Source organism: Diceros bicornis, unplaced genomic scaffold (assembly GCF_020826845.1).
Source record: "Diceros bicornis minor isolate mBicDic1 unplaced genomic scaffold, mDicBic1.mat.cur scaffold_283_ctg1, whole genome shotgun sequence".
Taxonomy (NCBI): Eukaryota; Metazoa; Chordata; class Mammalia; order Perissodactyla; family Rhinocerotidae; genus Diceros; species Diceros bicornis.
The window spans coordinates 330,760-402,848 of record NW_026691157.1 but is presented as its reverse complement, the minus strand read 5'-3'; the positions used below and the strand labels follow the sequence as shown (position 1 = coordinate 402,848).

General features: G+C 44.4%; 1 long non-coding RNA gene across 1 annotated transcript; it reads left to right on the top strand.

Annotated features, from left to right (window-relative positions):
* Positions 1 to 11,618: 11,618 nt before the first annotated feature.
* LOC131402826 (uncharacterized) lies at positions 11,619 to 46,759 on the top strand. Its single transcript, XR_009219002.1, has 3 exons — positions 11,619 to 11,632; positions 42,059 to 42,194; positions 46,621 to 46,759. It is a non-coding gene; the product is annotated as an uncharacterized LOC131402826 (long non-coding RNA).
* The last annotated feature ends 25,330 nt before the right edge of the window (positions 46,760 to 72,089 follow it).

Genomic DNA, 72,089 nt, shown 5'->3' with positions numbered 1-72,089 from the left:
ATAGCTTAAAGGTGGAAGAAACTTATGGATGAATGGATAAACAAAATGCTGTATATCCATAAAACAGAATATTATGCAGCCTTAAAAAGAAATGAACTTTTGACACATGCTACAATATAGATGAAGCTTGAAGACATTATGCTGAGTGCAATAAGCCAGACACAAAAGGACAAATACTATATGATTCCACTCATATGAGGTACCTAGGGAAGTCAAATTCATAGGGACAGAAAGTACAAGGGTGGTTACCAGGGGCTGAGGGGAGGGGGAATGGGCAGTTAATGTTTAACGGGGACCGAGTTCCAGCTTTGCAAGATGGAAAGAGTTCTGGAGATGGATGGACAACAATGTGAATATTCTTAATACCACTGAACTGAACTTAAAAGTGGTTAAAATGGCAAATTTTATGTTACTTATATTTAACCACAATTTTAAAAATTTTTAATAAAAAAAATAATTGGTTCCCTAAGCTCAGCGTTCTTCTCCTGAGTAGTGCAGCCATGTATCCTCATTGCCCCTGTGGGACTTGGGGACAAGGAGAATTGACACAAACACGCTGATGCTCTTGCTGTTTGCTGTGCTGTAAGACCAAGTCCTTTCTCTCTCACCCAGGAATCTCGGTGAATCTCATCTTCTAGAAGCAGTAAAACTGTGACAAGCTAACTTGTTAGCTTGCAAGTCAGGTAACATCTCAGATGCCTCCCAGCCCTTGACACATACTATTGCATTTCACTCATCAAGTGGAAGTAGAACCGTATGTGCTGAGCCCCAGAGCCTACGCCCCAGCCCTGGAACACTCTGCTCAGTAGCCCTCACACACCACTCTCAGAAAATTGTGCATGTGATTCCTGGGAAAGACCACAGCAGTGGAGGGAATCTAAATGCAATTCAACTCAACACAATTTCGTTATGTGCCTGAAAGAAGACACCGAAGATGACTAACAATGGATCTTGCTCTTAAGGAACTCACTGTCCAGAGGAGACGCAGATGCAGGACAGATAATTTAACAGAGTATGATTATCACAAAATATACCAAGTCCAGAGGCAGCATGGCAGAGAGTACAGCTCTAGGGAGGAAATCAAGGAAGATTCCATGGAAATCGGACTTTGAAAGATTTCAAAATTGGGAATGTTGCCAGGGTTATGGGGGACATATTCTAGGCACAATAAAAACTCCTATGCAAAGATTCTGAGCTGGGAAACTGTGTGGAGTGTTCACCAAACATAGGAAGGCAGAGAAGGTAAGGAAGAAATAAAGGTCAAGTTAGGGAGGAATTAAATGATTTGTTTCCCATGCTATGGAGATTGGATTTTATCCTGAAAGCAATGGTGAACCATTGAGGGATTTAAGCAAGGGAGTAAAACTATCAAAGACGATTAGAGTAATATGGAGGGTAGATTGGATGGGAATGAGGCAGGCAAGAAATGATGCGAATCTGATGTAGGGCAGATGCACTGGGTATGGAGAGAAAATACGTTTGAGATTTAGGAGATAGGCTCAGTAAGACTTGGTAAATGGTTGACGTGGGGGGAATGAAAGGAACCATGTAGCAAAGAACAGCCAATTTGCTAGTTCAAATGACTAGATGGATGGTGGTGCTACTAAGACTGATAACTAATGCAGCTAGAGAATGTAGGAGGATGTAGGGGGACTTACAGAATGTTCTCTTTTGGGTGGGCTAGCTGGGATTGGATAGTTTTGGACATGTTGGTATAGATCTCCGTAGGACATTCAGAATGAGACAGGCTGATGCAGAAACAGATGAGGTTAGGGCTTGCCTGGGGAGATGGTGTAGAGTTTAAATGGAAGAGGGCAGAGCCCTGATGGACACATGCATTCATGGGGCAGGCAGAGGAAGAAGGATGAGGAGGACTTTGGGGTGAGCGACACTCATCCCCATTGTTCCTTCTTCCAGGAAAGGGTGTTTCTGCTGGGTTGGGGGCCCATGGTCTACTGGTGCCTTCATTTAATCCTCTCCCACACCCTCCAGGCAAACCGTCTCTCTCCTGGACCTCACCATCTTCGCCCTAGCTTGCTCCTTCTCCATCCACCCCATCAACGTGTTCAAGCCTCTTTTCTCTCAACCCCACCTCTCCAGCTCCATCTCCTTCTTCATTCTCTTTCCTCTCCATGTCTTAAAGTTCTCACCTCCCAGTGGCACCATATCCCTCTGTAGTCCAGCCTTTGCTTCAACGCTTTTTGGAAACTGTTCTCAGTAAGATCCCACGTTTAGTTCTTACCTTGCTCTTCTCTCCCCACCGACGGGTTGGTCTTTTCTGGAAAGTCTCTTGCCTCCTAGGTTATACAGCATTTTCGTGGTTCTCTGAGATCTACCTGTGTGTTCCACTGTCTCCCTCCCAGGCCACCTCTGCCCACCTCTTCATTGGGGTCCCCGTGTTTCACCCTTGTTCTGCTCCCCTCCCCTTCCCCTCCTCCTTTTTGCTCTTAACCACTATCCTAGATTCTGTTGAGAAAATAATATGAATATCATATAGAGAACCTATCTGTGCATGTGTGTGTTTAAAGGACGCTTAATAACAGTATCACCCTCTCATTCTTCTCAAGGTAAAATCTCTGTGAATGGTGATACATTTGCATAATGGCTTTCCTTTGCGTATTTATATGGCCCCAGCTAGATCCTTTAGAATAAGGTTATTCCAGCATCATTAGGAACCTGCCCCACTGATAAGGAAAACTTAGGTAACTAGCTTCTTTGAAAACACAATGAATGCTTTTGCCTACTGCTGATACTGTAATCTTGGAATATCAAGAGACAAGACATCTTGTATTAGGGTTTGATCAGAAAAGCAGAACCTCTATGAGTGGTATAAAAAAGAGATTTATTACAGGAGTTAGACCTTACACAATTGTGGGTGCTGAATTTTAGGGGAGAAGTCTCTGCAGAATCTTGACGTTGCCTCGACTGTAGAGCCAGAAGTGGCTACAGGTCAGTCAGCCTTGCAACTGGGAAGGGGAGGTGCATGCGGCACGGGCCAGGACAACCCGGAAGCTTCGAGGAAGAACCGGCTCCAGTGAGGGGCAACCGGAAACCAGGAAACTAGCTGGGATAAGCAACTAACATCCACTCTAGCCTCACTGCTAAGGGTGACGTGCAGGGGAAGCTGGCGCCCTGCGCTGCAGAGCTGCACGTGCACCTGGCCCAGGGCCTGGAGAAGCTGCAGGAGGAGACTGCAGATGCTGCAGACGCTGCTGGTCCCGGGGCTTCCCGCTGCCCGAAAGGTGAGCTAGAAGGTGAGCTACAACGTGCGTGAGCTGCCCTGCTGGCTGGTGCCCTGCGCCCACCTTCAGAGAGTAAAAAATTACGGCTGCTGCTTTACGTCCATCTGCCAAATTTCACACAAAATCTCTCTCCGAGCCTATATAAACCAGAACTACATGGAATGGGAAGTCTGGGAAATGTAGTTCCAGCTTAGCGAAATTGACTCAGTGTATCGCTACCTCTGTGTAACATAATCCTGGGGGTCGTCCTTGCTTCTCCCTCTCCGTGTCCACCCACATCCAACGTATCAGCAAGTTCTGCCCGATTTACTGGCACAGTCACGTGTGCTCAGAAAGTGCTCAGTCATCTATAAATGCTAGCAATCATTGCCTTTTATTTTTTTTAAGAGAAGAAGAAATATGAGCATAGAGAAGTTAGGTAACTTTTCTGAAGTCACATGGCTGATGAGCAGCTGAGCCGGAAGCGATTGCAGATTCGTGCTTTCAACCACCGCCCTATTCGAGTTTCCTGAGAAAGGCATTATTTTTTCTGACATATGGTTGCTAAATAAAAATTTGAACACAAAAAATATGTACTTCATTTCAACTGAGCCCAGTTGTAGGAGGTAAGGGAATCTATGTTCAATGAGAGATCATGGAGGGAGAAAACAATATAGAAGCACGACATTGTTATTATTATTATTATTATTTGGTATAATTACTTGATCTTAAAACCACCAGAATGTCTGATATAAGGCAAGATTTTCAGGATGATCAGATACTCTTTAATCATCTTCCTGACATGATTTCCACATTCGTCCACACACCACTGTTCACTGGAGTTGACTTCTATTCTCTCTGTCTTTTTGGTTCTATTACTATGGAATGACAAATCTATTCACTACAGATGGACTCTCTCAGGTACAATGAGTGACACAGATATGCCAAGAATGTCTAATCTGGTTTTTTTATTAGATGGTGCCTTGCAAAAGAGAGAAACATACTCTCTCTTGTGCATAGAACAGCATTTTGAAAAATACATCCACTACTGTGGAATTTATATTCATATGCCGGACACCATTCAAGTTGTCCATTCAATAAAGGATTGCCAAGAAAATAAAAGATTGCAGATGGGGAAGAGTAAAGAACAGAAAAGTATATGTAACTTTACTTTGGAAACAAGTTTTTAAATTTTTTTAATTATTATTCATTATTTAATCACTTTTACTTTTATCAGCCACATTGAACAGGGATAGATTTTTTTTTTTGCAGGGAAACATTCATCCTGAGCTAACATCTGTTGCCAATCTTCCTCTTTTTTTTTCTTCTCCCCAAAGCCCCAGTACATGGTTGTGTATCCTAGTTGTAAGTCCTTCTAGTTCTCTATGTGAGCTGCTGCCACAGCATGGCAACTGACAGACAGGTGGTATGGTTCCGAGACCACGAAACAAACCCCAGGCAGCAGTGGTGAAAGCGAGGAACTTTAACCACTAGGCCATCAGGGCTGGCTCAGCTTTTAAGTTTTTTGCCTCATTTGTTTCTTTTTCTAAAAGCTAGGCTATGGGGGCAAAACAGCTCCAACATTATGGAGTGGCTTCTCTCAAGGGTCAAGTCAGTTTACTCTGTTGATGGCTACAAGCTGTACCTCCAATAGGCGAGATCCCGTTACGTGAAGGGGAGAAGATTGAGGCAAATGAGTTGGAGAGGATGTGGTTGGTTCAGCACCAATCCATTTCCACTGCCGAGCAAACAAGGAAGTGGCTGTCCTTGTGGGTGGGGCAAGAAGGGTCACATTCAGAAATCTTTGTGGGCAAATGGATGCGTCTAATGAAAAAGTATGACTTAAACCCCTTTCCACAAATTTCCACAACCATTCTTCACGTCAGAGTTTTCACAAATTCAGCCAGGCTATAATCCCAACCAATTTTCATACTGAAGTTTGCTTCATGTAGCACATGTGAATCTTCCTTGGCCATAAATGCAAATAAAAAGGTTCAGGACTCTGAATCAATCTACAGTTTCTTCTTAAAAGAATGATACTGTTTTTGCCTGGATATGCTACTTACAAGTAAATAAAATGATATATAGGGTTTTTCAGCTTTGTTTTTGTTTTTACAAAATAAGATGGTTGTATGTTTTCTTTAATCACTACTTTCAATCATGCTCTTTCAAGTCTCCCTTCCCCCACCCTTAGTGATATCTTGGGCAGATTCTAGAGCTTTCGGCACTTCAGGTTTTAAAAAGTTCACTCCAGGGGGCCAGCCCAGTGGCTTAGGGTTAAGTTCGCGCACTCCGCTTCGGCAGCCCGGAGTTTGTAGGTTTGGATCCTGGATGCGGATCTATGCACCACTTCTCAAGCCATGCTGTGGCAGGCGTCCCACGTATAAAGTAGAGGGAGATGGGCGTGGATGTTAGCCCAGGGCCAGTGTTCCTCAGCAAAAAGAGGAGGATTGGCAACAGATGTTAGCTCAGGCTAATATTCCTCACCAAAAAAAAAAAGTTCACTCCAGTCACATTCTGTTTAAATCTTCAATCTCCTGTCCAATGCCAAATCCACTCCCACCCTTGGTTCTGGCGTTTTCTGTGGCTCACAGGATCTCCTCACACTCCGGGACTCTGGCTTCTCCAGAGTCCAGATGGGAGGGAAGAGGGATTAGGACAAAATGGTGTATGTAAGCTGTTTTATTTAATTGGTGCAGATATAATCTTCTCATGGTTGTTGATGCCCGCTATGCGGCAGGTGTCCAGATGTCGGTTCTTTCATGGTGCTTTTGTGCAAATCTTTTGGACAACCCGAAAGTTTCCTAGCTAGCTGATCTCTAGTCTCTCACCTCAGCCCCTGCACCTGGTTGTACACTTCACACTTATTATTTCTGAGGTCCCTCTAGCTAGACAGCCGCCCTCTTGGGCAGGGTACCAGCAGGATAGCTCAAACCCAGCTACTATTCCTGGTTTCTGCTTGAGCCCTTGGGACATGCACACAACTCTGATTGCTCCAGCAAGCTTTGTATTTCAAAATTACCCAAGCAAGAAGCAAGGACTGGTCTCTATCTTCATGTCTGTTCTCAAACTTCTGAGGAAATATAGCTGGTTTTCCCCAGAACTCTCTCACCAAGCTCTGCAACAACGGGAGTGCCCGGGTGGGCCCGTGCATCCCTGCCTCTTAGCAAGCTCAGGTGAGATGTCCGCCTTCCCTTCTTTCAGGCACACTCAGCCTCCATTGGAGGTTCTCTGGAGCCCACTCATTTGGCTTCAGGGGAGGGAAGACACTGCACTCCAGTGGTCCTCTAACCCCTGCACTTGGGTTCACATAAGCTGAAGGAGGTAGGACAGTATCGGCCACTGAACGTGTCCTGCCACCTCTTAGCTGGTCGTTCAGATACAGGGATTATCCACTCTTATTCTCAGCTTTGGGGCTGTAGCCTCACTTCTGAGACAACATGAGATGTCCCTTTAATCTCCCATCACTCAAACAGCGTTGCAGTTGATATTCTTGCACACATATCTTTGTGAGCTTTTGAGAGTATGTCCAAAGAGTAAATTCCAGCATGGGATTTTGTATTTTAATAGATATTTCCAAATTGTTCCCCAGAAAGGTTGCATCAACTTGCACTTGCACCTGTAGTGCAGGAGCACATCTATTTCCCTACATCCTCACCAGCACCTGTTACATATGTCTCAACCTTTAAAAAAAAAAAACTTTATTGAGGAATAATTGACAAATATAATTGTATATATTTGAAGTGTACAACATGATAATTTGATATACATAGACATTGTAGAATGATTATCAAGATAAAGATAATCCTATTTTCTCAACCTTAAACAGGGACCAGAGCTTGGATCGGAGAAACCAACTCACTTGGTCAAAAGGCAAGATGAATGCGCTATTCTAGACATTTCAAAGCGCCTAGTACCAGGCTTCTGGAGGTAGGGTAGGGGGAGAAGGAGGGAGGGAGGAAGGGGGAAGAGGGTAGCTCTCACTTGAACACAGCACTCCAGTGGTCTTCTAACTCCTGGATTTAACTCTAATAGCCTTATGGGCAGGACGAGACCAGAGCACTGGGTCACAGATGGTGAAACTGGGCTCTTGTGAGTGAGGTAGCGTAAAGCTGCCGACTGTGGTGAAACTGGAGCCTCCTAATCTTACCTTCAGTGATGACATTAACTTCAGAGATGCTGTGACACATACAAGAGCAGAATGTTGTTTCTGCACTGCTGTTCTCACCCACCCAGAGAGAGGCACCCTTTGAACAGAATGTGTGTGCAGAATTGGTTGACATGGATCTGTGACATCCTCTGAGACCCTGGGCAACCCCCTGCCTCTACAAGGGCTCATTCATGGAATCTTGTCCTGTGTCTTCACCAAATGACAATGTGCCAATTCCTCAGGGCCCCCTTTCCAACCAGCACCAGCAGTACCTGCAAGGGGGCTTGTATTTCTCTGCTCCAAGTGCATTTATTTTTTCTCAGGGGGAGAGTTTCCTTTTTTATTCAAGTCCCTGGAAGGAGCCGTTAGGATATGTTTGAACTTCCAGCTAGCCAGACAGAGCACTGTGATATCGATTGTGTATTCAAGACTAACAGCCATGGAACTTGAGGCACATTTTCTCTGTCACTGCCTTTGTTAACAAAGGCTGGCATGAGAGTTGACGACGACAGGGAATACCACTCACACAGGTAGGTGGATCCCAGTTCGTAAACGTGAGGGCTCCGAATAGCATCCTGGGCTGGTGGAGACAGTGCTGTTCTGGGAGTCAGGATGCCAGAGTCTGGATCTGGTTTCACCAATGATGTGTCTGTGTTTATCTCAGGTGAGGGATGTCACTTCCCTCAGGCCTGGTGATGTCACCTGTTAGGGGAAATCTCAATAACTTAATATAGAGACATAACAGAGGAGCTATAAGAATAAAACAAAATAAGGGAAAGTATTTTGAAAAAAGTGCACAATAATAATATAATTATTATATATTAACATATACACAATTTATTGATATAATAATTATAAATATAATTATTACTGTTATTAATTATATTATTATACAGCATTGTTTTGTGCCAGTCTCAGCCTATTGATAACCAATGTTGTGGGTGGACAGGCCCTTGTCGTTTTTATTATGATTACAAGACGCCCTTCAGCAATAACTGATACCAAACCAAGTGGGTTCACCTCCTGGTGAGTTAAATAAGACTCTACACCAGTGGAAGTTGTCTCACAAAGTAAAGTGTATTTGCAGCAAATAGGAGGCCATGAGGAATCATTTTCAAAGTCATGGCGTCCCCAAACAAAGGAAAGCAGGAACTTTTACTTGCTTGGAGAACGAATATCCAAAAGGGAGAGACGGGGATTCGCTTGCACAGGCTCAGTTGGAGAACATGCTTCCACATAATGAGGCCTAAGCTCCTCCTGGAGAGATCTTTGTATTAAAAATAAGGCAAAGGTCATGGGCCTAGCTCTTGTAGTCAGGCTTGGTCAGTTTCAGGGTGGCTGGTGGTTACATCTCCCTTGAGTGCCTCATTTGGTCAGTTTCAGGGTGGCTGGTGGTTACATCTGGCTTGAGTGCCTCATTTGGTCAGTTTCAGGATGGCTGGTGGTTACATCTCCTTAACACACAAAAGGAAAAGAAACAAATTGGAAAAACAGTTAATTGCTTCCAAACCCACCTTTGAGTTTCTCAAGGCACCTAGTCTGTGACATAACCATCAGGAAACTTTGAAAAGATAAAGGTTGATTACTTGCAGGACCTGGAAATTACACAGCACACCTGGGGCCACACAGCAAAGCTGCAGGTAGAGAGAGAGAGTACATGGGCCTGGGGTTCTGCTTTTATTGGAGTGGAGGGTGGAGGTCTAGGGTTTTGTGGGCTCCCTCTTTATTGGCAAATTTAAAACATAACAGTGGGAATTTAAAGTGCAGGAAAGGGAAAAACAAACAAACAAACTATTGATAAGTGAAATAAGCCAGTCACAAAAAGACTGTCTGATTCCATGTACATGAAGTTCCTAGAAGAGTCCAATTCATAAAGACAGAAGGTAGAATGGCAGCTGCCAGGGGTTGGGAAGAGGGGAGACTGAAGAGTGAGTGTTTAATGGGTATAGTTTCAGTTTTGCAAGATAAAAAAAGCTCTGGAGATTGCTTGCACAACAACGTGAATATACTTAACACTAGTGAACTGTACACTTAGAAATGGTTAAGATGGTAAATTTTGTCTTATGCGTATTTTACCATAATTTTTAAAAAAGCAAAAAAGTTATAATAGTTTAAATCAAACAAGACCAATTATACAACTATGGTCTTACATCTGTAATAGGAGATGAGTCAGACAACATAGGAAATTCCCAAGGGCCTCTTTGAACACTGTAGTCCTTCTACACTACTCTCTTACCCCAAATAAATCTTAGATCTGAGATTCTAGAAGGTACCACTTTGTTCCAATTCCACAAACTCTGGGATTAAACCAGGGGAAAAAAGCAAACATTTTTAGAAACAAAGCGAGTTTCTATACATGACAATAGGATTTAGGAGTCTCCAGGGTCATTGGCAAACTTTGTCCACCTTCCAATGATTAATAATGACAAACATTGGTGTTATATAACACCTCACTCTAGTCTTGAACAGACGTCTTGGCAACTTCTTTCCATTCTGGGGAACAGATGTTCCGTTTGTCATCGTTTTCTAGTGTTTAGCTGGTTTTCGATGCCCTCATTCTATTTCTCCAGAATTATTTTTCTTATTCTTTTTTCAGATGGTCTTAGTCAAAGCTTCTCAAACATCAAATAAATATATGTCTGCTGAGTTTCCTTTGCTTTGTTTTTTAAAACTCTTTTAGAGAACTCTTCCAATTGGTTATAGTGACTGATCTGATAGACTTACTCCTGGTCAGGATCCTGCTGTTACCCAACCAGGTTAGTTATCCAACTCCTCATGTTCATAGGGATGAGCTGCAGGAAACTCACTCATCTCTATCCACGTTTATCCTAAAGTTTGAAGCCAGAGGCCACGTGGGACTTTCTGCCTCAGAAATAGTTGTGATTGTGAAAGTTTTGTATTTCCTTTGTGTTTTGGCCCCACTTTGCCCTTCTTACAGAAACTTAGCTGGCTCAACATCAGTCAGTGACAGAAGGCTGGTGAACTTTGAAATCGCTCTGCAATTTTTGTCTTTAGATACTTCTGTCTTGTTGCATTTTTTCCCTTATGGGAAAAAAAAAGCCGCAAAATGCTCCCAACACCTCCTGCAAAAATAGGACCCACACCAACAATTTCAGCCAGCTTTTTCAAGTCTCACTTTCCTCATTGAACAGTTTCTGGTAACTTTCCACTGCCTTTGTAAAACCTTCCCGGGGCCTGGCGGGACCTTTGAACACCACCCATTACAGGACAGCAAAGGAAGCGCTGCTGGGTGCAGGCTGCAAGAGCAAATGAGTCTAAACTTCCCTGCCTTTTATTGGGCAATCCATGGAGTGCCTCCTGCCCCTCCTCCGTTCACCTGGAGACACGGGATTTCAGCCCACAAAGCCACTCCGTTGCTTGAGGTCTAGGTCATGACTTTGACTTGCGGAAGCCAGAGTGGCCTACCTGACACTGTCAAATCCCCCTGAATCATGGACAACGCCCCCATTTCCCTCAAGATGATTGTTCTGGTCTCAGCCGACTGTGTGTGCGGTGTCCATCGAAAACTGGGGCAGCTCCAGCATCTTTGGAACGGGGAGGTGGAAAGGTTGGAAGCACTGTTTTGACTTTGATTTTATAGTGTATTGGAAAGATAGATATAGACACGTGAAATGGAATTTTTAAAAAGTGTACATATGTGTGTGTGTGGGAAGCTTCTGGAAATCATTGGCACGCCTACTCCTGAGTAAAAAAAAATCCCTCCACTGGGTAAAAGCGCTTCCTAACATTAAGGATGTAAAATCGCGTGGCCTGTGTTCCCAAAATGAAGACTCGGATTTGGAGCGTGCACGTTGCTGCATTCAGAGCCGAGCCCAAGGGTGAGGCGCGTGCAGGCTGCGGGGTCTGGAGCTCGGCTCCTGCGCCCGGCCGCAGCTCGAGACCACCCCGGACTGCCACCCGCGCCCCCACCCCCGGGCGATCGGGGATGCGCGGCCGCCCCCCCCCGCCCCCGCCCCCGCCCCGATCGCGGTGGGCGGGCCCAGGCCGGGCGGGGCGGGCGGGCGCGGCGCCCCGGGCTCCGGGCTCCGAGGAGACGGCGGGCGGCTCTAGAGGGAGCTGCTCGCGCCGCCGCCGCCGCCTCGCCGGCCCCACGCCCGGGCCGAGCGCCGCCTCCGGGTCCGCGCCGCCGCGATGGCGGGGACAGCGAGTCTGCGGCCAGCCAGCAGAGCCTGGAGCTGGACGACCAGGACACGTGCGGGATAGACGGGGACAATGAGGAGGAGACCGAGCACGCCAAGGGGTAGGCGCGCGGCGCGCGGGCGCCACGGGGCGCGACGGGGCTGCGGGGACCGCGCGCATCTCGGGCTCCGCTCGGGCGCTGGGTTCGGGGCGCGGGCGGGCAGCCCCGCGTGGGGTTCGTCCGGCCCCGAGACCGTGGGGAGGTCCGGGTCGCGCAGCTCCCGGGTGGAGCGGCGCGGCGCAGCGAGGCCCCGGGGTGGGCGGGGAGGTGCGGGGACAGGCGACGCCGCTGTCACCTGCCGCGCGGCCGGCTGGCCCTCGCCCATCCCCGCCGCCCGCCCGCCCAGCCCGCGGGTGCGCCGCGCTGCCCTGGCCGGCGTGTGACTCAGTGGGACCGAGCGGGGGCGCGTCGCCCTTCCCTTTGTGGCGGCCGCGGTGGTGGCAAGTCGTCCTTCTCTCTGCTCCTTGTCATCCTCTCCTTAAGTCCCTCCAGACCCTCCCACCCCTCCCCCAGCCGCCGCCGCCACCAGAAAAAAGAAGAGCCCATGGTGGGGAGTGGTTTGGTATCTGTCCCCGCTCGTTTCGGCGCTGCTGGCGGGGACCTGCGGAAAGTTGTGCTTCCCGGGCCGCGGCCCCCACCCTGCTCCGCGCCAGCCAGGCAGGGGGCGCCCAGGGGGTCCCGGGCCGGCCGCTCCCGGGGCTGCGCAGGATTGCCACCGCCGAGGTGACTGCAGAGCCTTCTAGGGCAGGTCCGATCCGCTGCTTTAGGCTCTGTCGTGGGGGCAGTTCCCGCAGACCTGTCCAGATCCTGCTTGCAAAACTGGTGTTCGGTCTCCAAAGCCAGATGCACCGTGCGTTTTAACACCTGATCGGGTTTCTGACTCCATTCACCGGCTCCCTTTCTCCCTCGCAGACTTGATTTGCCCTCCTGTTGGAGAAAAGATTGCTTCCGGTTAAGGGTGGTATTGAAGTTCTGTTCTTAGAGGCAGGGGGGTTATGTTAAATAGAGAGAGGTCTTTACATTATCCTTTCGCCCTGTTGGATTCTAACTATGCGCTGGCACGGAGCACTTAATGCTGCCCCTTAGAAGTGAGATTTTGCAAACCATGGTGACTGATGAAGTGGGTCAGCTTAAACACATGATAGGGAGGCCTTAGTCGCAGATGGCTTATTTATTCAGTTCATGGAGAGAATTCTTTAAGTGATTGATGATTTAAAGCGTAAGGCGTTTGCATTCTAACATCTGTTTGAAGCTTTGTCTAAGAAAGGAACTTTTACTGAGCCTTAACGTGTTATAAAATATTAAAAGAGATCAAGAAAAAAGCTGACTAAATGTATCTCGCATTTGCGAACTGCTTTTTTTATTTTTGCAGTGAATACGTACTTTAGTGGCAGCTTCAAGTACCAAATGTTATAATTCAAGTCTAGAATATTTTTTGAAAACGGAGGAAAGGAGATTGTACAGAAATCTGAGCCTAAGTTCTGTTTATGCAGTGATAGAAATTTGCCTGTGATAGGTAGCTAAATATAGATATGTTTTTGAAACAATAGCACCAGTGCCAGAAATGGACCCAGATGCAAATATGATGGATTACCCAGATAATTTCAGCATCTGTCCGTTATCTTTCTGACGAGACCCTGGACTTTTCTCTTCTCCACTGTAATTTCTGTTGATCGTTCTTCGTTCTTTTGAAGATTTCATTAGTACTTCTTTGCTTACACAGTCAAGAATGTCTATGGTACAAAGAATTACTCATCTCTGGGTCCATTGATCCGGGCCTGTCCCCAGGAGCCCGTGGGCTGTGTGAACTTCCCAGATTAGCACCCAAAGGCATCTCCATGCGCTCTTCAGAGGCCTTCAGTTTTGTGCATCAGCGCATTAATTATATGTTAGCACAGTTACTCAACATTTAGAGACGCCCAGGGGACTGAAATGTTATAACCAAGAGCAGAAACATGATAACAGCTCCTAGTGGGAAGAGGTGGATATAATGGATTTATTGTAGTCTGTTAAAATGTAAGGAGATTAGTCAAAATCCAAGTTGCTGCGCTTGTGGGACTACTTTTTTGGATTTGGATTTAGATGATGTGCGCCAAATTTGGGGGTGATTGTGTTTCATTTGGCTCGTGTACTGATGGTATGGCTCAGTAGAAACCTAGATTTTTTTTTTCGTAAATAGCTCAAGTTTGTAAATGTTAAAATTTGAAAGACTCCTCTTTTCTATGCTTGGCCTCTTCGTCTCCACCAATTTAAACGAATTGACAAATAATGAGCCTTTGGAGGAATGAGTAGGTGAACACTTTACCTTTTAAAGGTGAATTATCGCTTTGAAGCCACTAGGTATTGGTCAGTGCATAAAGCAATAATTTACTAAATAGTACCCTTGTGGCCTGAAGGAATTAATTTACCCCCGTAATTGAGTATAATGTATTTACTAGTTATTTTAGACATATGAAGTTAAAACTACGGCCTCAGATAAAAACAAAATACCCAATTAGATGATTTTGCCCCAAAATGTGACTATTACTGTGTAGGTTTTTCTTTCATTTTCATAGAATTTTCTTTATGGGCTAAGAAGAGTATTTCATTTTGTGGATAATGCTGAAAAACCATGAATGAAATATTTATGTTCAATTAAAAGCAGTGGCTTTTATGTTTAATTAAAAGCAATGGCTTAAGTATGATAGAATACTTGCATCTTGCTATCTTTATATCTCATTTTTCATGGAAAATGTGCTCTTTGTCTAGCTTTTTGGTTGACAAGTGGCATACCACTACAAAAATTTCATAATTCCAAAAAACATGAGGGAGGAGAAGGATTGTCCATTTTACTGAGTGAAACTATATTCAAAGCAGTGTAGTTTTATTATCTTCAAACAATACGCAGCAATTAGAGCTAGAGTAATAGAGGATTACCCAGAAAGATTCTTTAAATAACTTGCTTTAACACTTGATTTACATTTGGGAGAAGTAAGTAGGTCTTTGTAAAAAGCTTGAAGGATCTTGAAAACTTTCAAGCTAATTAAAAGTTCTAAGATAATCTTGTTTATACTGTTATTTTCTTAGCAAAGACTTTCTACGTAGATAAAAATTAATTTTAACTATCTTCTTATCCTTGCCCCATTGATATGCACCTTTTCCCTTTGTGCAGTACATGGGTAGTGGTCATCATCTCTTACTCAGCCTATCATCGCACATTAAGCATAGTTATTGTCCAGTGTTGGAAACAGGGTCACACAGCTGGCCCCAAATAAAATTAGTGTTCAAGTTGGCAACAAAATCAAATCTCTCTCCTTGCTTTACCAACACTGACTTTCAGAATGCATGTTTCCTAGACAAATTGATGTTGTTCATCTCCTTTCCTCTGAGAGCTTTTATCTTCCATATTCACTATGGTGGAATAGGAGGCAGCCACCAAGAATATTTATACAGGGGATAAAATAAGCATATATGAATATGCTTTTGTTGGCAGATAAATCACTAAGTTATTCCCTGGGGTAGATATGAAGTAGTTTCAGTAGATATTTTTAATATAATTTTTTTTTCTTAGAAAAATTAAAGATCTGGTATTTGGCAAAATTAAAACTTTGGAATTCTGTTAACAAAGAACATAACCTCTCTTCTCTCACCCCCAATTTAGGAAAAAAAAGTGAAGTTATTCTCTGTGCGGTATGTTGTTGCTTCTGACTTGATCTGTGTATTGTTGAGATTGGCTGTGGGAACTTTTTTTTTTTTAAATTTTATTTATTTTATTTTTTCCCCCAAAGCCCCAGTAGATAGTTGTATGTCATAGCTGCACATCCTTCTAGTTGCTGTATGTGGGACACAGCTTCAGCATGACCGGACAAGCGGTGCGTCGGTGCGCACCCGGGATCTGAACCTGGGTCACCAGCAGCGGAGCACGCGCACTCAACTGCCAAGCCACAGGGCCGGCCCCTGTGGGAACTTCTTAATCAACTGTGTGGAATCGGTGGGGAGATGCAAAAAATTGCCATAACTCTCAATAGATTTTTCTTGTCATGGAAAATTTAAGGCATAATTCAAAGCTGCCCTTTCTGAAGTTTGATCTGTCAACTATATAAATCTAAATGGAATGGTGTGTTCACAGCTTCTGCCCAAGCAACCTTCTCAATTCAAGAAATACAGTTTGAAATTATCAAATGTCTGCCCAGACTTTCATCTGAAATGGTGATATCGCCCTGGGGCCCGGAACAAACTTTTTCCAGAGCTTGGCGAAACTATAGAAAATTTCTAAGTACGGGACACAGACAGTGCCATCTTGAAATTGTTGATTAATACAAGTGTACACAGTAAAATATATACAAGTTGAAGTCAGTTACTTGGTTAGTTCAGGGACTGGAACCAAGTTCTGTACCAAGTTCAAGAAGGAGGTTGGTTGATTGGTTTGTTATTCCATTTGAAAATATGTCAATGACTTTTACTCATTATAAGAATAAAATATGCTTATTAAAAATGTAAGCAATAAAGTGTATAGAGAGTGAGAACCCCCCTGGTCATCTTATTTCTTAGAGAAACCACCATTGACAGTTTAATCTGGTCACATTTATATATATATATATATATAGAAGTGTATATCTAACATAAATAGGATCATACTTAACATGGACTCATTTGTTATCTTATATTTTTCACTGACTATTAGTTTTGTCTGCTAGAAGTTTTTGCCATGATGGAAATGTCCAATATGGAGGTCGATAGACCCTTGAAATGTGGCTAGTGTGACTAAGGAACTGGATTTTAAATTAAATTAAATTAAATTAAATTTAATTTAATTTTTATTTATTTATTTTTTTTGTGAGGGAGATCAGCCCTGAGCTAACATCCGTGCTAATCCTCCTCTTTTTGCTGAGGAAGACCGTCTCTGAGCTAACATCTATTGCCAATCCACCTCCTTTTTTTTTTCCCCAAAGCCCCAATAGATAGTTGTATGTCATAGTTGCACATCCTGCTAGTTGCTGTATGTGGGATGCGGCCTCAGCATGGCCAGAGAAGCAGTGCGTCAGTGCGCGCCTGGGATCCCAACCTGGGCCGCCTGTAGCGGAGCGCGCGCACTTAACCGCTAAGCCACCGGGCTGGCCCTGTTTAATTTTAATTAATTTAAATTTAAGTAGCCCAGGGTGGGTAGTGGCTATTATATTGGACAGCACAGATCATATCCTGCCTTTGAATTTTATAAGCTTTCGTGGTACTCAAAGTATTTCCTTATTCTGTCCTTGTGATTTGCAGAATATGTCAAGTTTTCATTTTTCCTTTTTTTTTCTTTAGTAGTTTGGAGGCTCTGTATCCTTCTTTTCTTCTTCTGGGAACTATTTAAAAATTTTGAACAAGGGTACTTTTCTCTGTATTTCTCTATCAATGTCAAAAATTAACCATTGTCCAAAATATTCTACTACCAAACAAGACAAAATGTGTTGGATGTTTTGACTTCTCCTTCCTTTACATTTCATAGGTTTTGTTGAAATAATCTGGAATTTTAATTCCATGTGGCTTCTTTATTTTTGCCCTTGTTAAAACTTTTTTTTCTTAACTATTACATTATATTGACATCCATAGTATCAAAAACGTCTTAGACTTTACTTTTCTGACACTTTACTGTTTTTATTGATTACCACTATTCCGTATAAATTACACCCTCTGCTTTTCTTCTTTGGGTACTTTCTCATTTAATTTTTTTTTTTCCTGGTGAGGAAGATTGGCCCTGAGCTAACATCTGTGCCAGTTTTCCTCTATTTTGTATGTGGGATGCCACCACAGCATGGCTTGATGAGTGGTGTAGGTCTGTGCCCGGGGTCCATACCTATGAACCCCAGGCTGCTGAAGCGGAGTGCACCGCACTCAACCACAATGCCACTGGGCCAGCCCCTCATTTAATATTTTTATTAGCGCATGCAGATGATATTTTTTCTGAATTTTTTTATGTCTGAAGCTGCCTTTCTTTTGGCCTCATGCATAAACCATAGTCTGGGTGTGCGTGTAATTCTCTGATAACAGTTATTTTCCTTCAAACTCCATAAACACTGTTTTATTTCTTCTAGCATTTAGTGGTACAGATGTTGTTTCTCTGCCAATCTGCTTCTCTTTCTTTTATAGGTAACCGTCTTCTTTTTCTTTGTTTTGACTTGTTTGTAGTCTAGCAGCTTGTAGGATTTTCTTCCCATCTTTCTATAACCCAAGGGTTTCCACATCCTTGACCTCCTGGGATCACTCTCTTCAATATCTAAACACAGTGGCCCAAGCTCATACGTATTGATGGGGTGTCTTGGGAGCTGAGGTTTTCGTGGTCCTGCCACCAGCTCCCCCATCACTATTTCCTAACACGTTGGGTCCTTTAGCATTTCTCCTTAGACATTTGGCCCTGGGTGGAATACAGTTAGCTGTCTTTCATCTCTTTGATCATCGCATAGGGCAGAAAACAACTTCAGATTCAATGTCAGACATCACTGGTCACTAAAAGGATTTATTACAGTCCGTGCCCTCCGTAGGCCTCAGCTGCCTGCAACGTTCTTGGGAGTCCTTTCTCCCTCTGAGAGTGGTCTCTTCATCGGCCCACCTCCACCTCTTCTCCAAATTCAAGGTCCAGCTCCGAGGGCCTTTTCTTTCATGAGGCCTCCCGTGGTCATTATAACCCAGGGTGATAACCCCGGTCAAAGGCCCGTAGCCCTTACTGAACGTATCCTTCACCTGGCACCTTTCCACCAGTCACCCCGCCCCCCCATCTCCCCAGTTGTCTTCTCAGGCAGACCTTTGTTTACTGCGAAGGAAGCTGTGGCTCATAGAGATAAGTGGCTTGTCCAGGGTCACGTGGCTGGTAAGTAGGTAACAGAGTTCTTTGTGTCTGTTGTTTAATGTGCGTGTGTAACATCTTCTACAAACTGGTTCCAATAAAGGAGGGTTTTATTTTAAACATACAGTAGGTTATCACAAAATAAAGTGTGAATGAGCTTTATTAGCATTGGGGACCAGAAGGTGAGAAGCATAAGGTCTGTCTGTCTCTCTAGCCTTCCCTCCCTTGCTCCCGCCTTCTGTCAGTTTCTTAGTTTCTGTTTCTTAGTTTGGATTTTCCAGACAGGATCTCACCGTCTGCTGGTTTCTGGCCAGCAAGGCTTGGGTCCAGTCAGCTGGGGCAGAAGGTGGGGAGGTGGAAAGAGGGGATTGTCGTGGGGTACAACATGGCCACTTAGGGTCACACCTTTACTGAGGTCTGTGATCAAAATAGTTTTCAGAGAAAGATAGTGAACAAGGCTGGCATCTCCAAACACGCCTGCAGAAGATGGACGTGTGCCTACCTGTTTCCTCACAGGTAGACTGTGAGAGCAGAGACCACATTTGCAGCCTCCAATCCTTGCAATATCTGGTACATTGCACAGTTGGTAGCTTAATAAAGATTTGTTGAATGGATTCCAGTGTTTTTTTTTTTTAATTTTATTTATTTATTTATTTTCCCCCCAAAGCCCCAGTAGATAGTTGTATGTCATAGTTGCACATCCTTCTAGTTGCTGTATGTGGGACGCGGCCTCAGCATGGCCGGAGAAGCAGTGCGTCGGTGCGCACCCGGGATCCGAACCTGGGCCACCAGGATGCTAGTGGTTCTTAATCTCCATTGACAAATTAACTTCTAATTTAAAAAATTTTCCCCTATGTGCATTAGGAATATGTGAAAGATGTTTTTTTTTTTTCCCAATTCTCATTGAAAGGATTTGGGTTGTAGAATTCTTAGTTGTGTTCTATGCTGTATAGGACCCAACATGGTAAAATAATAGTTAATTTTCTGAAGGAGACTGAGGCTTATTCAGGTTTATTTATTTATTATTTTGTTTTTAATTTATTTTTTATTGAGGTCACATTGGTTTATAACATTATATAAATTTCAGGTGTACATCATTGTATTTCAACTTCTGTATAGACTACATCGTGTTCACCACCAAAAGTCTAGCTGCCATCCCACCGTATACATGTGCCCATGTACGCCTTTTGCCGTCCCCCAACCCCTTCCACTCTGGTAACCACCAGTCTGTTCTCTGTATCTGTGTGTTTGTTGTTGGTGTTTTATCTTCCACATAGGAGTGAAATCATGCGGCATTTGGCTTTCTCTGTCTGACTTATTTCACTTGGCATAATACCCTCAAGGTCCAACCACGTTGTCCCAAATGGCAAGATTTCATCTTTTTTATGGCTGAGTAGTATTCCATTGTATGTATGTACCACATCTTCTTTATCCGTTCATCTGTTGATGGGCCCTTAGGTTGTTTCCAAGGCTTTGCTATTGTGAATAATGCAGCAATGAACATAGGGGTGCAAATATCTTTTCGAATTAGTGTTTTCCTCTTCTTTGGATAAATACCCAGAAGTGGAATAGCTGGATCATATGATAGGTCTATTTTTATTTTTTTGAGGAATCTCCATACTGTTTTCCATAGTATCTGCACCAGTTTGCACTCCATCAGCAGTGTGTGAGGGTTCCCTTTTCTCCACATCGTCTCCAACTCTTGTTATTTCTTGTCATCTTTTTAATAATAGCCATTTTGATGGGCATTAGGTGATATCTCATTGTGGTTTTGATTTGCATTTCCCTAATAATTAGTGTTGTTGAACTTCTTTTCATGTGCCTGTTGGCCATCTGTATATCTTCTTTGGAAAAATGTCTGTTCATATCCTCTGCCCATTTTTTAATCGGGTTGTTTGTTTTTTTGTTGTTGAGTTGTATGAGTCCCTTGTATATTTTGAATATTAACTCCTTATTGGATGTATGATCTGCCAATATCTTCTCCCACTTGGTAGGTTGTCTGTTCATGATGGTTTCCTTTGCTGTGCGGAAGCTTTTTAGTCTGATGTAGTCCCATTTGTTTATTTTTTCTTTTGTTTCCCTTGCTTGAGCAGACATGGTATTCAAAAAGATACTGCTAAGACAGATGTCAAAGAGTGTACTGCCTATGTTTTCTTCTAGGCGTTTTATGGTTTCAGGTCTTACATTCAAGTCTTTAATCTATTTTGAGTTAATTTTGGGGTATGGAATAAGATAATAGTCTACTTTCATTCTTTTGCTTGTGGCTGTCCAGTTTTCCCAACATCATTTATTGGACACCCTTTCCTTTCTGTGTTGTATGTTCTTGCCTCCATTGTCAAAAACTAGCTGTCGATAGATGTGTGGGTTTATTTCTGGGCTCTCAGTTCTGTAAAATAATAGCTAATTTTTTGAAGGAGACTGAGGCTTATCCAAGTTGAAATAACTTGCCGGGGCTGCATCTCAGATACAGACTTAGGTCTTGGGCCTTTCGCTCTCTGACTCTAAACTCTTACCTTTGCACTAATCTGCGTGGTCTCATGGACCATAAATAAATAAAGAGTAATTAGTTTGGTAATGTTTCAAGCTTATCTCCCCGTATGTCATACATTACCAACTCGAGTGCCTCTGCAGCCAAAATTCACCAGTGTAATGGGAACACTAAATGTCAATGAATTTAAAAGTAAATAAATCAGTTATAAAATAAATAAGTCCTGGGGATGTACTGTACAGCATGGTGACTATAGTTAATAATATTGTGTTGCGTATTTGAAAGTTGCTAAGAGAATAGATTTTAGACGTTCTCATCACAGGAAAAAAAATTTGTAACTGTGTGGTGATGGATGTTAACTAGACTTATTGTGGTGATCATTTAGCAGTATATACATATATCAAATAATTATGTTGTATACCTGAAACTGATATAATGTTATATGTCAATTATATCTCAATTTAAAAAAAAAGAAATACAGTGGGAATTGGCATTTACATATTTAAGAAATTTTAAGTTTGATATTGCTGCTGATATTAATAAACATTTATATATTCCAAAATATTTTTCCTTCTGTCCCCCTTGTATGTCTTATATGGTTCTTTCATACATTTAAAATGGATGGGATGACCCAAAATTGACTTGCTACGTACTATGAAATTCAGAGGAGGCCTGGTATTCTGTTAGGCTCAGCAGCCCTGAAATAATAGAATGGCCATATTTTTTAAGAAATATGTTTTCCCCAGTCTCTGACTCTTCCTTGCTTAATCATCCTATTCTTTGATATACATAAAAAAAAGTAAATAAATCCATATATTCCCTTGTTTAAAAAAATATTGCAATTTGATTATAGAGAACCCTTTTGAGTTTCTCTTTAGGTTTCTTAAAGGACTTCTAATGATAGCATCAATATAATTTGCAATAAGATTTTTTTCTTTTACATTTCTTTCATGGCTGTCTCATCTCCTTTCTGGTTCAAGTTCTATAGCTGCCCCACTGTAGCCTCATACATATCAGCATCCTTTCCCTGGTGCCCCCCAGCCCCCGAGCACTGCCATGGTTCAGGCGTCCGCAGAGTCAGTTTCCCAGAATGGGTGCAGGAATCTGGTATTGTGCATCTCTGGATGAGAGTGCTGCTGGAGGAATCCACTTAGCATGCTGGTACCCAGCTCGACAGCCCACCTATTTAGCGCTTGAGGCCAGAAGTGCTTTCTCCCAGCCACAGGAGAAAACTCAGCACACAGTCACTCGCTGGGGGTCTCAAACTGAGTTGGGATTTTAACTTTACAGTTTCTGTTTTGTTAGTACGTTGGTGCTTCTGTTACTGGCTGAAACACACACACACACATATACGCGCGCGCGCGCGCGAAATATGGGCTCCTTTATTCCCACGGCTTGTTCTCTCAGTGTTCAAGTTCATATAGCACTTTCCCAGAGAAAGATGACGACTCAGTTAATAGGATAATTTCCCATAGTTTCTTCATTTGTGTTTTTTTTTTTTTTTTTGGAGTGGAAGGATACTTGTTCTTCACTACCCTTTGGGTATTTATTAACATTTTAAAGAAACCAAAGAAGGAACTAGTGGAAGCAGCGTTCTTTTTGTTTTTCCAAATGAAGTTTTTAAAAAAATTATTGTTCTTCTCTGTCTTGCCTCCTCTTCCCCTCCCCCCAAAAGAGAAAAATAAATCAAAAATAAAAAAATAAGTTCTTTTTGCAAAAGCACATCATTTTTTTTTAATATAGAACATTAGAATGTATCATCAAGCAAAAAGACAATGCCTTGGTATATTCATATATACCTTTTTCTATTCATATATATTTATAAAAATGCAAATATACTACTTCTATTGTCCTGGAAATTCCTGTTTGTCATTTGATATACCAGGAAGACCTTCCGGGGCATTGCACAGCCTTCCCGAGTCCTGTGAGATGGCTGGCTAGTCCAGTGTGCGGCTCCGTGTATGGCACCATCATCTATTTAGCGCCCTATTGTTGGACCCCTCCTTCCAAAGCAACACCGTTTTTTCTTGGCACTTGAGTGTCTTTCTCTTCCCTCCCACTGCCGGGATGTGCATGTCAGGGGAAGTCACCTGGGACCAGGTAAAGCCAGCAGACACCCTAGGGATGGCCGAGAACAAGGCAGAGGGAGGCTGGCCTGTCTTTTTCCAGCAGAACTCCCACGCGGGGAGCTGACAGCTGGAGGGAAAGAAGTGAGCTCCTGTGTTTCGATGCTGCTGTTATTGAGCCTCTACCCCACACAGTTTGACCTGTACGCTGACTAATATAACACCTGTATGTTAGCTTTGTCTTTGTAGACAGCAGTATTTTTTTAATTATTATTTTTCAAGTAGGTAGTAGGAGCATACGGTACAAAATTCAAAAGGCACCAGAGGGCATCCAGTGACAAGTCTCATTCTCCAGCACTGAGTTTCGCTTCCCATAAGCAGCTACTGTTGCTAGTTCTTGCCGTGTCCTTCTGCTGGTGTTCCAGACGTATACAAGGATAAGTGTGCGCGTACACGGGCATGCATGTGCCTGCACATGCATTCAGTGCACACGGTAGCATGCCACACCATTGCTGTACCTGCATTTTTCACTTTACAGTGTATTTTGGAAATCATTATATGTATCAGAACACGTGGACCAACCTCGTTTGTTAAAGGCTGTATGTCATGTCGTTGAATGGATGTGCTGCTATTCATTTAATCTGTGCCTGTTAATGGATCCTAAGGCTGTTTCCAATGTTTTGTGCTGAAATTAATATCCTTGTATATATATTACTTCTCCAGAATATTTTTTAATGAATATTTTAAAATCTTTCTTAGCTAACCAGTTTTAGGGAGGCAGTGTGGTGTGTCGAAATGGGTATTAAACCAGGAGTCAAGAAACTTCTGACACTGACTCTCAGTTTGATTTTGGAATAGTCAGTTCACTTCTCTGGATGTGAGTATCTTCATCGGGAAATTGAAGAGTTTGGCTCTCCAAGCCTTATGATTTAGCAAGTATACACCTTATCCTGGGCCCGGTCCCTACCCTCAGGGATAGTGGGACCATAGACCTTGTGCCCTAGGCGCCCATCAGGCCCCAGTGGGCTCCTCGCATTAACTTTCTGCTATCACAGCCCAAGGGTAAGGGGAAAAGAGAAATTTTGGCAAAAAAAAGAGACCCCAGTCCTGCCTCCTCTCCTGGCTTGTCCCAGATTGAAGCCGTTCTTTCTCGGCACCACCACTTGTTCCTTTCCTTTTAGACAATTTCTCTGAGCTCTAGGGTGTTTCTGAGCTTTTAAAAAAATGTCCTTGTCTCTTTCCTCTAGCACCCCAAAGTGGACCATGACCTTTAGCTCCCTTCTGGATTTGGGAGCTCGTATCCTTCTGTGTGAGAAGTCCAGTTCACCTTGGTGATTCCCGGTGACAGGTGCCCCTGCACAGCCTCACCTTGGCCCCTGACCCTTGACTACGTCCATTGCAATCCTGTTTTCTGTCTGTCTCGCTTCTGGCCTTTGCTCTTGGTCACATGTCACAGACTCATCTCTCAGCCCTTCTCCCTTGGATCGAGCTGTCACGTTTTCTCTATTCTTTTTTCTACTCCTTCTGAGCCATCAGTCTCCCGGAGTCTCTTAACCCGCGTCCGCCACAGCTCTGTCCTGACTAGGAATTGATGCTTGATTACCTTATTGCTGTTGTAGCCTCATTGCCCCTCCTCCCAGATGTAACTGCCTGAGATGGCAGATTTCCTTCCACACCATGAGATCTCAGCCCTTACTTCTTCACCAGATTTTTCTGGGTGAGAAGAGCATATTTTGCCACGTGCTGTAACTACAAGGATTTCATCTAAATATGGAACATTCCTTTAATGAAAGAATTGACTAGGTCCATGATCAGCATCGGGATATAGAAAAGAGAAGTGAAAACGGAAAATTTGATATGCAAGGGAATTCAGAAATAGGAATATAATTTGAAAAGTACATCAAATTGTTAACTTTACTGACACATATTAATATGATTAAATACAATGATAAATCCAATACTGAATTGCTAATACAATATTGAAATGAATCTCAGCCAGAAAAATGATTTGTTTTTGACTTGTTAACTATCTGCCTTTAGTAAACTCTGAAAGACCTAGAAATGAGAAAAAACATATGAGTAGGAGCTACTGTATGTCTCTTATTTTATCAGGAAAACATTTGTGAGCATGGGTGACAAAAGGCTGTAGGAAATAGGGTAATTTTTCACTGATTTGGAGTATCTTAAAGGATATACTCTGCCAACTCTCTCAAGCCTTTTTTAAAAATTTAATTTTTCTTCTTGTGCATCATTTCGTCTTTCAGAACAATTTTACCTAAGAGGCAAAGAATTAAGCCTTTAGGAAATGTGTTTGTTGAATAGCTGAACAATTTACATTTAGTCTTTCAATTATATGTAATGATCTTGAAGATATATTAACAAATTTTGTTTTGCCTTTTAAATATTTCCTCTTTTATTCTGATCTTGGGCTATCTGCAATGACAGGTCTTACTTCACAAACTAAAATTCACACTAGACTAGTTTCTGGCCAATGAGTATTGATCAAGTTTTATTAAAATTTAATATTAACTCTTATCAGAATTGGGTTTTATGGGAAGTAGGCGTGAAAATTGGTAATAATGAAATAATTGTGGAAAGAGAAGGCTAATGAGGTAGGATACATTTTCCCACATTTAGATTATGGCAAGAGTTGAAAGGACTGAAAGCTTGGAAACAACCCAATAACTGAAAAAGGAGGATTGGTTAACAAACTGTAGACCAGAAGCTGGCAAAGGGCATCATCCACGTTCTTCTACTCCAGCGAGGCCTGGATTGAATCCCGGGCTGATTGAAGCCACTGCCCAGAGCCAGCCGCTCTCTGCTGCCAACACCCATGTAAATATTGAAATTGTTGGCTGGTCCCACCGTGACCTCTACCCAGCGCTTCAGCCTCAGTAGCTGCAGCCACCTGCCCCCTTGGCTGCCGTTTGTAATGATCTCTGCCCCTCACTGGCCATAATCTTTGGGGGCAGCTTTGACTCTGAGCCTTCCAAGGGCTTGTCCGTGACTTACTGCTTTGGCCGGAGGTGGTGTGGCTTTGAAGAACCTCTGGTATTTTCTACGTCAGTCCCAAGAGGAGAAGGAGCGTGCTGAGAAAGGGATGCCGCTACCAAACCCATGAAGCCACTGAAATCTTACTTTCGATCAGGTCAGGAGGAAGCCAGATGATGACAGCTGGAAGGTTGGCTCTGGATTGTGCATTACACTTGGGGAGAAAAAGGATGAAGAAAGGATAGATGAGCCGCTGACAAAACCAGACTCACTCATGTGACTTCTTCAAGAACTTGAACTGCAGGTGAAATCCATTGCTGAGCTGAGTGGCTACGTGATGCGCTCATGTAAGATGGGTGCCCCGGGTCCAGCCTGAGGATGGACTTGTGGCCAGTACATCCGGAGAATCTGACTCTGCCTTGGCTGACTTCCCATAGCTTTGGGTGTGAATTCTCTTCCGTCAGCAGGGCACTGCCATGCACCTTTGGGTCACCTTTACTGTTTTCCATAAACTGCACCAAAACCTCCTCATTTATTTCTCCCTTGTAGTGCCATTCCTTCTAGGGAAGTGATTTGGTATCTCAAACAGAACACACACACACACACACACACACACACACACACAGTACCAAAGATCTGTTACAATCATTAAAACACAAATAGGCTAATAAAAAATATTCAAAGATCGTGAATAGAATGAAGACCTAAATATTGCCAATAAGTATCTAAAAAGATGTTCAGCCAGTGGAAACGCATAAGCGAGAGGCAATACAGCGTAGTCATTACGTGGATTCTGGAGCCAGAGTGGCTGGATTCGGGTCCTGGCTCTGCATTATTAGCCATGTGACTTTCAGCAAGGTACTCAACCTCCTTATATTTCAGTTTCCTCTGCTGAGTGGCTAAAATGGGAATAGCAGTAGTAATAGGACTTACCTCACAAAGTTGTTGAGACAGTGCCCCAGGTTGAAATCTGTAAGGTGCCTAGACAGTGCCCGACTTACAGTAAGCACGCTGAAGTGTTAGCTGCTGTGATGGTGGCGGCGGCGGCAGTGCCACATTGTTCTCCAGAGTGGTTGTATCAGTTTACATGTCACCAGCAGTATATGAGCATTCCTCACATTCTTCCAATATTATCAGACTTGAAAGTGTTTGGCAGATCAGTGGATAAAAAGTCGAATCTTAGGTGGTTTTATTTTAATTTTCCTTGCTGCTGGTGAGGTACAGCGTCTTTTCCTAACTTTTTTGGCTGTTAGGGTTTCCTCTGTTGTGACGCGCTAATTCATATCCTCAGCCCGTCCTTCTGTCAGTTTTTTGTCTTTTTCTTAGTGATTTTTTTTATTGATTTCTCATTCCTCCAAAAAATATTTATTGAGGACCTTTTATATGTTTTAGGTGCTAAGAATACAAAGGAAAACACTGTTTTAAGGATCTTATGTTCTAGTTAGAGGAAGACAAACAAATAAATAATACAATTTTAGCTAGCAATAAGTTATACGAAAAAAAGTAAGGCAGGACTGTCATAATAATAGCTAACATTGACTGAGTGATTTCTATGTGCCAACTATTATACTAAGTTCTCGTATGTATTCGCTCATTTTATCCTCACAGTTGTTGTAATACTCTTTATTGAGAACTTCATCCTTTACAGCTATGGAAACTGAAGCACAGAGAGGTTAAGTAACATACTCCAAGTCACACAGCTGGAAAGTAGTGGAGCCAGAAATTCAAAACCAGGTGGTCAGACTCTAGCTAATGTCTGCATCCTGACCGAGATGTTATGTTCTCTCTCTCTACTAAGCTGGAGATAAAATGTGAAGCGAAAAAGAACTTTTTGTATGTTCTGGCTATTAATAATACTTTATCATGTGTTTTATAAATATCTTCCCTTGTTCTGTAGTTTTAAAATTTTGTTTGTAATCCCTTTGCCACAAAATAGTTAACTTGGATGTAGTCAAGTTATCATCTCTTACCTGTGGTTTGTGCTTTTGGGTCCTTGTTTAAGGAATTCTTTCCTTCACTGATGTTATGGAGTTATTGTCTTACTCTTTTGGTTATTCATTCAACAGACATTTACTCGTGCATTTGCCATATGCCAGACGCTGTTCTAGACACTGGGGAGATGTTAATGAAACTGCCAAAAAGCCCTGCCTTCAGTTTTAAGATTTTGTTTTCCAAGTTTGGGTCTTGAACTCGTTTGGAATTTGTTTTTGTAATTTGTGGGAAGTTGCAAACTAATTTTATTTTTTTCCATATAAGAAGTCAATTTTTCTGATACTTTTATTAAAATAAGTTCATTTTTTGCTACTCTTGGTGATGTAATCATTATCATGTCTCAGGGTCCTGTATACCGTGGTTGGCACTGGTCTGTCTGTTCTATTTCATTGATCTGTTTGTCTGTTCTTGAGCTCTGTTGTATTTTAATAAGGTTTTAGTTGCAGAGGTGTTGTGATTATTGTAAACAATTTAGAAAATGCATGAAAATACAATGAGGATTAAAATCACCTATAATCTCACCATTTTCAGTGCAGGAAATTGGAAATCAAGGGGGAAAAAGTATAACGTAATTATATCAAATTACTAATGGTTCTTGTGGGGAGGCGCTATATGATCTCGCTGGTGGAATGCTATGAAGTCTAAAATTGTGTCTTGGGATTCACATACCATAAATTGAGCTCTTTTGATGTTGCTCTTAAAATTAATGTATTAGTTATGATAGGCTAAGCTGCTATAACAAATAGCAAAATCACCCAACGTGTGATTGCTGAATCCAATGGAAGTTTCCTTCTTATCCATATGACAGTCTTGGACAGGTGCTCAGATGGATGGCAAGGGGACCTGCCTTTCTTCTGTCAATCAGAGGCTAGGTTTCTCACATCACGTGGCTCTGCCGTCCCTCTAGTGTCTCATCCTACACCTGTGTCCAGTCAGCCCGAGGAAGGAAGAGCATGGAGGACCACACCCAAGAGGGTCTCTGGGCCAGCAGGAAGTGGTAGGCATCACCTCTACTCCCATCCCACCGACTAGGACTCAGTCACACGGCCATCCCTGACTGCAAGGAGCTGGGAGATATAGTCCAGCTGTGAGCCCAGGGAGAAAGAGGGGATGGATTTTGTGAGCAGCTGGAGTCCCTGCCTTTCTTGTTTTCTCCTGGAACATCCGTAAAATGTTTACATGGCTATGTTCCTTTGTTCATTCCATCAAGTCCTGTCTGTTGAATCCTTGGACACTTCAAAGAGATTTGCTGGATGTTCTTATTAAATATTTGACATTTCCATGGCGAGAAGGAGTTTATTAGATTACACTTGGGGCTTGAATATGGCAGAGATTCTTTCTAGACACAGACGAAAGTATCTGTCCTTCCTGGGGTAGCGAAATTGAGAGGCTCTTTGTTGTGGATCTTTCATATGAATTCTTGGGGAAGCAGGAAGTGGACTTCAGTTCTTAAAGACCAAGAGATCTCTATAAAAGGGCTGTGTGATTTCTATGGCTAAAGTTCAGTGATTCAGTAAACGACCTCAAGCCCTGAGAGTCTGAGTCAGTTTTTCTTCGATGGATTTCCAAGAAGAGTCTTCTTGAGCACAGATTTTCACTAGGCAGCCATAGCCAACTCTTGATCTCCTGGGGCCTTAACATCATTTGCCACCCCCGGGGATAGGAATTTCACCTGTCAATTTTTTTAACAGTTTTGTTGAGTATAATGCACATACCCTACAATCCACCCATTTAATGTATACAGTTAGTCATTCACAGAGTTAGGCAATTATCACCACAATCAGTTTTAGAACATTTTCATCACTCCAAAAAGAAACCCCGCATTCCTTAGCCATCACTCCCAACCCTTCTCATCCTCCCAGCCCCTGACAACCACTAATCTATTTTCTCTCTATATATTTGCCTATTCTGGACATTTTATATAAATGGAGTCATACACTGTGTGGTCCTTTGTGACTGGCTTCTTTCATTTAGCCTAAAGTCAAGGTTCATCCATGTTGTAGCATGTGTCAGCACTTCATTTTTTTAATTGGTGAATAATATTCCATTGTGTGTATATATATATACACACCACATTTTCTTTATTCATTTATCAGTTGATGGACATTTGAGTGGTTTCCACTTTTGGTCTGTTATGAATAATGCTGCTATGGATGGACATTCACGTACAAGTTTCTTTGTGGATGTGTGTGTTCATTTCTCTTGGGTAGATACCTAGGAGTGAAATTGCTAGGTCCTGTGGTAACTCTATGTTTAGCATTTTGAGGAACTGCCAGACTGTTCTCCACAGTGACTGCACCATTTTCCATTCCCACCAGCAGGATACGAGGGTTCTGATTTCTCCACATCCTCACCAACCTTGTTGTTACCTTTTTCGATTATTGTTACCCTAGTGAGTGTGAAGGTGTACCCCGTCAGCTCCCATTCCCAAATTCTCGTCTCCTGGAGGCTTCTGGGAAATGGAAAAGTAGCTCTTCCTCATTCCAGGGTTGGGGAGTTCTGCTTCTCATCATTATATAATGATGACATGTGTCTGGGAGTTTGGAGGAGGGGATGGTTAATTTATTGCCACTTTTTTTTTTTTGATTTTATTTTTTGTTTATTGCGGTAACACTGGCTTATAACATTGTATAAATTTCAGGTGTACATCATTATACTTCTATTTCTGCATGGATTACATCAAGTTCTCATGTTCACCACCCAAATACTAATTACAATCCATCACCACACACGTGCCTAATTATCCCTTTTGCCCTCCTCCCTCCCCTCTTCCCCTCTGGTAACCACCAACCCATTCTCTGTCTCTATGTGTTTGTTTGTTGTTGTTATTACTACTATTTAATGAGTGAGATCGTACGGTATTTGACCTTATCCCTCTGATTTATTTCACTTTGCATAATACCCTCAATGTCCATCCATGTTGTCACAAATGGCTGGATTTCATTGTTTCTTATGGCTGAGTAGTATTCCATTGTGTATATATACCACATCTTCTTTATCCATTCGTCCCTTGATGGGCACTTAGGTTGCTTCCAAGTCTTGGCTATTGTGAATAACACTGCAATGAACAGAGGGGTGCATGTATCTTTACGCATTGGTGTTTTCACGTTCTTTGGATAAATACCCAGCAGTGGAATAGCTGGATCGTATGGTAGTTCTATCCTTGATTTTTTGAGGAATCTCTGTATTGTTTTCCATAGTGGCTGCACTAGTTTGCACTCCCATCAGCAGTGTAGGTCCCTGTCAGTTTGTTTTTAAAGTTCAGATGAGAGAGGGAGAGAAAGAAAAAAAAATGCCTTGGTGAACTAGAGTTAACAAAAATGATTGCAGTTTCTCCATTTTACCAAAATAAGATAGTATAATTTTAATAATACAGTTTGAATGAGAGGTTAGTGTGTACTATCAATTAACTCCAACAATGTAACTTAACAGAACACTTCATTGTGCAGGTCTCCTGTAAGTTACAGGATAGGTGCTATGAACATATTTAAGGAATTTTGGGTGAGATAGTCTGCTGTTTTTATTTTTTATGTCTCTCTATTCACTCCAGCTTCCATGAATTTAATTTGTCTGTTTTAGAAAAAAATGAGGTCACACTCAGGACAAAAATTCCTGGATTCTTCATTGGTGGATATATTTCCATCCAGTTGGATAGGCATCCATACCATTCCTAACCTCTTGGTCTATATCCCTCTGGATGGAAGCTTCTTGGAAATTTGGAGATATTTTACACTGGGTGTATTGGACAGAAAAGCTCTGAGGTCGAGTGATTTCTAGAAAAGCCATAACCAGCAGCAGTTAAAGGATTGAGGCAGGCGAGGAATGATTCCCTGGGTTGCAAACCTAAGGGCATGTCCTCAATGACTTCAGTTACTGCGACCCTCCCTGCACGCAGCACAGTGCTGAGCAGGTATAAATACATGATACTAGGCTGCAATAGGCTTCACCACCCAGGTAGAGAGAGTTGTAGCTTTCAGAGCTGTTTTACCACCTGGCAGTATGTGATTGGAGCCCCCTCAAGAGCCAGAATCATTCACTCATTCATTCAACAAACATTTGTTATAGAAATCTACTAGTGTCAGGCACTGAAGCATTAGAGAGCTTAGGGATACAAGGATGAATAGCTTTCTTCTGTATCCCCCACACCCCGACACAAATGCGTACATAAATCACGTAATCACAGCACAGCAAGTTTGCTGCTTTCCAGGGTGCCAGCCATGGGAGCATGGAGGGAGGAGAGCCTGAAATACTCAGACTCCCAAAGCAGAGCAAGCACAAAACCATACTACCCATGGCATATTTCGAGCTCCAGGATCTGGCTGTGATATATTTGTTTAAGTCCGATTGCTAGTCAGATATTTATGGGCCACCAGATGATTTTAAATATAAACACCACAATAGTGCAGATTGGATTCTACTCAGATTTGATGAATATAAACTGCTCATTTTGGGGGTGGGAATGCCTTACTATTTGTAGACCTCTAGGGTACCGTTTGGCGGGGTCTTAATGTGTCTCCGAAAACGAGCACGACTTTCTATTTTAGCATTAGGAACAGGGAACTATGAATCTGTAGCTAAGCGCCTGTCTCTTAAACAGTTTTCTCCTTGTTGAACGTACCTTTCCTATTTTGACTTCCCAGAGGAATGAATTATCCATTCTGAATTTGAAAGTTTATGATTTTAATACATGAATAACCGACAGAAAGAGGAGTCTCTTTATGACCTAGGTATTGGATGATAAGACCAGCACTTTGTATGGGTTAGGATACTCTGAGTTATGATGTGGTAAAAAAACAACCCCACAGTTCTGTTGCATGAGTCAGCAAAAGTTTGTCTCCCACCTACACTGCATGCGTGTAGGGGACTCTGCCTGTGCTGAAGGAGGCTCTGTCACCTCCTGATGCCGTCATCTTGTCAAGGCTGTAGGGCTCAGCTGGAAGGAAAGTGAGGGAAGTCAGCACAGAGGAAAGTGTAAGGGCTCTCAGATGCTTTCCTCTGGGAGGGACACCTGTGCCTTCTACTCATCCTCCATTGCTGAGCACACTGCCGCCCGTGCCTGACATCAAGGGGGCCATGAAGTGTATGCCCCATACTTTCAAGTGCCCGCAGGAGAGGAGATTCAGAAATATTGGTGAGCACGACTGTTTGCTACACATCTGAGTGGGAAAAACCCAGGTCTCCTCCTGTGTTTCTCCTCTACTCTCACACTGCTACCACACACACGGCACTTCTGACACCAGATGTGGGGGCATTTTCACACCAAGCAATTCTGCGACACTAGCTGTAGGATTGACTTGCTACAATTTAATAAGATTCTGACGCTATCTGCCTGGAAATAGTGTCGGATCCACAGATTAAGTATTCAGTCCTACAACACTGCCCTCCCCCCCAACTTCAGATGCCAATTGCAAGTTCAAGTTGTCCCGTGTGCTTCTGACCCACTGGCTATAAATTGGAGGTTCCCATGCCCCCCTCCTCGGGTTCGATTAATTTGAATTCACAGAACTCAGGAAAACAGTTTACTTACTGTTTAGCAGTTTATTGTAAAAGGATGTGATAAAGGATGCAGATGAACTCCTGGATGGAAGAGATGCATAGGGCAAGGTTTGTGGGAAGAGGCGCAGAGCTTTCGTGCTCTCTCCAGGCGCGCCACCCTCCCAGCACCTCCACGTGTTCACCAACCCAGAAGCTCTCTGAACTCTGTACTTTCGGGATGGTTATGGAGGCTTCATCGTGTAGGCATGATCAAGGATTAACTCCATTTCCAGCTCCTCTCCCTTCTCTGGAGGATGGGGGGTGGGGCTGAAAATTCCAAGATTCTAATCATGACTTGGTCTTTCTGGTGATCAACCCTCATCCAGGAGCCCACCAAGAGTCACCTCATTAGAGCAAAAGATACTCTTGTTAACCAGGAAATTCCAAGGGTTTTAGGAGCTCTGTGCCAGAAGCAGGGGCAGAGGACCAATATATATATTTTTCTATTATTTCACACATTTTATAGAGAATTGAGAGACATTCTGTTCTTAAGGTGCTTACACTCTAATGGAAAAAGCAGATAAGAACACCAAATTTAGAGTGTGCTAGATGGAAGGATGCTCAGATGGCAGGGGGATCATTGAGTTAGGGGCACCTAATTCAGATTAGGGGAGGAGCAAGGTTTCTAGGAGGAGGTAATTCTTAGCCTGAATCTTGAATGACAAGCAGTTCACCAGGAAGTGAAGAAGAAGGGTGTCCTGGCAGAGGAAACAACATGCTTAAGTGTGTAATAATAGTAGTACCTATTATTTATTGAATGGCTTACTCCATGCCAGCCACTAGGCTACACACTTACAGGCCCTGTCTCATTTAATTTCCTGTAGACCTCCCATCTGTGTGTTATCTGTTGCCTTAAGACTCTATGTTCCACAGGACAGGACTTTGCTTTGTTTGTGGTTGTATCCTTATGTTCCAGTAACTATTGCTGTGTAACAAACCAACAACCATTTTATTAACACTCACAGATCCTGTGGGTTAGGAATTTGGAAAGGGCACAGTTGGAGGGGGTTCTTGCTGGGAGTCCCTCATGTGGTCACAGTCAGATTTTAGCTGGGGCTGCAGTCAACCAAAGGCTTCCCTGGAGTGGACACCCAAGGTAGCTCACTCACATGGCTGGCCCTTGGCCGGAGCTCAGCTTGTTTCTTATCCGGCATGCCTACACGTGGCCTCACCAGCATGGCGGGTCTCGAGGTCTTCTGACGGAGAGAACATTCTATGAGAAGTGGGTGGGAGCTGTGTGGCCTTTTCTCACCTAGACTCAGAAGTCACATATTGACACATTTGTTGTGAATGATTGGTTGTGAGTCACAAGCCTGTCCACATTCAAGGGGAGGGGAACTAGATTCCATCTTTCATTGGAAGGAGTCTTAAAAAATTTGAGGACATGTTGAAAACTACCACAGTCCATCTTCTGGCCAAAAATTATTTATATTCTCCCACATGCAGAATACATTTACCCTCCCTAAGATTGTCCCCAAAATCATGTCATGTTTTGGTGTATGTATTAGGCGCAGGCTTGAAGTCCAGGATCGCATCATCTAAACCAAGTCTAGGTATGGATGACGCCCCTCAAGGTTGATATGAATATCCATGAACTGAGCAGATACATCGTCTGCTCCCCACACACCCATTGTGAAGTGGTGGACAGATGTAGGAGAGCCACTATAGATGTCTCCATTCAAAAAGGGGGAAACAGAGAGCACACAGCAGTCAGTGGTCCACAGCACTTCTGAACTCCAGCCAGTAACATGTCGCCAGATCCTTGACTTGAGTTCACGCGTACCCTTTAGGAGCTGTTCTCCGTGGCTCTTGCCTCTGTCTTTGGGGCCCTTGGTTCCACCTTTAAGTCATCCTTCTAAAAGAAAACTGAGTTTGCACCTGAGTAACCTCCATCTGCTTCCTGCCTGTGAAAGGCTGGGTTCCAGAGGCTTCTTTTTGTTTTGTTCTGCTCTGTCTCTTTCAAGGTAATTCTTTCAAAAATGTCATGGGTTTAGACAAAAGCCCCCGCCACAAATGTCTTCGAGGTAAGCTTTTCTCTCCCTTGGCTTCCCTGTGAGGCCCAATGACCTAAGGGTTCTTAGAAGCCACGTTGTTTAGAGAGAGGATATACAGGACGCATCCTTCAGAAACTTAGAAGGCCTTTTGTCTATTTGGGATGGTCAGTGAGGCACCACCTTAGGTCTTCCTGAGGCCCTGACTAACGGTCTTACAGCTCCACCCCAGATTTGACTTTTTGCCCTGAGGCCATTGCTCCCCCCCCCCCCCCGCCTTGAGGAAGATTAAGCCTGAGCTGACGTCTGTGTCAGCCTTCCTCTACTTTGTATGTGAGTCACCACCACAGCATGGCTGACGAGTGGTGTATGTCCGCGCCTGGGATCTGAACCCGTGAACCCAGGCTGCCGGAGGAGAGCGCGCCGAACTTGAACCACTACACTGAGGCCATTTCTTAATGTGCAAATGCTTTGCCTTCTGGAGATGCTGGGGTTGAGGAACAGTTGTATTTTTGAATCTAGCAAGTTTATAGATTGGGTTATAGGCTGGGTGTATATTTTCTCCAGATTCCACTCAAAAACTGAATAGCTCATTCCTTAATCTCTCCTCTTTCATTTTATTTCAGACAGCTGGGAGAAGCCAACACTTTCAACCCTCTGCCCAGAAATCCTTTTAGTTAGATCATCACGCTCATTAGGTACATTTTCTACTTTCCACATTATCTCTGGCTACAGTTTTATGAACCGTTCCTCTGTTACATAACAAAGAGTCTCCTTCCCTGCATCTTCCCATATATTTCCTTTATTTTCCTTTGTGCCCTCACCAACAGCCGCCTCTGGGCCCTCAGGCTTCTGCCAAGTCTCCTCAGGGTCTTTCCACCTGCTCTTGAAGCCACATGTTTTAGGTTTTTGTCGCAGACCACCTCCGTTTTCAGGTGCCGAATTTCCATTCCAGTTTTTATCCCTGCATGACACATCACCACAAACTTGGTGACATAGAACAACAGTCGCTCTATTGTTCTTGCGGATTCTGTGGGTCAGAAGCTGGAAAAGGCCGTTTCTCACTTGGGGTTGAAGCAGGGTACCTGAGGGTTACTGTAAATATTCAGTAAGAACATGGTTACCCTTTGACCTGGTTCCCAACACAGACACAGATGAAAAGAAGCTACTCTTGTTAATTTGCTGTTTTCTTGTTTAACCTGAGGAGTAACTCAAGGGTCACAAGGATTTATGAGCTTGTTTTGCAGAAGAAAAAGCGTGCCTTTAAGGAAGTGAGGACCACCAGATAACCAGCCCCCAGCTGCCTTGAGGCCCAGAAGTCTGATTGCCCAGGGGCTTATCCGGAGTGAAAGAAACATGGGTTTCCCCTGTTTCTTCAAAACTCCTCCTTGCAAGCCCCTTAGCTCTATAAAGACCCCTTGCTTTCTTCTCTTGTGAAGGCAGATTTGAGAGAACCTATCCTCCCGCCTTCTCACTTTGGCCAATTCCAATAAACCTTTCTCCACCTCCAAACACTGCTGTCTCAGTGATTGGCTTATTGTGCATTGGGCACACAAACTTGAGATTAAGAGGTTTGGTGTCAGGGTCTCTCATGCAGATGTACTCAGAGGTTGCCTTGGGCTCAGCTGCACTGTCTCCCTCACTGTCTTCCAGCTGTCATCTCAGGGCAGTCGGACCTCCTCCATGGCTCCTGGCTGCCCCCAGCATGACCATCCCAAGGGAGCCACGTGGAAACTGCATGGCCTTTTGTGACCCAGACTCGAAAGTCACATAGTGTCACTTCTGCTGCATTAAAAGCAAGTGACAAGCTGCCCAGATTCAAGGGAAGGGGAAGAAATCCCACTTTTCAATGGGAGAAGTATCAGAATTTTTGGACATGTTTTGAAACTGCTTGCACTTGGAGCAGTGTCTGGCAAAAAGAGGACCTCACTACGTAACTGCATCCAATAAGCAGGCATGTCTGCCTCTTTGATTATATCTGCTTATTAGTCTTTGGACAATACAGTGTGACCCCTGTAATAGTTTTAATAGGGCTTTCTTGTATTTATAATATATTTTTGAAAAGTAGGGACACAGTACTTCACAATATACACATTTTATTGTAAATGAATTAGAAGACTAAATTTTTTATTCCCAAAAGACATAAAATTAATAGGGAAAAAAGTATAGAAAGATGTTTAGGTAATCTTGGAATAGGGAAGGCCTTTCTAAGCAAGATTTAAAAGCCAAGAAGCCACAAGGGGAAAATTTTAAATATTAGACTCCATAAAAATTTTAAATGTCTGTACAGGAAAAGAGACCATAAATAAAGCCGAGAGCTAAAAAATAAACTGGGTAAAGTATTTGCAATGTAAATAATAGACAACAAACTAGACAGTGTAATATAAGCATAACGTAGAATCTCTCTCATAAGGCTATTTCAAAGATTAAATGAGATTAAAGTGCCCAAAGTAAATACTTAATAAATGACAAGTTCTATCCATGCTTTTATAGAGAGCCCCTATAAATCAATTTTTTTAAAAGACAGCTAATAAAAAAAGCATATGAATGAGCAATTCATGGAAAAATATAAATGGTCTATAAGCATAAGAAAACATGTGTAGCCTCACTCCTGATTAAATAAAGGGAAATTAAAGCTACAATGAGATTTTTTTCTACCTGTAAGACCGTCAGGGATGGAAAAAATGGTAATATTTTAGTGCTGGCAAAGATGTAGGGAAATTGATGTTCCTGTTCACTGTTCTTTGTTCCTCTGTAAGTGAGGTGTTTTCTTCCCCCCCTCTGGCTTCTGTCAGGATTTTTTTCTTTATTTTTGATTTTCTGTAGTTTGAAAATGACATGCCTAGATGTAGTTTTTTTGGTGTTTATCCTGCTTGGTGTTCTCTGAGCTTCTTGGATCTGTGGTTTGGTGTCTGAAGTTAATTTGGAGAAAATCTCAGTCATTATTGTTTCAAATATTTCTTCTGTTCCTCCTCTCTTTCTCCTTCTGATTTTCCCATTACGCGTATGTTGTGCCTTTTGTCTGTCATCCCACAGTCCTTGCATGTTCTGCTCTGCGTTTTCAGTCTTTGTTCTCTTTGCTTTTCAGCTTTGGTGGTTTCTGTTAAGGTTTCCTTTGCTATATCCTCAAGCTCAGAAATTCTCTCCTCACCTGTGTCCAATCTACTAATAAGCCCATCAAAGGCCTTCTTCATTTCTGTTACAGTTTTTTTTTTACCTCTAGCATTTCTTTTTGGTTCTTTCTTAGGATTTCTGTCTCTCTGCCTACACTGCCCATCTGTTCTTGCCTGTTGTCTGCTTTATCCATTTGAGCACTTAGCATGTGAATCGTAGTTGTTTTAAATTCCTGGTCTGGTAATTCCAATATCCCTGTCATGGCTGGTTCTGATGCTTGCTCTGTCTTTTCCAACCGTGTTTTTGCCTTTCAGTATGCCTTGTAACTTTTTCTTGATAGCTGAACATGATGTACCATGTAAAAGGAACTTCTGCAAACTGGCCTTTAGTCATGTGGTGAGGTGCTGGGGGGAGGGGAAGCGTTCCATAATTTATGATCAGGTCCCAGTCTTTAGTGAATTTGTGCCTCTGGACTGTGAACCTCACACATGCTTCTTAGTTTTCTTCCCCCCGTAGGTGGGACAGGATGGCTAGAGCTGGCTAGAGTTGGGTATTTCCCTTCTGCAGGTCAAGTAGACTCTGATAACACTCCAGCAGGTTAGGCTCTGGTTAACCAGTTTCTCCTGGGGGCAAGCCTTGTTAAGAACAGAGCACTCTGACTTATTTCAAAATGAATCCTCTTGCCTTCCAGCTGCCAGAAGTACAAAGGGATTTTTCTCCAATATTTACTCTGAGCACCTGGTTGAGCTCCTGGAGGTAAAACTCACAAAAGTGTGGGAGACCCCTGTGACCAGGTCCCCCTGGAGTTTTTAACTCTCAGACTTGCCCACACTCAACCCACAGCAGTTCATCAGTTACAGTCCAGGTTTTCCTACCCCGGCACTGGTTCCCACAGAAGTTTCCACTCGTGAGTCTCTCCTCTCACTCTGTGACTCCTTGTTTTCATCTCTGTCTGTCCAGTCTTGGGGGCGGCAATTTGCCCTGCATCCTTCTCTCTCTACGGATCCAAGAAGAGTTGTTGACTTTTCGGTCTATTCAGCTTTTTACTTGTTGTTAGGATGGAGTGGCAACTTCCATGCTCTTTACCGTGCAGAACTGGAAACTGATTTACTGTTGATGGAATGGAAATTGGTACAGTATTTAGTAAAGCAGTCTTAATTATCCATTAAAACTAAAAATGTGCATGCCCTTTGACCTAGCATTTCTACCTTTGGACCTATTAGCATGAATGCACAAAGATGTATCAGAATATTTTTTTGCAGCATTTTTAATATAGAAAGGGTTAAATAAAATATGCTATATTTACACGATGGAATGCTATCCAGTTGCTAAAAAGAAATGAAGTAGCTCAATATATCTTGAAAAGATACAGAGACGTTCAAGACACGTTGTTAAGTGGAAGGAGAAAAAAAGGAAGTTGTAAAACAGTATGTTTAAGATTCAGTTTTTGTTTAAAACTTATTCACAGTAAAAACGAGGGCATGCTTAGAGAAGAAAGACAATTTTGGAAGAATATATACCAGAAAAACTATTGGCTGCCTTTGAGCGACAATGTTATAAGGCTGTTAATATATATTAATGACATTTGTGTCTTGTGTGATGAATATGTATTTGATAATTAAGTAAAAATTCAAGAAAGAAAATAGGGACAGATAGAGATGACTGAGAACAATAGAACAGAACTGATTGTTTCCATCACTTTTCCCTACATCAGGCAATAATGTAATAATAATCTCTGACTCTAAATTTTAATTTACCTTCTGGGAATACTGTGTAGAGTAGACCCAAACAAATGGAAAATTTAAGTCTCCTTGTGTATTTTTTTTCCTTTTGCTCTTTCAGAAGATGATTGCCATCGGATGACGAGGGTTCCAAACGGAAATGTTTTACCAGTTAATGTTTTTTTCACGTAGAGTTTTTTTAATTGTTAATCCTTCTAGTAAAAATCTTTTTTTTTTTCTTTTGGTGAGGAAGAGTGGCCCTGAGGTAACATCTGTTGCCAATCTTCCTCTTTTTGCTTGAGGAATGTTGTCGCTGAGCTAACATCTGTGCCAGTCTTCCTCTCCTTTTTTTTGTATATGGGACGCTGCCACAGCATGGCTTGATGAGCAGTGTGTAGGTCCGTGCCCAGGATCTGAACCCGTGAGCCCCAGGCCACTGAAGCAGAGCATGCGAACTTAACTGCTACGCCACGGGGCCGGCCTCTTTTGTAAAAGTCTTTATCAGAAAGAATTCCTCCCTCTGCAGAGAAGCATTTTCTTTGGTTCTGTGGTGTCAAAATTAGTGGTTTCTTGTACCCGAGAGATGATTATAATGGAATTTTTTGCAACATGTATCTCTCTCTTAAAAGGCTGATAAAGTAGATCCATGGAGCAATGATAACTGTGAAGGCTATTTGACTTCCGTTATAAATATGGTTTATAGCCACAATTTTTCTGCTTAACTGACATCTAAGCACCCTGCAGTATGACTGAGTGTAGGCTAATATTCTTCTGAGTTACTTGTCCCGTTAACTTCCTAATCTGACTAAATTTCATTCCCTGCTTACGTCCTGTTTTGGGTTCTTGGACCCGATTCCAACATGTGTGTGTGTAGAGGGGGAGCTTCCCACAGAACACCAAGCAATTCTTGGACACCAGCAGGGTGTCAGAGAATTCAACTCATTTCTGACACTGTCCACCCAGATGTAGCATCAGATTCCACAAGTTAAGGGTTCAGTCCTACAAGACTGCACCCCCTCCAACCCCCCCACCTCAGGCACCAGTCAAGAGCCGAGGTTGGTACCTGTGCTTCTGGCCGACTGGCTATGAATCAGAGGTTCCCACGACCCCATCCTTGGGTTTGATTAATTTACTAGAGTGGCTCACAGAACTCAGAAACATTATGCTTACTAGATAACCGGTTTATTATAAAAGGATATAACTCAGGACCAGCCCGATGGAAGAGATGCATAGGGCAAGGTACGTGGGAAGGGGCGTAAAGGTTCCATGCTCTCTGGGTGCACCACTCTCCCAGTACCTCCACGTCTTCACCAGCTAAGCTCTCCGAACCCTCTCCTTTTGGGTTTTATGGAGGCTTCATTACATGGGCATGGTTGATTAAATCATTGGCCATTCTCCTGCCCTTCTCTCCTCCCTGGAGGTTGGGGGCTGGGACTAAAAGTTCCCACTCTCTAATCACATGGTTGGCTCTACTGGCAACCAGCCCCCATCTTTCTAAAAGTCACCGCATTAACTTGAGACACCTTTAAGCTCTCATCGCTTAGGAAATTCCAAGTTTTAGGAGCTGTAAGCCGGGAACCATGGATAAAGAGCAAATATGTGAGAAATATATATTTGGTCATCTGAGTGATCAAAAATATATACATCTATTCTTATAAATCACAGCATTGCACATCCTAACATAGTTTTTTTTCCTGTGTATAATGTGTGTTGTTCTAGATGATTAATCTTATATAATAATTTGTTGTTGTTGTTGTTTTACCCTCTGTGAATTTACTAACAGAAGTCCCGGAGGGGATTTGGGTGCCAAAAAGAAAAAGAAGAAACAGAAGAGAAAAAAGGAGAAACCAAATTCCGGAGGCACCAAGTCCGACTCGGCATCGGATTCCCAGGAGATTAAAATCCAGCAGCCTTCAAAAGTGAGAGGCCCGGTTTATTTTTACCTCTGTGGTTTCTTGTGCGTGCGAGAGGGGTTTGTGCAGCTCAGAGGTGTCATCAGGGTTGTGTTGTGACTGTGTATAGATGCCACTATAACTGGAGGTATTTATGGCCTTGCTCAAACTGACGCTGGCACCCGAATAACTAGGAGGTACATACTGTGCTTGTGTGTGCGTGTGGATTCTGCCTGCATTTTGCCCCTTTCTCGGTGAATTAGTATGTTGATTGTAGTTCTAGAAGAAAGTCTCATGTGAGCTCGTTAGTTTTTTTTCTTTTTTTTTGAAGTTACACTTAATCTTTGATGACTTTTAGTTCAGAAGATATTCACGTTTTAATTTTTCTGGGTGTCTGTCTAATTACCTGAATAGCACATCATCATCTGGCAGCAGATTTCAGCGGGAGCAGCCCCAGGTAAGTCTTACGTTGACTTTGAATCGGACCAGTCTTCAGTGGCCAATCTTGATGAAGGGTGGGAAATAGCTCCCAACGATCCCCCTGAAGAAACACACCAATTTTAGACCAAAGCAGAAGTTGTCCGGCTGGGCCCTGTGTTGGCAGGTTGCCGGCCTCGTGTGTGTGGTGGTGCAGAGGGCAGGCACCCCTTTCTGTGGGCCAACCCCAGTCGCCCTGGCTGTGAACACAGGCCTTGTGTGCTGGGCCCAGGGAGGCACAGAGCCCTCTTGGTGTGAGCAGCTCGCAGTGAAAAGGGGTAGAGTTAGAAGTACAATGACATATTTTGATGGTCGTAGCTCTAAATAAGCCAGCCCTGCATCACCTTGGCCTGGGTCTGTTTCCCGGTCAGGGAACCCACCACCCCTCTGTCGGGTGTCATACTGTGGCGGCTGCGTGTTGCCATGATGCTGGAAGCTCTGCCACTGGGATTTCAAATATCGGCCCCCAGGGTGAGCAGGTTTCAGTGGAGCTTCCAGACTAAGACAGACTAGGAAGAAGGACCTGGCCGCCCACTTCCACAACAATTGGCCATGAAAACCCTATGGATAGCAGCGGAGCATTGTCTGATGTAGTGCCCGATGGTGAGAGGATGGCGCAGGAACGGCCAGGGGTCCCCTCTGCTGTGCTGGGAGTTGGAATCGACTGAGCACTAACAGCAAAGCTCCAAATAAGTTGTCCTGGGGTCCTGGGTAATGCGTGGTGTAGTGGAAAGGGCTCAGGAAGTGGAGTGAGCATCCTGGGCTCAGTCCTGGCCCCACAGCTCTCAAGCTGTGTGCCTTTGCACAAGGTTCTGCACCCCCATAATCCTATCTCCTCATCTGCAAAATGAGGATGATGCCTTCTCCCCATCTCACAGGGCTGTTATGAGGTTATAGTTAGATCATTTTTATTAAATGGTTTTTATATTACAGAGCACTGTCTCCGTGGCCGTTATTCGCAAGATGCAGGTTTTATGGGGTTTAAGTTTTTTTCTTGTACAAAGTTTACATTGTATCACATGAAGTGAGTCTTACAGGTAGTTTTTGTTGGTGTTACCTGTTTACACGTAAGGACCAAGAATCACTGAGAAGGAGCATTGTTTGCCCCAATTTTTCCCTGCCTGCCTCTGTGGGGTGAGAAGAAAGTGGAATCTTCCTCCCTAGCTTTTCAGCTTGGTTCTCAGGTAATAAATATTCTATCCACCAGACATCATTTCCAAGGTAACTCATACAAGGTCCCCCATGAGCTTGCCCGATATTCTCTCCATTTCTGAGCGCTGCTTCATCAGGTAAATGCGGCCTTACTTACATGCAGTTGTGATATCTTATTGCTTCTGTCATCACCATCAGCTTCTGCCCATCTCTGTACCCCTTGTCATTTTGAGCCCTCTCCCACCTCTCGTCACTTAGAAGAAACTAGAGCCAGCCCAGGCAGGAGGAACTGGTAGCATTATATGATACAAAAATTCTTTTCTTTTTTAATTGTCTAAATTGTCTTAATGGGAGCTTTTCTCCATTGCGTTTTTTAAAACTAAGGCTTCTTTCCCTTAAGCTAATGTCAGCTTTGGGTGACACGGTACATTATAGTGGACTGTCTTTAGAGACTGTTCTGGTCTACACTCAAGAACCAAAATAAAATGATATTTGTCTGGATTCTTGGAGACTTCTTAGTGGTAGGGGACTTGGACATTTTTTCCAAGGTATTAAATTTGGAAAATAATGGGTAGAGAGTAGAGTTGGTGTTAAGTATTCACATGGAGCAATGTGGAGGAGAAGAGGCGTGCCTGGCTCTTAGGAATATAATAGTGGGATGCTAACGTGGGGTTGATAGACGTGCTCACCTTTCCTAACACTAATTCATTTCTCCCCAGGTGGTGCTCCTACGGAAGGTGAATGGATAGGTTTACGAGTCTGTCATAGCTGAGTTTTCCTTACTGCTTTGTCACCTTGGATTTGAGAATTGTGCTTACTTGAATCTGCTTTAAGAAAGCATGGAAATAGAGACCATTGGGATAAACTGTTTCATGAATGGTGATTTCGTGTAAAGACTGCTGGTCAACCTGATGAGGCCAATTCAGTCGAGTAGAATCCACTCCGAGGGCTTCTTCATGGAGTTGGGATATCATTGGCTCCTTTGGAGCAAAGATGCTGATTCACGTTTGTTACAGAAGTCTGAGTTTGATATTTTAGTGTTGGAGGATTTAACTCAAATATCAGGAAAGAAGAATTAGCATGACAAATTCAGTGCAGATCCTGTAGGTATATTTTTGTAAGACTGGGTTCCACTTTGCCTTTTTAAAGATAAGTGGATGCATGTTCAGGCCTTATTGGTTGAAATATGCTGTGCTCTCAGTTCCTATTTAAGTTGTAGGTTTCCTCATAGATTGTGTTGTTGGGGGTTCAAATGGGTGTAAATTTCATTTTGCTAGACATCATTTCCTTTTATGTTGGAGGTCTACAAGAGACCCAAACAAGAAAAATCTAAAAATACGATGAATTAGAACAGCGAAAGTATTTTGTTAAATTAGTATGTGTAACTGAGATATGACCTTATGATTTAGACCTCAATCAAAATATAAGATGAACAGCTTACAAAAATTTGGGCAGCCCTGGGCGATGCTGTTAGACTTGTTAAGTGGAGACATTAAGACTTTAACCTGCCTCTGGTTAGTCTCCAGTACTTTGTTTCCTTCAATCATTTTAGAGGCAAGATTCCTAAAGAAACCCATTAAGTAACACAACCACAGGTTGGGCTGTATTAATTAAACCCCATTTTGTACTGTGAAACGGGTAAGCTTCCCAGGGTAAAAGATTTGCTCCAGACCACAGACTTCAGGTTCAAAACTGAGCAGAAGTTCAGAGCTGCTGTTTATAACCCACCAAGGGTCGATGGTACCTTTCCTTGGTGCCCATGGTGTGTTGACATACAGGAAACCCAAGGGCTCTGAAATTTCCTTCTAACCGCTTCTGAACCACAGGGAAGAGTGCTCTTTGTGTGGCATCACAATTCTAAAGCAAATCAATTATTTCACATACCGGAAAAACTCCCTGATTTCCACATCCAGTCCTACATACTATATTACTGTCTTATTTCAAGTATAGTCTCATTTTCCGAGTAGCATTACATTATTTGAGGGATTTTCCAAAAAAAAGAGCTGGGAATCTTCAGAGATGGCAGGAATATTGGCTTTGAGGAAGGAACTTTAGAATTTAAAGGTATTTAGCCTGAGAATAGGTTTTACTTGAAAAGGAGGTCGGTTTCCAACACTTCGGTTGGGGAGAACAGGCTGTGGTTGCCAAGGATCTGAGTTCATAGTGGAAACTGCTCGTTCTTCGTGTTGGAAGGTTTGTCTCTGGAGCAGCGTCAGTGTTGGGGGTGGGCAGTGTGTGGTCCAGGAGAAAGGCATCCTTGGAGATTTCCTTTCTTGATTGACTTCTTTCCTAGCTCAGCACTACATTCAGATTTCTTTCTTTCTTTCTTTCGTTTTTTTTAATGAACTAAAATTCCCCTTCTCTGCCTGGTTTCCATTCTAGAAGTTATTTCCTTTGTCCCCACATTGCTACCGCAGAGCATTAACCCTAACAGTGAAACCAAGGCTAGTGGCTGACTGGCTGCTGTGTGACAGTAATGCATGTACTGCATGTCACTCCTCTTTGCTGCTCCGCCAGGATGAGTAATGGTGGGGGCCATTGGCAGGTGGGTGGGATACTGAAGCAAATGGTGGTTTGATTTATGTTAGATTTCCCCAACTCTTAGAGCCCCACTAAAACTCAAAGCTGTTTATCTTTAACAAAACGTTTGCTTATATTTTCATCTGTTAGCATACTTGAGCCCAAGGCCCTGACCGGGCATAGAGGAGGATTGCTCGTTTTGTGATGCTGTAATCGCCAAGGCGGATGCACGTGTACCCGCCCCAGGTTTGGGAGCAGTGGCAGCTTCCTTATATTTTGTGTCTGTGTTTCTTTGCTTTTGTAGAATCCCACCATTCCAATGCAGAAGTTGCAGGATATCCAGAGAGCCATGGAGCTGTTATCTGCATGCCAGGGCCCTGCCAGGAATATCGATGAGGCTGCCAAACACAGATACCAGTTTTGGGACACGCAGCCGGTACCCAAACTGAGTAAGCTTTTCTGCCTTTTTTTTTCCCCCTCAAAACAAAACTGGATTAACAAGAAACAAAAAACACAGAAGACACTCTTCTTGACTTATATAATTTGTTTTCAGACCACAGATTAGAAATTTACACAAAAGTAACATTTTTCTTCTTAAAATATAAATATGGGATAGTGACGTTGGTTTTTAGTAACAACAGTTTTAGTGTAATTCCTATCCCTCTAAAAAATCCAGTTTCCCCAAACTTGAAACATTAGCATATTAAAAATATATATAAACAGGGAGTCTCCTCCTCCCCGTTTTTGTTCTGAGCTTCATGGAGTTGTTTTTTCTATACATAAATGTTTAGCAGTCTCAAATCTCAATTATTCTGAAAGACGCAGAAAATTTGCCCTATTAAATCTCACTGAAATGGAAAATTTTATGCTGCTTAACAGTAGGATTCTGAATACTCACCAGTGGTGTTAATTATTACCAATGCAATAACATTCCAGTGTATAAGGGAACCGGGCCACCTCGTGAGGGCTTTGGGTCATGTAAGAGTCTCCGTAATAGGCCTCTTCCCTCAGTGCTTTGTCTGCTCCATCATGTTTCACTAAGACTTTTTTTTGGTGAGGAAGATTATCGCTGAGCTGACATCTGTTGCCAATCCTCCTCTTTTTGCTGAGGAAGATTGGCCCTATGCTAATGTCCATGTCCATCTTCCTCTTCTTTATACGTGGGACGCCTGCCACAGCATGGCTTGACGAGTGGTGCATAGGTCCATGCCCGGCCTCCGAGCCTGCGAACCCTGGGCTGCCAGACTGGAGCGCGCAAACATAACTACTGCGCCACAGGGCCAGCCCCAGCGTTTCACTAAGACGTTTACCACTTAAGTTTCCCTAAACATCATTTAATTGTTCTTCTTTCCTGTTATGCAAAAAAAGATGATGACATAAGAAACATAAAAATGTTTTAAATGTATTACAAGGTAAACTTGATAGTTTGTATTACGTTTGCATGAAGATAGATTATAATTATTTCTATATTTTTCTTTCTTGATTGTTCAGGTTCCAGAATCTGTAATTGCCATTCAAAACTGTTTAATACGGGCCGGCCCCGTGGCTTAGCGGTTAAGTGCGCGTGCTCTGCTGCTGGCGGCCCAGGTTCGGATGCCGGGTGCGCACGGACGCACCGCTTCTCCCGCCATGCTGAGGCCGCGTCCCACATACAGCAACTAGAAGGATGTGCAACTATGACATACAACTATCTCCTGGGGCTTTGGGGGTGAAAAAAAAAAAAAAGGAGGAGGATTGGCAATAGATGTTAGCTCAGAGCCGGTCTTCCTCAGCAAAAAGAGGAGGATTAACAAGGATGTTAGCTTAGGGCTGATCTTCCTCACAAAACAAAAACAAAAACAAAACTGTTTAATAGCCCCGGTTATGTACAAATAGTCAGTTTTATCACATCTAAATCAGGGAGCAAGCCTTCTCTCTGCCTTCAAATAATGGTTTTCAGACTTGAAGTCACCACTCATCTCCCACCTACGCCCACCCCAAGCAGCTTCAAAAGCATAAGCTTCAGAGTGTGAAAGAAAGAAGGAATACTTTATCCTCACTTGGGTTTTCTTTCAGGCTCCAGGAGTGTATTTGGGAGTGGAGGAAGACTCTCTGGAATGAATTTCAGGATTTTAAATGAGATGGAATTGAGTGACCCTTAGCTGAAGGGATGTAGATTTATTGATCTGAGCGTATCGGGTTTAGCTGAATGCTGCTTGGCAAGCTGCTGGTGGCATTTAGGTCCCTGCCCTGGAGAGAGGAAGGCCGCTTCCAGCTGGCATCTAACCCCAGCGCACCTCTCTGGGAAGATAGCTCAGGTGCTCACCACATTTTGGGCCCTCCCCTAAATCCTTGCAGGATTCTCCAGCTCCTAGAACTTCTAGTACACACCTCAGTTAAGGCAGCATCCAGGTTAGTGGGGGAGGAGGGAGCCTGAGGTCGGGGGAATGTGGGAAAGTCAGGGGGACTCTACTTCTCAATTTCTCTCCAGAGTGCTTGGTGTCCCAGGTCAGCCTAACACAGCCAGCCGTTGGGAGCTGCTTACATGGGATGGTCCCCTGATGTTGTGGGACAGCCAAGCCCTAGGTAAAGCTCTGAAGGGACTCTAGGGGGCAGCTGGGACTCGGGCCACTTGGGCTGACTTGCGGAAGCCTGAGGTGTTCACGTGGAGATGAGCTGGTAGAGGGGAGATAAGACGAAGTAACAACGTCAGGGAGTAGAAAGGAGAGAAAACGAACCTTCCCCTTGGCGCTGGTGCAGACCCTGTGACTCTGCCTGTAAAAGGGTCTGTGATGCTGAGACATACAAATGGCCAACAGCTATACGAAAAATGCTCAACATCACCAATTATCAGGGAGATGCAAATCAAAACCACAATGAGATATGACCTCACACCTGTTAGGATGTCCATTGTCAAAAACACAAGTGTTGGTAAGGATGTTGAAAAACTGGAACACTTGTGCACTGTTGATGGTAATTAAAATGGTGCAGCCACTACGGAAAACAGTATGAGGTTCCTCAAAAAATTGAAAATAGAACTACCATATGATCCAGCCATCCTACTTTTGGATATTTATTTAAAAGAATTGAAAACAGAATCTCAAAGATATTTTGCGTTCCCATGTTCATTGCAGCATTATTTACAATAGGCAAGAGGTGGAAACAACTTAGATGTTCATTAACAGATGAATGAATAAAGAAAATGTGTTACATACATACAATGGAATATTATTCAGCCTTAAAAAAGAAGGGAATGCTATCATATGCTACAATATGGATGAACCTTGAGGACATTATGCTAAGTGAAATAAGTCACTCACAGAAGGACAAATACTGCATGATTCCACTTATATAAGGTATCTAAGGTAGTCAAACTCACAGAAACAGAAAGTAAAATGGTGGTTGCCAAGGGCTGATGGGGGGTGGGCTGGAAGTGGGGAGTTGCTGTTCAATCCTGTATTTTCTATTTCCATTTAAATCATAACAATTAGCTAGTTTCTTGAAGTTGAATTCTCAGAATAATCTTGGACCTCTCCTTCAAGATTTTCCTTTTCTTCCTTCGTGCCTTCCTTCTTTCTCTCCTTGTTTCCTTCCTTTCCATAGTTATTTGCCAGGCGCTGTATTAGTCATTGATAGTACTAGTGAAAAAGCAGATGCAGCCCCCATTCCTCACGGAGCTTATAATGTAGTGGGGAATACAGATAATAAACATAATAAATGAATAAAATAATTACAGTTTGTGAGAGGTGTCATAAAGAAAATGTGTAGGGTGATATGATAGAAATTTGCTAAGATAAAGGAGCTGGAGGAGCCTAATTCAGGTAGGCCTCCTGAAACTGAGTCTTGAAGGATGAGAAAGCCAATGTCAAATGCTGCCAAAACGTGAGCAATTATAAACATTAAAACTTTTTGTTCTGAAACAATCACTGTTAAGAGAAGGAAAAGATAAACCTACAGACTGAGAGAAAATATTTAGAAGTCTCATTTCTGACAAAAGACTTCATATTCATTGCATGTTCATTGCAGCATTATTTGCAGTGGCCAAGACATGGAAGCAACCTAAGTGTCCACTGATGGATGAATGGATAAAGAAAATGTGGTGTATATATACACTGAAATATTATTCAGCCATAAAAAGGAATGAAATCTTGCCATTTATGACAACATGGATGGAACTTGAGGGCATTATGCTAAGTGAAATAAGTCAGACAGAGAAAGACAAATACTGTAGGATTTCACTTACATGTGGGATCTAAAACAAACAAACAAAAAAACAAGCTCATGCCTACAGAGAACAGATTGCTGGTTGCCAAAGTTGAGGGGTGGGGGGGTGGGCAAAGTGATGAAGGAGATCAAAAGGTACAAATTTCCAGTTATAAAATCAATAAGTAGTGGGGATGTAATGTACAGCATAATAACTATAGTTAATACTGTACCGCATAGTTGAAAGTTGCTAAGAGAGTAAATCTTCAAAGTTCTCATCACAAGAAAAAATTTTGTAACTATGCATGGTGACAGATGTTAACTAGACTTATTGTGGTGATCATTTCCCAATATATACAAATAGCAAATCATTATTTTATACACCTGAAACTAATATAATGTTATATATCAATTATACCTGAATAAAATAAGACTTTTATTCAGAATATAAAGAATTCACAAAATTCAACAAGAAATAACTCAAAAAACATAAACATAAGTTTTGAACTGACACTTTACTCAAAAAGACATATTGATGGTAAATAAACATATGAAAAGATGCCAATACTCATGATGGAAACACAAAGTAAAATCACAATGAAACACCACTATACGTCTATTAGAAGGTAAAAAAAAAAAAAATCCTGACACTACCAAGTGTTGACAAAGATGTGGAACAACTGAAATCCTCATGCTTTGCTGATAAGACTATAAAACAGTATGACCACTTTGAAAAACTGTTTAATAGTTTTTTTAACAAACAAATTTAAACATATACAGTGCTTATATGTTTACTTATTCTTATATGGGAGTAGCAGTCTTACTCCCAAATATTTACCCAAGAGAACTAAAAACTTATGTGCACACAAAAATCTGTACACGCATGTTTATTTCAGCTTTATTTTTAATTGTTAAAACTTGGAAACAACTCAAATGTGAATAAATGAATCAACAGTTTGTGGTATAGCTATACACTGGAATACTACTTAGCAACACAAGGGAGAAAGTAACCCTGATGGATTCATGCAACAACATGTGTGAATCTCAAAGGTATTTTGTTAAGTGAAAGAAGCTAGAACCCAAAGGCATCATATTGTATGACTCCATTTATATGACATTCTGGGAAAGGCTAAACTATTGAGATAGAAGACAAATCTGAGGTTGCCAGGAGTGGGGTGTGGGGAGGGGTTGATCACAAAGAGGCAGCAAGCAGGAATTTTTGGGGTGATGAAACTTTTTGGATCATGACTGATGGTATACACAGTTCTATGCATTTGTCAAAATCCATAGAAATATACATCACAAAGAGTGAATTATGTAAATTTAAAACATGTAAAGTGTTATTATTGATTTCTAGTTTAATTCCATTGTGGTCTGAAAGCAGGCATTGTATGATTTCTATGTTTTTAAATTTGTTAAGGTGTTTTATGTCTCAGGATGTGGTCTATCTTGGTGAATGCTCCATGCAAGCTTGAGAAGAAAGTGTAATCTGCTATCATTGGATGAAGTGCTCTATAGATGTCAATTATATCTAGTTGATTGATGATGCTGTTGAGTTCAACTATGTCCTTACTGATTTTCTGCCTGCTAGATCTGTCCATTTCTGAGAGAGGGGTGTTGAAGTCGCCAACTATTATAGTGGATTTGTCTATTTCTGCTTATAGTTCTATCAGTTTTTGCCTCACATAGTTTGACACTCTGTTGTTAGGCACATGCACGTTCAGAATTGTTATGTTTTCTTTGAGAATTGACCCCTTTATCATTATATAATGCTTTTATTTATCTCTGATAACTTTCCTTACTTTAAAGTCTGCTCTGTCTGAGATTACTATAGTTACTGTTGCTTTGTTTGGATTATTGTTAGCATGGTATATTTCTCTCTACCCATTTACTTTTAATCTATATGTGTCTTTGGATTGAAAGTGGGTTTCTGGTAGACAACATATAGTTAGGTCATGTTTTTTGATCCCTTCTGACGTTCTCTGTTTTTTAATTGGTACATTTAGATCATTGACATTTAAAGTGTTTTTTGATATAGCTGACATATACTTACTATATTCATTACTGTTTTCTATTTGTTTCTCTTGTGTGTTGTTTTTTTTTGTTTGTGAGGAGGACTAGCCCTGAGCTAACATCCGATGCCAATCCTCCTCTTTTTTCTGGAGGAAGACTGGCCCTGGGCTAACACCCATGCCCATCCTCTTCTACTTTATACAGGACGCCGCCACAGCATGGCTTAGCAAGCGGTGCGTTGGTGCGCGCCCGGGATCCGAACCTGTGAACCTCAAGCTGCCGCAGCAGAGCACGCACAGTTAACCGCTGCGCCACTGGGCCGGCCCCTGTTTCTTTTGTTTTTTGTTCCTGTTTTTGTCTTCCACTCTTTTTCTGCCTTTTATGGTTTTAATTGAGCATTTTGTATGATTCCATTTTCTCTCCTTTCTTAGCATATCACTTACAGTTTTTTAAAACTTTTTTAGTGGTTACCCTAGAGTGCAATATATATTTACAACTAATCCAAGTCCATTTTCAAATAACACTATACTACTTCCTGGGTAGCATAAGTATTTTATAATAACAAAATAATCCTAATTCCTTACTCCCATCCCTTGTATCATTGCTGTTATTCATTTCACTTATATGTAAGCACACATAAGCATACATATGCGTAAGTGTACATAATCAAATACATTGTTATTTTAAACAAACTGTTATCTGTTAGATAGATTAAGAATAAGAAAAATAAGAGTTTTTGGTTTACTTTCACTTATTCCTTCTTCAACTCTCATCCTTTCTTTATGTAGATCTGAATTTCTGACCTATATTATTTTCCTTCTCTCTAAAGAACCTCTTTTAACATTTCTTGCAGAGCAGGTCTATTGGCAACATAGTCCCTCAATTTTTGTTTGCCTGAGAAAGTCTTTATTTCTCCTTCACTTTTGAAGAATAATTTCATAGAGTATAGAATTCTAGGTTGGTGGGTTTTTTTCTCTGAACACTTTAAATATTCTACTCAACTTTCTACTTGCTTGCATGGTTTCTGAGAAGTTAGATGTAATTCTCATCTTTGTTCCTCTATAGGTAAGATGTTTTTATACTCTGGCTACTTTCAGGATTTTTTCTTTATTTTTGGTTATAATTTGAAGATATACCTTAGTGTAATTTTGGGGGGCATTTATCTTGCTCAGTATTCTTTGAGCTTCCTGGATCTGTGGTTTGGTGTCTGACATTAATTTGGGAAAATTCTTGGTCATTATTTTTTCAAATATTCCTTCTGTTCCTTTCTCTCTTTTTTCTCCTTCTGGTAATCCCATTACACATATGTTACATCTTTTGTAGTTGTCCCACAGTCCTTGGATATTCTGTTCTTTTTTTTTTTTCAGTCTTTGTTCTTTTTGCTCTACAGTTTTCAAGGATTCTATTGATATATCCTCTAGCTCAGAGATTCTTTCCTCAGCCATGTCTGGCCTACTAATAAGCTCCTCAAAGCTATTCTTCGTTTCTGTTACAGCGATTTTTATTGCTAACGTTTCTTTCTGAATCCTTCTTAGGGTTTCCATCTCTCTGCGTACATTACCCATCTGTTCTTGCATGCTGTTTACTTTATGCATTAGAGCTCTTAGCATATTAATCACAGTTCTAAATTCCCAGTCTGATGATTCCAACATCCTTGCCATGTTTGATTTTGATACTTACTCTGTCTCTTCAAATTATGTTTTTTGTGTTTTGGTATATGCCTGGTAAATTTTCTTGATAGCTGTATGTGATGCACTGGGTAAAAGGAACTGCTGTAAATAGGCCTTTAGTGATGTGGCAGTGAGGTGTTGGGGAGGGGAAGCATTCTATAGTCCTAAGATTAGGTCTCAGTTTTTCAGTGAGCCTATGCCTCTGCACTGTGAACTTCATGACTGTTTCTCAGTTTTTTTTTTGCCCCCTTAGGTGAGACAGGATGGCTAGAGTGGGCTGGAGTTGGGTATTTCCCCTCCCCTAGGTCAGTTAGGCTCTGATAATACTCCAGTAGGTTAAGCTCTTGTTAGGCAGTTTTCCCTGAGGGTGGGCCTTGTTAAGAAGAACAGAGTGCTCTGGAGTATTTTAGAATGGTTCCTTTTCCCCTCCTCCTGCCAGGAGCACCAGGGGATTTTGCTCAGATATTTACTGTGGGAACCTAGTCAAGCTCCTGGAGGTAAATCTCACAATGTTCTGGGGGCCCCTCTATGACTGGATCACCCCAGAGTTCTTCACTTTCAGAGTTGTCCACACTGAGCCTTCACCAATCTGTCCATTACAGTTCAGGTTTTCCTACCCTGGCCCTGGTTCTGGAGGTGGTTTCTGCGCGCGAGTCTCTGCTCTGGTAAGCTGCGGTTCTCTGTATTTGCCTGTCCATCTCTCTACTCTTGGGGGCAGCAGTTTACCCTGTGTCCTCCCCTGTCTTATGGATCCAAGAATAGTTGTTTGTTGATTTTTCAGTCTGTTCAGCTTTTTGCTTGTTATCAGGATGGAGCGGTAACTTCCAAGCTCCTTACGAGCAGAACTGGAAACTGAAAGTGAAAACATATAAATTTTTTAAAAATCAAGCAAGATAAGGGTCAGGAAAAAACTTGTGGATTTTTAAAGTTGTGTGTGTCATCAGTGACTGAGCAGTTTTGATGAAGTGGAGCTCATTGAATCCACATTGCTTTATGTTTAAGAGGAAGTGAGATGAGTAAATGGAAACATGTAGTGTAGACAACTCTTTCAAGATGTTTGGCTATAAAGTGGAAAGGGAAATAGCTGGATGAGAATGTGAGTCCATAAAAGTTTTAAATTTTTTATGTGAGACCGATTAGGACTAAAACTAACAAAAATGTACAAGACTTCTACTGAGAAAATTATAGAATTTAATAAAAGATATAAAATGGCCAAATAAGTAGATATATCATCTTCACTGACGGGATAACTTAATGTTATGAAAAATTTCTGTGTTCCCTGAATTAATTTATAAATCCAAACAATCTCAATAAAAATGCTAATAGAATTTTTGTGTGTGTGGATTTTGCCAAATGGATTCCAAAATTCATTAGGACAAGAAAATATATAAGAATGCCAAAATATGGGGCTGGCCCAGTGGCATAGTGGTTAAGTTCTTGCACTCTGCTTCAACGACCTGGGGTTCGAGGATTCGGATCCTGGGCGCGGACCTACACACTGCTCATCGAGCCATGCCGTGGCAGCATCCCATACACAAAATAGAGGAACGTTGGCACAGATGTTAGCTCAGGGACAATCTTCCTCAAGAAAAAAGAGGAAGATTGGCAATAGATGTTAGCTCAGGGCCAATCTTCCAAAAAAAAAAAAAAAGAATGCCAAAACAATCTCTGAATATATTAGGAATTGCCTTATCAATTTTCAAGACACATTATAAGGCTGTATTAATAGAAACAGTTTGGTACTGGTGCAGGAATAGATATTCGAAATTGAGATATGAGTGGGGTCCCTTTGAGGAAGAATGCTATAACCCTGCCAACATAGTATACTGTAAATCTTCCTCTTTGCCCTTCTGAAAGTGACCTGGGACCCTTTACCAAGGTATCTGTGCATGGGAAGAGGGAAACAGCCAGATTTTTTGGAACGACTAAGATAGAATTGGAGTTGATGCTAATTCCTGGGGATCCCAAATGCTTTTTGCTCAAATAGTCAGAGTGGAGATTGATAGAGATTAGATGATAAATAGTTCTTTGGTCTGATTCCTTCTCACAGTGGGCCCAGTGGGTCCACACATACAACCCAATAGGAATTCTCTTTGTATCTAAATTTTACCTGAATTTATAGTTCTCAAGAACACATTTGCAAACTAGCAGACTCTTCACACTGGCTCCCTGCCTGTAGAACAATGGCTTATATAATAGGAAAGACCAACTGGAAACCACTGGAATTGCCCTGCTCAACCAAAATAATAAATCAAAAGCAATATTGCCTCCCTGAGGAAGTCTGTGGAGAGTAATGCCACCATGCAAGTCTTGAGAGATGCAAGTGTGTTGACTTGGCCTATATGCATGGTAGTGGGGTTTTGGAGAGTGGTAGCAGATTTTCCTACACTTAATCAGGTGGTGATCCTAAATGCTGCTGCTTTTACAGATGTAGTCTCCTTACTGGAGCAAAACAGCACAGTCTCTAAAAACTGGTATGCAACTATTGTTCTGGCAAATGCTTTATTCTCTCTATATCAACCAAGAAGTAATTTGCTTCCACATGATCGGGTCAACAAAACATTCACTGTTGCTTTCAGCTCTAGCCCTCTCTGTCATAATCGAGGCTAAATAATCCATGAAATCATGCTAATAAATTTGTTGGGCAGGAAGTAGCAAATACCCTGGAAGCTTTAGTAAGATATATAAGTGGGAGATAAACCCCATGAAGACTTGGTGGGTTTGCAGGGCTCTAGGGTTCTGGGGCATGCTGAGATCCCTCCTTCAATGTGAAAGTTAAGTTGATGTATCTTCCACCTATTAACATTAAAAAAGATCCAATGCTTTGTAGGCCTCTTTGGGTTCTGGAGCCAATATGTGTCTCATTTGAGTGATTTACTTTGCATATTTACTGAGTTTCAAATGGGGCTCAGAGCAAAAGAAGTCTCTGAAGCTGGTCCAGGGTACAGTATAAGCTATTCTACCATTTAGGCCATATGAATCAACAGGTCTTTGGCATTTAGGGCTGTTTTCGGGATCTTCTGGCAGCCCTCCAAAAGAGAATGACAATGCATGCACCTAGGATTTTAAAGCAAAACCATGCAGATATCCATTTTCCTTTTGAGAAATGGCATCTTTCTTGCTACTTGGTGCTGGTTGGGACTAAATACCTAATTATGGGACAGTCTGAGATGACTGTTATGAACTGGGTATTATCTGATCCATAAAGCTCTAGAGTTGGGCGTGAACAGCAGCACTTCATCATAAAGTGACATGAAACAAGCAGGAAAAGGACTTCCGCGGGCATGGGCCAGGATCCCAGGAGGATTCCAGTCTAGGCGAAGGGTGATCAGGGAGCCCTAGAGGAGGCCTGATGGGGATGTCCTGTTGGCCCTTACTCCATCTGCACACGGTCTTCCTCTGTCCTTGTCTGTTCCACATGCAAACTTTTATCTTTTTACATTTTTTCCTCATTTAGTGTTGATGCGAATCCAGACACTGATTAGAAAACGGCAAGTTCCAATATCTGATCAAAGAAACCTCAACAAGAGAAGCAAAAAACATTCCTTCTTCCTGGAAAGCTGTAGAAAGACAGCCGCTGTCCTGGGGAAGGACATGGTCCTGGTAAGTGCTATTTGAAAGACACCCACATTTCAGTGGTTATTGCTCTGCCTGGGAAAGTCCCTCCAACCTCTACATCCAGGGAGATCTGAGGGGCTGTCTCTGCTCCTGGCCCAGGTGAACCACACTGAAATGCACCTGTCCTCTGAGGAAGGGGGACTTGAGGGTTTCATTCAGTAGCCAGGGAGGAGGCTGGTCCTCCTCCCTTCTCCCACATACAATAAGCTGTGACCATACACAAGTTCTTCATTCAAGGAGGAAAGTGAGATTCTGTGTCTCATTTACATGAGCATAAGAAGTGAAAGAACCACACCACAACACCCAGGCTGTGACAGAAACAGGATATAACGTAAGAGTCAAATCTATCATTTACTATTAAAGAAATAATATCACTTCTCCCCAATGGGTTAACAGTGGCTGGCATGGAGATGTCAGGGAGTTGGAGGGGGTGGGGCCCTCCCTCTGGGGCTTTAGGGGAACCAGGGAAAGTCTTAGGATGTCCTCGTTCACTCAGGGTGGGAAGAGCTGGCCCGGTGCACGCCGAGGGTCCCAGTGTCCCTGCTGGTCAGGAGGAGCTGCACTTGTGGTCTCCAGAGTGTGACGGCTCATCACCAAGGGCATGGTGGCTGAAGAGAAGAAACAGACTATTTTGAGGAACCTTCCTGAGATTCATGGCACAACTCCCTGCCCCACTGCACTCTGATCCAAACCCTGTACCGAGTGGTCAGTCCATCAACAGCACCCCGTTTGTCCCTGAGGCAGGAGGCATCATTTAGCATCACCCATTTCAGAGGATGCAACTGAATCCCAGAGAGGAGAGGGGAGCGGCCTGTCCCAGGCCTGCTCAGCAGTGGAGCTGGGATCCAGTCTCATGCTTAGCCCGAAGCTGTACTGAGCCCCTGGATTCAGTCGCTCCTGGTCCCAACACTCACTCGGCCCTGAACTGGAGGATGTCCGGTTCCTCTTTCTCCTGAAGAGCTGCATTTTGCTCGCCTTCTGGTGTGCGGGCTCCAGCCGGCAGGAGACCCAGTAGCTACAGGACAGAGTGGACCTGTGAGCTACCAGGAGCCACACCTCAGGTGCCCCTCCCAGAGCCTGCCAGCAGCTGAGTCCTGATGCCCCATGGGTCACCACGCTACGAGTTCTGTGGCTCATCAGCGAGCCAAGCCACAGGCTCTGGAGCTGGCCATCAGAGAGAGTCTGGCCTGCCCTCACCCAACTCCTGTCCCCCTCACCTCTCATGGACACTGATGGGCTCCATGGCCTGGAACCAGGCCCCAAATCGCTCGTCGGGCTCCAGGTGATATGCATTTGCAGCCTGCTGCAGCAGCTGGATCCTCCGGATGAGTGTGAATTTCTGGGAGGAAGGACAGGATGCAGACAGGGCTTGGGTGGGGAACGCTGCCAGGGACTTGTGCGGAGTGAGGATCTGTTCTGGGGTCTCTGCTTACTCGGGAACCCTCCTTCCTTCCCACTCCATTCAGGACTTGCCTGTCGTCACAGTTGGCTTGAATTAGTTCCTCATCCAGGAAGGTGTCCTTGATGCCAGGCCCTCCCGCACCCGCCAACGTGATGGGATTCCCAGCTTTGTGGATCTGACTCTCCCAATAAATGTAAGACCCAAGGGATGAGGCCAGAGAAAGTCTTGCCAGGCCAGGTCTCTGATTTCCACATCCCCATCCTCCCCATAGCTGCTGACGTCACACCATTTCTGAAAGTTGACCCAATTTCCCTGGAAGGGAGACAGCCAATGTCCATCAGAAACAGCCCCCTAAGCCCAGAACCAGCCTCATCCCACCCCTTCTCAGGCTGCAGGAATGTCAGGGCCCAGCAGAGGGCAGACCTTCCACAAAGAGAACTTGACACTGGGCCAGGCTCTGGGCTCCAGAGCAGGAGGGACAGGGGAGCTGAGGCCAGAGACCTTATGTAGCACACCCTCTCTGATGACAGACAGGGAGACTGAGGCCTCAGGGAGGAAGGGACAGCTGGAACACAGAAGTGCTTCCTCACTTGCAGGGGCTGATGGCACTCCCCCAGGGGCACAGCCCGAGGGGGAGGCTGAATGCACCTCAGACACAGCCTCCTGCAGCTCTGCAGGCAGGCAGCTATGAGCTTCACCAGCCCAGGTAGACTGGTGGGGGGCTTATGCAGAGCGTCTATTCACGCATTGCTAAGATGGGCCTGACTCCCCAACTCCCAGGGGTGGCCATGGGGCTCCCATGAGAGGAGGTTTGACAGGTACTGAGAGCTCAGGTCCCAGTGCAGGGCTCTCGCCTCCCAAACCTCAGGATCCTGCTCCCTGGCCCCACCTCCAGTCTCACTCACTTCCACATCATCCTCCATCCCAATGTCCAGCAGCTTCAGGTGATAGAGGAACATGCCCAGGAAGGGGACGACACCCTGTGAAATCAGGGTGGGAGTGGTGAGATGAGTCCAACCTCTCAGGTGCCCCCATGGACCCTCCCCCAAATCCCTTCACCCCAGCCTCCTGCCCACCACAGACTCCCACAGAGAACAGCCTAGGACCCTCAGCGGCCTCCCCCCAGTTACCCCCTCCAGGACCACCCAACTTCCCCAGTCACCTCCCAGGGGCGGCTTTTGGCAAATCCCAGGGTATGTGGTCCCTGCCCCTCCCCTCCCTAACACATTCTGGGCCCAGCCCTTCCAGGCCTCCTCCTGGTCACTTCCAGGGCAGGCCTTTCAGGCTCTTGGGCTCCAGGAGCTGGGCTGGAGGAGGAGGGACCCCTCTCTTAGGGAAGCCTCCAGCTGTGAGGAGAGTGACCCCTCCACTGACACCTGGACCCTCCCCCTCAGGCCACCTCACCTGCTGCTGTTGCCTCTCCTGGGCTCCCTGCGGGTCCATCTCATGGGTGGCCCTCACAGATGACACCTCCTGCAGGGTCAAGGACAGGCTCAGGGAGGCCATGTTCCCTTCCCCGTGTCTCCCAGGGCCCTGATCTTGGACCCTGGCCATCTGGTGTCTATGGCTGCTCCCATTCCAGGGTGCCCTGATGCTAGATCACTCCCAGCTCCAACACTCCCTCCTCTTTGCCCTCAGGCCTGCCCAGGCCCCTAAGCCTCTCTCCTCATCAGGAAAGTGTGAGGAGGACTCCCCATGCCTCCCAGGGTCCCCTGAGGACTCAGTGTCATCTGACTGTCACCAGTGCTGTTCCCTCCCCCCTCGAGGAGGAGGAGCACAAAGCTGCTGCACATTCCTCTCCCCCTTGTACCTCATCACCCCTGTGAGGCCTGCACCACAGATCATCTCCCTCCATTTCCCAGATGAAGAGACCGAGGCCCACAGAGGGGCAGTGAATTGCTAAGGGGCCCACAGAGGAGACCGCTCCCCCTCGCAGCCAGAAGCCCTGGCCCCTGGCCTTCACTCCGCCTCCAGACACACCTCTGACCAATGTCCTGTCCTCTGGACTCTCGGGGTGTGTTGAGGCCCTCAGTCAACCTGAGCCATGGATGGAGAGGCACAAGGTGTCTCTGGGTCCCATGCAAGTGGCTTCTGTGTTTTCCAGCCCCCTGGGATTCTCTGACACCAGGCTGGACCTGAAGCCATGCCAAAGTGCTCAGCTCCCTAGGATCCCCTCAGGATGGTCCCTGCACAGAACTCCTCCTTTATTCACTCAAGAAGGGGACCCCCGTGTGCCACATCTGAGTGACAGTGTAGGGGGAGACCACGGCACTGTGTAATGGTGACATTTGCATCTTTTTTCACTTGGAAACTTCTAATGTCCCTTCTCCTTTCTCAGCTCTCATGTTTGAAGTCTGTGGTCTGAGCCTTTGTACAATGCTTAGGCCCCTCCTGCCAGGGCCTCGATGGAGGCCATTAAGAATCTGTCAGGAAGGTCCACTAAGAATCTGTAGGTTCCCTGATAATTCTGATTGCCATCTAGGGCGTATCCTTGTCGACAACGCCCCGGGGGAGACTCACTGGTTTGTCAGCAGTGACCACTATCGGGCTAGACTGCACAGTCCCAGAGAGCACACAGCTCTGTCCCAGATCCACCATTTGGCCCAAGGCTGTGCAGCCCATGTGTCCACAAGGCCTGTGTGACCTCACAGTGCCCATCCCTGGGGCAGGCAGAGGTCCCTCCCCTGCGAGCTGCAGTGAAGACAGAAGGAGCAGCAGGGGCCTGGCTTCCTGAGGACAGACTGGGCTGCTTTAGGAAGAAAGGAACCCCCACCCACTCCATCCACCCACCAGCCTGGAGGATGATGAGGGCCAGCTGATGGGTCCGCATGGAAGCCAGACACCTGCTCATTCTGCCAGCTCTTCACCTCTTGGAACAGTCCAGGCGACACCACTGTATCCCGTGACCAAGGCCTCCTGCCCCAAACAGTCCCCACCTGCCCCTGCAGCTCCCACCCCCGCTTCCTGTCCAGCTGGACAAGACAGACCGTTGTTTCTCGGGGAACCTTAAGTGAAAAACTTACCAAAGCACATCCTGCCTGGTCCCTCCCCACCTCACCTCCCGTCCTTCCAGATCTCCAGCCTCCACTCACCTCCTTAAGAAGCTTCCTGCTCTCCCGGTGGCATGTTTGGAAGATCTTTTTAACTATTTTACAGTTCTTTCTGAGGAGGGAAAAAACGAAAGAAACACTGTGGAGTGGTTTGAGGGTAAATCCCTTTTGTTTGAAAACCCAGAAGATCCAGACAGCCTGGATGAGCATTTTCACTGTGTCGTCTGAGCCCTGAGGTGTCTGGGACTGGGGAGGGGCTCTCCTATTGTCACCTGGGGCCTCCATTCTCTTATTTTCTCAGCAGATGTGTTTTAAACAGTCTTAATTTCATGTGGACAGAGAGTTCTGTTGCTGCAAACACTTGAAAATCTTCAATTTGGTTCAAGCCATGATCTGTCACTTAGGGAAACTGATTCCTGAGGCAGAACCACTGGCCTAAGTTTTCAGAAAGACTTGAAGCCTGCCAACCAGGTCAGACCCTATCCCCAGGGTTTGCTGTCTCCCAGGAGGTCCCAACTGACTGAAGGGCAATGCCAGCCCTGTGGGGGGTGTCTGGTCCACCCAGGTGGTGCTCGCATGGAGAGAGGCCTACCCACCTGGACACCTGTCTCCACGTCTCTTTTAAACGTTGAATGGAGGGGCCCTCCAGAGCCCAGAAGATCGTATGGAGAGAGGAAAGGTTCCTCAGGCCGTGGCATTCCTGGGGAAGGGAAGAGAATGAGCTGTGAGGGGGAGCTGAAGCCCTGCTTCCTCTGGCTTCTGTCCCCTCATTGATGTCTCCTGTCCTGGATGAGACAGCGGCTCAGGTAACCCGGAAAAGGCACAGCTGGAACCTGATGAGGAATACTTCCAGGGAGGAGGATTTCAGCTCAAGCCAAGAAAGGAGCCCAGGAAGTGGTGAGCTTCCTACCACTGGGACCAGGAGTCAGGTAATCGAGTCCTGACAGGAGGGGCCTAAAGTTTGTGCAAAGACTCAGACCACGGACTTCAAACGTGAGAGCTGATAAAGGAGAAGGGGCAGTTCCCCTGAATCCAGAGAGGGGCTCCCAGGGCCTCCCACATCTTACCTTGGCCACCTGGATCCAGAGCTCCACCACCCTGGCCCTGTCCTGGGCCGTCATGCTCGGGTCCCCAATGCAGGTGGTGATGATACATTCGACCACTCTGTTAAAGTGGGTCATGGTGGCATGGATGGTCGGTGCCAGGTGCTCAATGCCCCTGTTGTCACCCTGGGACCAGATGGAGTCCAGGAATTCGTGGGGCCTCACTGTCTTGAAGAGCTCCTGGGGAGGACAGGGAGTGTCACCCAGCCCTGCCACAGCCTAGCTCAGCATCTGCAGCCCCCAGTCCCAGGCTGGGTCAGTGGTGAGAGCTGGAGCTCAGGAAGCTGAGAATGCGGCCTGAGGCTTGTGGGAGTCCCTGGGTCTTGCCTGTGTCCCCTGAGGGCACCCAGCACAGGATGACCCAGGAACCAATACTGTGGCGCAGGGAAGTGGCATTTGCTCGCCGCCCAGTCTCACTTCCTCCAAGCACCAGAACTTGGCTCCTGCTTGACCATCTCTAGGGGCATCTTTCACCCATTGTGACCATCCTGGGGTCTGACTCCTCTTTCAGATGCACATTCCCCGAAGGCAGCAACAACCAGGGGCTTTGTTTGTCTGCCTTGTAGTCATGTACACATGAGGTGCCTAATTAGTGTTGAGGCTGTTGAGGCCTCCTGGGCAAATGAGTGAACTACCCAAGGACGAGACAGCGCTTCAGTGTGCTCCACTCCCCCACCAAAGCGCAGACTCTGCCCAACTTCCTCTCTGCTCCACCTCATCCACCTGCACAGCCGCTCTGCATGGCAGCTGCTCTCAAAGTCCACCCCTACTGTCCACATGAGGACAGCAAAGGCTTGGGAGTTAAGAAGGCTGCTCAGGTCACATGAGGGTAACTGGGGAAGCAAGAGGTTGGACCGAGATCATGGGATTCTGGATCAGGAAATGGCAGGTCTGGGGCAGCTGATGGCACAGGGAAGGCCGGCCCCACCTGCCCTGAGAGCCCCGCTGCTCACCACATCCATCAGTGTCAACTGCTCTGCCACCAGCCGGGGAGGGAACTCCAAGAAGCCAGGCTTCTCCTCCCTCAGCAGGTTCTTGGTGGTCACGTCCCAGGGGCAGGCGGGCTCTGGGGCTGGATCTGGCTCTGCTGTTATCTCTCCAGGTGGAGGGAGGATTCTCCCTGGAGCCAATGGTCCAGCTGGCTCCAGCTCAGGAGCTGGCACTGGGGCTGGAGCTGATGTTGGTGGTGGCTCTGGCCCTGGAGGGACTGATGGAGGTGACACTGGCTCCAGCTCTAGCACAGGTGGTGGAACTAGAGCTGGAGCTGGATCTAGCCGTGGAGCTGGCCCTTGCTCTGGCTCTGGAGCTGGAGGGAGCTCTGGAGATGGTACTGCAATAGGAGAAAAAAACAGTTTCACTCAAATAGCTGACTTCCCCTGTCCTGTCAAAGCCAGGAAAGACCCCACTGCCTTGAAGTGAACCAAGCCTCTGAACACTCTGCAAATTGTCTTCCCAGACTGCAGTCGCCTCACCTTCCAGCTCTGCCTCAATGGGCCGTGGATGCTCCAGCTGGACCTGGAGAAGGTAGGCGTGGCCCTGCAGCCCCGAGCCAGGCAAGCTGAGATGCAGAGAGGCCAGCTTCATGCTGAAGCAGGGATAGTGCAGGAGCTCCCAGAAATCCTGCCCTGAGTCCAGGCAGGTTTCCACCAGAGAAGAGATGGCACTGGGGGAGGCAATTGGGCAACAGAGTCAGAGGCCTGGCCTTTCCCTCCACGCTTCTCACCCAAGGCACCCTGGCTTGGGACTGGGCCCTATGCCTGCCCCTCTCCATCCAGGTGAGAGCCACATGGCAGCCCTGACCCCTGTGAGGCTGTCCTGGCAGTGGCAGGCCTGCTTATCCAGCAGGTTGACACAGAGTCTGTTGTGACTCTCTTCCCACTGACACTCTTCTCCTGAAGGTCTGGGACACAGCCCACCCCAGCCCTCCATGCACTTGTGCAACTGGATTGAGCACTGAGACAGATGTGTGACCAGGTTGCTCACACACCTCCTGTTCTGGGCCTGGAGGCGGTGGTCAGAAGAGGTAGATGTGGAGAAGGGGAGGCAGATTCAAATGGGTCTGTGGTGGGAATGGGTTTCTAGGGGAGAACGCAGCCCAGCCACCCCTCTGGTTCCCAGGGGTCCTGGCACCCATCCATAGCTCTGTGACTCCTGTCCTCCTGGAGTGGAAGCCACCAGGCCTCTGCCTTCCCATGGGAACCAACAGACGCGTGAGATGCGGCTCTGACAGGCTCCCCTCAGCCACAGCCTCCATCTCTCCCCCACAGCTTGTGCTTCAGAGACAGGAGCCCGTCCTTCTGCACCCAAACACCACTCACTTTTTTAGGTGGTCCTGCGCTCTGCCCTCCTGGCTGGAATAAGGGGAGATGCCTCCAGATGTAAAGGAGGCTCTGAGGGCATCCCTTGGGATGGACGGTGGATGACAAGACCTGCGAATGATGTCGAATGTCAATGTCTGACTCTCAGATGGAAATTGAGGCCACGCATTGTGTCTCCTTCATTCACTGAGTTTACTGTCTCCAAATGTCCTGCATGCAGTAGGTGCTTAATCTACATGGTTCAATAAATGTTGTCCACCCAGAACCATCCCAGACACCTGAGTGGGCCTAGGGCCTCTCTGCTGCCCCAGAGATCCTTGATTGGCTACCCCAAGGAAAAGGACCAGGACCAGCTGGATGGAATCTCCAACTCCTTGACAGGGTGGTTTCCATGTGCTTTTCCAAACTCAGAAAGGCCGCATCTCAGAGATGGGTGAGGCAGACTACTTTTCACGGGGAAGAGAGAAATAAACACCATGAACAACCACAGCACGTCCACAGCCCTCTCTGCAGAGCCAGGCACCATGTAAGCACCCGCCATGGCTGATCCCATGAGTTCCTACAAGATCCCCATGAAATTTATCCTCTCCCACCCTACTTTTCAGAGGAGCAAACTGAGGCTCAGAGAGATTCTGTGACACTCCCAGGACACACAGCTGGCAGGGGGCAGAGTCAGCACTGTGCTGAGGAGGGAGTGGCCACTCACCTAGTAAACAGCTGGTCCAGGACCTGGTGGGATGTGTCTAAGGCCGAGTAGTTGACCATGAAGGTGGTGAAGCTAGAGATGTTCCTCCTCAGGAAAGCTGGTGCGATGGACTCTGTCAGCTTCTCCATCATGCCTGTCTGGAGGGCCCGCATCCTGCAGGCCTCATTTAAATTCACGGTGGACTCATCCTCACACTGAGGGAGAGGAGGAGGTACATACACTCAATGACATCATGGTGAACCAGCGGGAGGATTGAGGTGACTTTCTACCCTCCTGTGTAGCTGGTGGGAGGGAGTGGAGGTCCAGATTCCTTTGGGAGTGGGACTGTGGAGCACTCTAATGAGAAAACCCTGGGGGGTTCCAGGGGAGACTCAGATTTGAGTCTGCATTCTAGTAGTGCCTTGGTCATCTCAGAGTCCTGGGTATGAAGACCCCTCTGCACCCACACTCACCTCAGACCAGCCCTCTTCATTGATGGACTGGTGCACCTGTGTCCTCTCCAGGGAGATGGCGAACTGGAAACCATCTACCAGCTCCTCAACCATCACTTGGGTGCAGCTCTGCAGTGACAGTGCCCAGAAGTCAGGCCAGGAGGCATCAGGGGCCTGCCTGGACTTCGCCACAGAGGGAAACCCCACCACAGTTCAGGCACAGTGGGGCATCTGCATAGTCTCCATCAGGGAAGGAATGTGATGACACCTCGATGGCCTGGGATTCACGTGTGGGTAGAAGAGCTTGGTCCCCAGCACTCACCATCCTCTCCTGCAGCCAAATCTTCAGTATGAACATGACACACCACCAGATCTCCACCATTTAGCTACCTGCTCCTGCTCTGGGTGGTTCCTCCTCATACTACCTTCTCTAACTCCACCTCCCACACACACACACACACACACACACACACACACACACACAATGAGGGTCAAGGGGTGTGGGGCTGTCCATTTGGGATCACAGTTGTGGCCTGACCTAGAGTGGCCTGCCCTGGGCTACACTGTTACCTGATGGTTCCTCCTGCCAAAAGGCCACAGACATTCGAGGTGAGGGCTGAGCCAATGTCTAATGCGACTTAACATGCTCTCATTCTTGGCTTTCCGGGGGCCAGAGCCTCGGAAAGTCACGGGACAACACGAGAACATCCTGCTGTGTCGAGTGTCTCCACTCAAATGAACTGGACAGGAGGCTGTGGTTACAATGTGGGTGCCTGGTAACCAGAGTTCTAAGTTCTGTTGGGGGCTGTCACCAAGGAAGTGAGGTCACTTCTTCAAGGTTCTATTACTTGGCCCCTTCCTTCAATCAGACCCACCCAAAGCCCCCTCTAGGCTGTTGGCTGCTCTCCCTCCTTGCCCATGTCATCTCCATCACTGTACACAAATATCCATCACCACCCTCCCCACAGCTCCTTGGGAGTGGAACCAGTGGCCAGCTTTGAGGAGACAGAGCTGAAGTCACACCTCTTTTATCCTACCAGTTCTGTGTCCTGGAAAAGCCACTGTGCCTCTCAATATCTCCCCAGTCTCCCAACCTGCATAATGGGGATGGTGCTAAAACAGCTTTCTAGGATCATCGTCAGGTGTATATGAGATAATAGCTACGACACCTGTGGATTGGTGTCACATGTGTCTAATGCTGAACCTCCCATCTATGTCAGTTCCATCTGTGCAGCCTCCACAAACCCCCGCTCCATACTTCTTGTCACACATCATTGGCCTGAATTTGGTCTGGTCACTCTTATCTGCAAGAGGGGTTAGGAATTTTATCTTTTAGTTTGTTGAATTGCCACCCAAAATAAAACTGATTCTTTGTTCTGAATATTAAGGGAGAAGGTGAACAGTGGAAACTACCCGTGCTCTCTCCCTACACTAACCTTCAAGTTGAAGGGGAGGAGATGATCTTTTCAGATGAATCAAGCATGTATTTACCTACCACAGGCTCTCTTTTCTTGTTGTTTATTCCTCCACAGAGAACAAGAATTCTTGCTTCCAAACCAGAATGTATGAGACGTCCACTGCCCTCTGTTCCCAGCAGAGTGACCAGAACCAATTTGTTGGCTTTTATTTGCCTGGCCCTTGTAAGTAGATCTGAGAACATTCTTTCTATGTCCTTCATAGAGTGGGTCTGGGAGGGTCTGAGGTTGTAGAGAATTGTAGGCAAATAGCAGGCTCCTGAAAAACTGAGTCAAATTTGAATCTCTGTAATTCGAAGAAGGAGAGTGACATCAGCATCATGGTGGAATAAGACACCTTCTGTTTTTCTACTCCTGCACTAACAATGCTTTGGCATCCATCCATAGACAAAAGTGCCTTTGTGGGAGAAGTGGGATCCAGCACCATATGCCAAGGGACCCAGAGGGCGTCTCACCCACCCATGCATCTGGTAATAGGCAGACAGACCTCCGTCCCAGCTCTGGACCCTGCAGTGGCCCGTGAACCAGCTCAAGCTCCTTTCAGCTGCTGCATGGAAACCCCTGAAAACACTGTCTTAGATCATGACACACAGAGGAGAGGGCCTTTGTGGAAGTCCAGGTTTCAAGAAGAGACGTTCCAGCCCTCTGTTGGAGCACAAAAATATGAGTGTGGATGGGTTGAAGAGTTTGGGGGCATTGGCAGATAGGTACTCTTAGAGGGCTTTAAAGGCTGTGGATCCTGTAACTGCACTGAGCACTCCATCAAGAAGTCTCCCATGACTTGTGGGGTATGCCTCACCCATGGATCTCCCCAGCTGGCCCTTAGGCACCCCCAGTGCTCTGCGTGCCTCACATACACACACCTCCACCCTAGGGCTTCTTCCCTGTGTATGCTCCCAACAGTGGTGGTTAGAGTGAATTTTGGAGGACAGCTAGTGAGCACGTGCAGAAACTTAGTCCAAATCTGCAGGCCAGAGAGAGACCACAAACTTGAGGTTTCACACAACCTCTGGAATACAAAAGGGAGGCTGTCAGCGCCCAGCCTATTACATCACAGCATCAAGAGAATGCATACAAGCTGGAGAATTCTGCCATTAATGAACAAATTAAAAATGCTGGGATTATACTGGTATAACACATTAAAATACAAATGTGTTATTGAAACATATATTAAGTTTTAAAAAATGACATTTCAAATGTTGGAAAAATTAAGTTTGAGAAACCTTGTAGGTGGTCAGTAAACATCTGTCCCTCCCGCCGTCTCCAGAGCCGCCGTATGTATATGTATGGATACACACACACAGATAAATATTCCCCCTATAAGTTCTATATATAGAGAGAAGCATATGTACGTGTGTGTCCACAAACACTCATACATATATATAATGCATGTACCTATGTATATCACATACATGTATGTATACATGATAGAATACTCACATGCACATGTGTATATCTCTACAATTTCACCTTCAATAAGGTAAATTTCCGGTTTGTATTGACTCTAAATAACTCTGCATTTTAACTTGTTAGGTCTGTTTCAGTTTGTTTTCCCCCAACTTTCTGGTTAGTCCTCTGGGCACTTCTCAATTGGATAACTGTTATGGTTTTCATTCGTTGTTGTGCTTTCATTCTCTTTTTAATAAACATATTTGTTGAAATATGACATACAATCAGAATAGAGCACAAACCCAAGTGTAAAGATCAAAAAGTGTACACATGTGTTAACACCACCCAGGCCAACAAACAGAACATGACCAGTTCTATTTATAGTAGATTAAACATGATATATATAATAGACAATAACCGCAGTTACCCAGATTATTATTTCTCCTTTTTCAGGAAGTAGCACACTGAATAGCAATGCTTAAAGCAAATTTGGTCATGATGTGGCCTGCTTCAAATATGTAGCTGGATTTGGAAGGTTAATTTTTTTTAGGAATACATGAGTTTAGTTCCAGAAAAAAAGAGGCTTGTAAATTTCCTTTCCTGTAATGACCTTGTAAGATTTTTGTAGCAAAGTTAAGCTATTCTCATAAAATAAATAAAAAAGTTTTTCCCATTTTTCCTGTTCTGTGGAAGAGCTAGAGTCAATGTGTATTATTTCTCTCCTGAATGTTTGGTGGAATTTGCCAGCAGCGGTGTTGGCCACGATGAAATGTGGGAATGTTTTAAACTATGGATTCAGTTTCTTCTTTAGATATGGGACTATTCAGAATTCTCATTTCTTCTTGAGACAGTTTTGGTAACTTTCATTTTCCTGGCAATTTGTGAATTTCATCTAAATGTTCAAATGTACTGACATGTTATTTATAATGACACGTGTGTTGTCAGGGAAGGTCTGGGGTGAGTCTCCTGGGGGCGGAAGTCAAGCTCAACTCATGTGTCCCCGCAGCTTCAGGCACCTGGATGCTGGAGGGAGAGCTTGTTCTCATTGCAGGACGAAAGGCTGAATGCTTTTCTTTTCGCCCTCTGCTCTCCATTCACACCAGCTCAGGAGACCTTGTTCCTGGCCAAGTTGGCGTGCAGGCAACGACCCATGTAAATTCTTCCAGGCCTGGTGGATATTTGGAATTTTTTTCTCAAATGTTCTCTTGAAACCACATGGCCACATTTGTATAATATTCTCTCTTTATTTTCTATTTGAGTCAGTTTTGGTAATCATATTTTCAATTTTTAAACTGTACAGGGCTGTGTCTCTTAGACTCCTAAGTGTTTTGTTTTAACTCCTTCAAACTTCTCCCAGATGTTCCTGCCTTACAGTGATTCCTTCTTCATGGGAGCTCTGAAGCTCTTCCTAGCTGCCTTGTTGTTGACAGTGGCAGATACACGAGTTTCATGGGGCAGAAGTTTAGGCAGTTTGATTGCCAGCCTTCTGCTGCCCCATTCTCAACCCACAGATGCCGTGCTTCTCTGCTTGTCCCAGAGCCTTCACTTGTAATTACTCTTCCTCCCCAGGGCTATCTCCAATCTCATGTTGATATTATTGCTGTTCTCTGAAGCATTTGATGACGTGTTCAAATGAACAAGCATTTTGGATCCTGAACCAAAGAACCATTTACAAAACACACTCTGAATGTGATCTGCTTTTCCATTCATTAAACTTTTCTCATAAACTTCATCACTTTTCTCCATGTGTGTGGAATTCAGTAAGGATGTTCCAGAGCCCAGGTGATGTTACTTGATTTAGCTATAAATTCTAAGGCTTCAGGAGCGCTGTTGCCACAGATGGAATGAGTTGGCTTGGCATTCTTCCTTAATTAAGTGATTACATTGGATTTGAAGATAATTGTGGTTTGAGTCTTTTCCCTAAGGAGCCCCATCCGTCTCAGCAGGTTTCAGTACAAGAACTATAAGTATGTTGTGGCCTTGGTTTTTGCCATTGAGGAAATCAACAGAAACCACCATTTTTTACCCAACATATCTTTGGGAGTTGATCTCTATAATGTCCTGCACTATGAACAGAGGACACTGGAGAGTTCACTCACTTGGCTCTCAGGGCTGGGCAACGACATCCCAAATTACACCTGTAGGAGAGAGAGCAAGTCTCTAGCAGCCCTTACTGGAACAACATGTGCAATTTCTGCCCAGATTGGAACACTGCTGGAACTGTACAAATTTCCACAGGTTTGGCTGTGTGGGATGGGGAGACATGAAACCATGTCTACTTTGATGCCATTCTCAGGTGCCTGAAAAGGAAGAAAGGAGGAGACTGTGTTTATGCATCTCTCACAGGATGTAATCTCCAAGGACGAGTGTATAGAGTCTTAGTGAGGTATGCACATTTCCTTTATTTGGTATCCCT